Source organism: Dermochelys coriacea, chromosome 26, assembly GCF_009764565.3.
Source record: "Dermochelys coriacea isolate rDerCor1 chromosome 26, rDerCor1.pri.v4, whole genome shotgun sequence".
Lineage (NCBI taxonomy): Eukaryota > Metazoa > Chordata > Testudines > Dermochelyidae > Dermochelys > Dermochelys coriacea.
This window is the reverse complement of record NC_050093.1, coordinates 8,255,922-8,328,010: the sequence shown is the minus strand read 5'-3', so window position 1 is coordinate 8,328,010 and position 72,089 is coordinate 8,255,922. Positions and strand designations below refer to the sequence as shown.

The window sequence follows — 72,089 nt, the reverse complement described above, 5'->3', positions numbered from 1 at the left end:
TGTGCCCCTCTCCCTGTTGTTTCATATCATGTACCTGGGGAAGGGTGCGAAATCCCAGGCCGCGCCACCCATTTGGTACAGCGTTAGGACTGTGCTGTTCCGCAGTGGGTGCATCTGCCCAGTACAAGCTGGGTCCCGTTAGCGGGCAGGGATGGGCAGGCCCAAGCAGTGTCTTGGCCGCATTCCTCAAGGCTGGGGTGGTCACTGGGGAGAAGCACTGCCTTGTACGGGTGGAAGCTCTCCCAAGGTCGGGGAGTTTCTTCTGGCAGCTGGGGAAGGCAGGGCTAGAGCAGGGAGGCTGCCACCTTATCCTGCTTTAAATCCCTCCTGTAAAGCTCACCTCCTCTGACAGATCACTCCCAGTCGGGTCTTGGCTGGGCATGTGGCAAACTGAGACCTCAGCTTTGCAGCCAAACTCTGCTGGGCTGATTGCAACCGCAGCCTCCTGCCTCGGCCCCTTGCCAGATTCCCCCAGGGGTTGTGGCTTCTCTGACATGCAAATTAGAAGCTCTCTGGGGCAGGAACTGGCTTATTCATCACGTCTGTAGAGCCTCTAGCACAGTGGGGCTCTGGTCCTCGATTGGGGTTCCCAAGCGCTACTGTAATATAACTGACGGGAGGCAGGTGGAAGCATGTGGCTGGCATGTCTGATCGCAGCTCTGTCTCCTCAGAGAGCCCTTGCTGCCTCTTGGGACATGTCGGCAGGTCTAATGGCTATTACCCTACCAGCCTCAGGGGCTGCTCCCCAGGGCCAGTCAGCAAGCCCTTCCTCCCACAGCTAGGGGATAGGGCAGTGAAAAACTGATTTGTGGAGACTCTGGAGGGAGCCAACAAAGGGTCAAGCCAAAGCTGGTTCTGGGCTCTTGGCCTCTGGAAGACAGCAGCAGAGGACCAAGGACTAGTTCAGGCCCCTGTGGAAGGCCCAAAGAGGGAAAATGTGGGAAGGGTGTAAGAGCTTAGGAGAGGATCTGCTCAGACTACATGAGAGGGTGAAAGCAAGAGAGATGGGACCATGTGAAGGAAAGAGGAATTTGAACTGATTAACCAAACCCATTCCTCTGTCAGGAGGGGTTCCCTCTTCATCTGCTGTGGGAGCCCTGCCCCTGGAGTGGAATCAGTCCCTGAGAGACAGAGCACTGGGGCTAAGTGGGACCTGCCAGATCTCTGCTCTTTGAGTCCCCTGCCCTGGGGACCCTTGTTGGAATGGGTCTGGCTCAAACTTCAAAGCACTGCCCTGTCTTGGTTTTGTGTACGGGGCTCTTCCTCACCACCGGGGCAGGGAGTTTTCAGATTTAGAAGTGGAGGAGCCCAGCAGGCTGTTGCGTGGCTCTCTGAGTTTAGAGAAGTGGGTGGGTGAGATTCTGTGGCCTGCGTTGTGCAGGAGGTCAGACTAGATGATCATAATGGTCCCTTCTGACCTTAGTATCTATGAATGAATCTAAAAAATCAGTAAGTGATAGGAAAATCAGCCCTATCACGTCCTATTCTTCACCGCTGATATGAATGAGAGTTTTGTCATTTATTTGGACAGGAGCAGGCTCCTAGATCTTGCCCCGAGGAATTGACAAGCTATGACACTTGTTCAGAAAAGCATCCTTACTGAGGAAAGCATTTAAGTACGTGCTTATGTCAAAATGTCTTCAGCTGAAGTGAAGCGTACACGTAAGTGCTTTTTTGAATTGGGGTCTAGTTTATCAGTAATCTAGGTTTCAAAGCAGCAGAGAAAATTAGAGATGGAGAAATCCTGCAAAATCACCTTGCCCATCTCTCCAGTCAGATCAGCTTTTTTCCCCAAAAATGTATTCAAGTCCTTTTTAAGCCTAATTTTACAATAATAGGTAACAAAAACAATTCTCACCAGTTTCAGGTATTGCTCAGTTTCTCTCTCTGGATTTACGACATCATGTTCTAGCCTCATTTGCTTCACACGTCTAATTAAACACTTTTTTCCCCTCCTCCAAGTATATTCACTCACTTCTCCATCCGTGCTAGGAGTCAATAATCCAGCATGTCTTTCCTACCCACTCTCTTAGAAGAAAACGTCGCCAATACAGGCCGACACCGCATGGCTTGTTTATTCTGAAAGAGTTCGTTGTCGTGCAGTTGACTTGTTGTTGGACTTATAAATAGAAGTGGCCATGGTTCAAACCTGCAGTGTGAAACCTCAGATAGGAAGTAAAAAAAATTCTCCATGTAAAACTGAATAAAAACTATGTGTCTTGCAAGAGCCTCAGTCACGGATCAGGACTCCGTTTCGCTAGGTGCACAGAACAAAAAGACTGTCCTGGCCCCAAAGAGCTTACAAGCTAAGTAAAAAAAAAAGTCAGTTTGGTTACATTAAGAATTATAGATGATTAAATTAGCTAGGGACATACAGAGTAACAAGAAAACATTTTAAAAATCCATTAGAAGCAAGAGGAAGACCAGTGACAGGGTAGGCCCATTACACAATGAGGAGGAAAAGACAATAACAGAAAATGCAGCAATGGCCAGAGTGTTAAATGCCGTGTTTTGTTTTAGTTTTCACCAAAAAGGTTAGCAGCGATCAGATGAGTAACATAGCGAACGTCACTGTAAACAGGGTAGGATCTGAGGTTAAAACAGGGAACGAACAAGTGAAGAATAACTTAGGCAAGAACATATAAGGATGTTATAAAGAGGAGGGTAATTAATTGTTCTCCTTATCCATTGAGGACAGTGCAAGAAGTAATGGGCTTAAACTGCAGCAGGGGAGATTTAGATTAAAGATCTTAGAGACAGATTCTGTCCCCCAGTCCAGTCCCCGGGCACTGCCAGCTAAAGAGCTGCAACTGGCCAGGGAAGAATGTCTCCAGCACAGCCCATAGCATAAGGTCATTGTAAGTGTCCCCCACATGAGGGAAGGCCCAGAGGCAGACCTGTGGCACATGTGGCCACACTATCAGGAGTCTGGGCTGCACAGCGTCTCATGGTCAGCCTGAGACAGACTTAGCCATAATTTAGAGCAGACAAGGACTGCTCTACCTTTGCTTGTCTTGACCCTTAGAGCAGTCCAGAATCCAGAGGGTGCATAGGTAAGACATATGCCATCTTTGTCTCCTTTGTAAGGGGGCTTTGTCCTATATCTCCAGCAGGCAGTGGTTAGGGCACTAGCTTCAGTCTTAAGAGACCCAGGTTCAATTCCCTGCTCTGCCACAGCTCGTGAGACCTTAGGCAAATCACTTAGCTGCTCTGTGCCTCAGTTTGCCATCTGCACAATGGGGATAATTCCCTAACTGATTGGGCTGTTGTGCCCGAATGAAAAACTGATTCAATATAATAATGCCCAGTTCTTATATCGTGCTTTTCATCGATATATCTCAAAGCACATCAGTACCATTATCTCCATTTTATAGATGGGGAAACTGAGGCACAGAGAGGTGACGTGACTTGCCCAAAGTCACCAGCAGGCCAGTGCCAGAGCCAGTAATAGAACCGGGTCCCTTGATTCTCAGTCCTGTGTTCTATCCATTACACCACATTGTCTAAAGGGGAAGGTACTTATAACAGTGCAGGAATGGCGATTCCTCTCCTGGATTGCAACACTCATTAAAGTTTGCACTGCTCTGGCAGAGTAAATTCTTCCAATTAGAATAAATTGCACTTACCCCTGCTGTAATGCCTCTTTTCACTGCCAGAACGGTGTAAAGGGGGCCTTACTGTAAATCAGTGAAGCCCATAACATTCAAGTCTGACTTGAACATCAGAGGTTTAAAAGTTTTACTGGGTTTGTAAACAGGTGAATGAGATTGTCCCAACTTCACTTTGACTATTCTGCATTGCCCTGTCGTGTACCGCTCCATGACGCGCAGTTGTGACTCAATGCATCAAAGATCAGCAGAGACTCTGCAGCCAAACCCTCAGGCCTGTTGTACAGAAATCAGCAAACTCTTGCCCTCTAGAGACAGGAGACCTCCAACCCTGCCGAATAAAATATTTGCCACAATATCCTTTTGAAGCTGATGCTGCAAATGGGTACAGTTTGATTTCCCCCTAGGGCCCAGGTAACCAACTTAACAGCACATTAATGTCTTTTCCCCCAGACCTTGAAGTCTGATTCACAAGAGAAGCAGCTTTCGCAACCATTTCCTTCCGAACCGACAGATTATTTGGAGAATTGCTGAATAAAGCAGCTGCAGACAGTGTCATTGCTTCTTTAAGAACCTGGACCTCTCGTCCTATGAGGCAGCGTGATCTAATGGATAGTGCACTGGATTTGGGACTTGGGAGACTTGGGTTCGAGCTAGCAAACAAGACCAGCAAATGAGAGATTTGTAAGGGAGTTCTCCAGATTAAGGAGGAGTGACTGTGTGACTCTTGGAGTGAGATTGTTTGGTATTGTGTGCTTGCTTGCTTACTTGCCATGTACCTGCTTGATTGACATTATAGTGAGGTCTGTTTGGGGGGCTGTGTGCTGAGCCTAGCGATCTGCTAGGCAAGGCTGAGATTTTCCTAACTCTAGCCTGCTGTCCTTTGGTCCCTAGTTCCTCGGCAAGGGAGCAGGACCAACTCAAGGAAGGCAGGGTCTTAAAAAGACAGCTGCTAATCGATTAGAGGAGCTAGAGAACAGGGGAATTTTACAATGGAGTTTGGAGAGGGACCATGAGAACCAGATACATCTAACAAACAGGCTCAAAACTTAATCCAAAATCACCCTCGCCCCTGCAACCGAAAAAAAAAAAAAACAACGAACAAACAAATGAACAAAAACCCTGCAAGAGTAAAAATAAATGCAGGCAGAAGCCTAGCAGCAGACTGGGGACTATCAAGTTTATTGCACTGATTACAACATGTACGATTACCTGCCTTGTGGGCAGGTGACATATGTCTGCATTTGTTGAAAGCAACTCATGGCCCTCAGAGACCAAATATGGGCTCTTAAGACCTGAGTGGGTGAACTGGAGGAGCTAATGGAGACAGAAAGGTACACAATTGAGACCTCCACGGACACAACAAAGTGGTCCCACCCCCAGTCTGACAGCCTCGGTGCTGTTGAGAAGGATGAAAGTCTCGACGGAGAACATCAAGCTGGAGCAGAGGGAAATACCACCATGGTCGGGATCCTTCTTCCAGATGATGTCATGGTATCCTCTCACACGGAGGATACCTCTCCAGGGGAGGGGACCCCAGTTATTAGGAAGAGCCAGGTAATAATAATGAGTGACTCAATCATTAGAAATATAGATAGCTAGGTTTGTGATGACCGACAGAACCACATAGTGAATTGCCTGACAGGTACAAAGGCTGCAGACCTCTCGAGATATCTAGATAGTCTTATATGCACTGCTGGGGAGGAGCCAGTTGTTGTGGCCCCTGCAGGTACCATGGACACAGGGAAAGGGAAAGGGAAATCATGCCTCTCCAATCAATTAGAATTCTTTAAGGATGTCAACAAACATGGACAAAGTGATCTAGTGCTAGTGGATATAGTGTACTTGGATTTTCAGAAAGCCTTTGACAAGGTCCATCGCCAAAGGTTCTTCAGGAAAGTAAGCAGCCATGGGATAAGAGGGAATGTCCTCTCATGGATCGGTAACTTGTTAAAAGATAGGAAACATCGGGTAAGAATAAAAGATCAGTTTTCATAGCAGACAGAAGTAAATAACGGGGTCTGTATTGGGACCGCTGCTGTTCGATACATTCTTAAATGGTCTGGAAAAAGGGTTAAATAGCGAGGTGGAAAAATGTGAAGACCATAAAAAATTACTCAAGATAGATAAGTCCAAATCTGACCGTGAAGAGTTACAAAGGCATCTCCCTAAACTGGGTGACTCACAAGAAAATGGCAGAAGAAATTCAGCATTGATAAATGCAAAGTAATGCACATTGGAAAACATAATCCCAACTATACAAACAAAATGATGGGGTCTAAATTAGGAGTTACCACTCAAGAAAGAGAACTTGGAGCCATTGTGGATAGTTCTCTGAAATCATTTGCTCAATATGCAGTTGCAGTCAAAAGAGCTAACACTGTTAGAAACTATTAGGAAGGGGATAGATAATAAAACAGAAAATATCATGATGCCACTACCTAGATCCACGGTACACTCACATCTTGAATACCGTGGGTAGTTGTTCTGGTTGCCCCATCTCAAAAAGACAGACTTGGAAAAAGTACAGAGACGAGCAACAAAGATGATTAGGGGCGTGGCACAGCTTCCATAGGAGGAGAGATTCAAAAAGACTAGGACTGTTAATCTTGGAAAAGAGACAACTGAGAGGAGAGACAATCGAAGTCATAGGCGCTGACTTCTGCTGGTGCCGGTGGGCGCTCGACCCCTCTCTGCCCCTGGCTCCACCCCACCTCCACCCCTGCCCTGCCCCCATTCCAACCCCGCCCCGGCCCCGCCTCTTCTCCACAGCGCATCACGTTCCTGCTCCTTCCTCCACCCCCTCCCAGAGCTTGTTACACCACGAAACAGCTGTTTTGTGGCAGCAAGCGCTGGGAGGTAGATGGAGGAGCGGGGACGCGGCGCGCTTAGGGGAGGAGGCGGAGGTGAGGTGGGACAAAGGAGCAGGGTGGGGAGCTTGGCTGCTGGTGCTTGGCTGCTGGCACTAATTTTTTCCCTGTGGGTGCTCCAGCCCCGGAGGACCCACGTAGTTGGCGCCTATGATAGAAGTCTGTAAAATCATGAATGGTACGGAGCAAGTGACTAAGGAAGTGTTATTTACCCCTTCACATAACACAAGAAGCAGGGGGTCACCCCATGAAATTAATAGGCAGAAGGTTTAAAATAACCATAAGGAAGTGCTTCTTCCCACTACACGCAGTCAGCTGTGGAATTCATTACCAGGGGATGTTGTGAAGGCCAAAAGTATAACTTGGGTAAAAAAAGAACTAGATAATTCATGGAGGACAGGTCCATCAATGGCTATTAGCCAAGATGGTCAAGGATGCAACCCCATGCTCCGGGTGTCCCTAAGCCTCCGACTGCTAGAAGCTGGGACTGTACAACGGGGGATGGATCACTCTGTGAATTGCCCTGTTCTGTTCACTCACTCTGAATCACCTGATACTGGCCACTGTCAGAAGACAGGACATTGGACTAGATGGACCATTGGTCTGACCCATTGTGGCCTTTCTTATGTTCTATCTGTGGCTCTGCCACTCGCGTGCTGGATGGATGACCGTAGACAAGTCACTTCTCCTCTCTTTACCTCATTTCCCCCATCTGTAAAATGGATATAATGATACTGACTGACCTCCTTTGGAAAGCACTTTCAGATCCACTGAGGATTATTGTTGTCATTATGAGTGTTCTGACCCAGTTTTGCCCACTCAAGAGGTGCGGAAAAGCATCCGGATGCTTATCTGAGTGAAATCTTTGAACATTTGGAGGTTTGCCCAAGACTAGTCAGTTGAATCAGCAGCAGGAAATAATCCTAAATGCAGGAGAAGAAGCTGACAGCCACAGAATACTGCATTCCTCCAAAAGCAGGCAAGTTTTAGCTGACCTGGATGACGATCAGTAAAGCCTCAATCAATTCCCAAAGATACCAGTGGCTTGAGGGACTGGTTAAGCTGCGGTGAATTTGTGAAATTGAAAAATTGATTCATACTCTCACTTGGTAGATGCCTCGGGGACGTCATTTTAATCTGTTTCACAAAGTGAAACCTGCTTTGGGAATCCAAAGGAATTACAAGTGCAGAGTCAAGTCTCCCTGTTTCTTGCCATTAGCAGGGTTCTGAAGGTGGAAAGATTTTTCACCCCAAAGGACAACGTATCCTAATATCCTACCAGTGGCTAAAGAGATGACGAGCATGCCTAGAGATGAATGCCTGCCCTTTCTCTCACAGCATAATATCTACCTGGATAGCCAGCTCAGTAAAGGAGGCTCAAACTATCTGGGAGGGAGATTGTAGTGGTGTGTGTTGTCCCTTCAAGGCAGAATAAGTGCCCAGCATGGCCTTGGTCCTGACTGAATATTAGTGAGAAACTGCCTAAAAAGGAGATCTATGAGACTGTGGGATTGTCTTCCAATGCAAGTGGTGGAAGCCCCATCTCTTCAGACACTTTAAGACGAGACTGGCCAGAGTAGTAAAAATGACAGGATAGGGAACAATCTTATTTGCCAGAAGGATGCACTGGAACAGGCTAGGGAACCTAACAGATCTCTTCCATTTGCCTGTCTATTGTACAGAGACTTTGTGACTACGATTCCATGGCTCTGCATCTTTGGAGGCAGCTCCTCAGTCTGAAGGGCTGATTTCCCCCTGGGTAGCAGCTGCACAGTGAGAGGTTAGGTAGACAGTAGATTGTTTGTATGAAGAAAGCCAGCTCTGCTAGGCTGGTCCACAGTCAGAATCATCGAATTCATGGCCAGATGAGACCACTCGCGCATCTTGTCTGATCACCTGTGTATGACAGGCCACTGGACACCACCCAGCACCTAAACCCAACAACTGGAATTACGCCAAAGTATTACAGCCCTCTGGAGACTAAATCACTGCATGCCACAGGCAGAAAACAGAGGACCCAGGTTCATCTGTCTCCCTGCCTAACAGGGCCTTACCCTGGAATTATGAAATCCCTAGAGCCTACAGTAAATGCTTACAAGACAGGCATACTTTGTTTGTACGGAACATCGTAAGTACTTTATGAATGTCTGAACCTGAAATACTGGAACACAATGTACATTTGCATTTTTTCCTATTGATGTGTTAGAAATCTTTTAATATTTTTGGTTCATTTTGGTTTTTAAATGGGCCTACAGTGAAATGCTGGCTAATTAGTTTTTCTTAGCTGATAAACTCTGGGAATAGTTAAGAATCAATTAAGATCCAAGGGATTCACAAAGGTTATTTCTACGAGGGTGATTCATGAGATGTGAAACTGGCTTTCAGTATTGTACAGTTTGCTAACAATATAAAATGTCTAGAGGCCATAAGGACTGCATTTTTGCATCCTGCTCTCAGGCACCTTTAGTGATTTAAAAGCCTGAATCAGAACTACTAAATAATTGTTATTACCCAAATTACACTGTGTAGCTTTTGGCACAGTACCTCCACGTATGCGGTCAAACGCTAGTAAATTATCACAGGAGGTCTATAAAATCTGTTGCTGAAATACTGGAATGAAGAAGCAAATGGAGAGGAAGCTAGAGCTTAACAGAAAAGATGTACAGAAATTATTTAAATAACGTATTTGAATTATTATACAGAAAAATACTACTTAGCCCTTAGCACCATCAGGTATGTTTCGTTTTGTTAATAATCCTTTGCATCCGAGCACACTTCATAAACCTTTAATTTAGCCTAGGAGAACCCCTGTAAGAAAGGTTCCACTTTCCCCATTTTAGGAATAAGGAAATTAAAGGCTAAAGACCTACCCAAGCTCACAAACTCTGAGACAGAGTTGAGAAAGAACTCGTGTTTGCAGGGTTCCAGTCTAGTACCTTAACCATACAGCCATTTTCTCTCTTACAATGCTACTCTTGGTTTTAACCTTACCTCCCTGTAAATGTTGCATTGGCAAAAGATGCTGTAATAGTACAGGGTGAAGTCTTCTATTCATCCAGAGGATCGGTATAGCATCAGCGGTGGAAGCCGTCCCTAACACATTACCAGTGTGCCTCCAACACTGATTTACACAGACACCATATTTATTTACAACAGGGAAGTTCAGTCTACATGGATCAAGCATTCTTGGCATCACTGACAAGGCTCTGGTATTAATGTTTGTGAGGCACTCCAGTACTGCAGTGACAGGGTGACATACAAATAACGAGGGCTATTAATACTTTCACTTAAGCCACTGAATGGCTGGAAAGAGTGCAGTGACTTTAGGTCCTTATAACCCTGAGCCAGAATTGACCCGACCATGGAAGGATCTGCATCCCATTATCAAAGCCCTGACCTATTCAATTCTCAAGTGGGATTCCTCTTTATAACACAGTGGCCTCCAAGGTCCTGATTTATTCCTGATGCTCCTCATTCTTTTAAAGGAAAGGGACAATGAGGGGAGACATCGAGGGTCCTGGAAAACAACTTTATGAAGGGCAAGTGACCAATGAGGAGGATATTAAATGAATCCACTCAATGCGCTGTAGCTTTGGTATTCACAGCACAAGGTGAGGGCCATCATTCAAAGAATGGGACACATTTTCCTGGGTTAAGAAGTCAATTTTTATGATTGCACCAGTTGGTTAGAAAATTAGAAATAATCAAACACTGACACAACAAAATGTGCCCTCAGTGGATTGTCTTCCTCAATTCTAAGACAGCAAAAAGGGAGCCATGGATGGATATTCTCGGTAGCGTGTTGTGTGCGGGTAAAACTGGAAAGTGACTAAAGGAGATGTTTCACAGAGGACGTGATGGACAAATGGATATAGGACAGGACTACAGGACATTTAAAAAGGATCCGTTATTGGCGTGTGCAGTAGTTAACACAACAGGTTTTTAAAGGCAGATCGTGGATAGTAACAGCCGGTCTGAGAGTGTTTTCAGTAAAGGGTGTCACGAAGGGGAACAATTCAATGCTAAATAGGGCTGGTTTTCATACTCTGGCATTTGAAGACTGATTAAAAGTCCACTGAAGTCAATAAAGAGATTCTTGTTGATTGCAATGGACTTTGGATCAACCCCTTAAGCTCCAATTTTTTTGCCCCAACACACAGCCATCTCACTAGTACTTTTCCAGACTTGCACAGGCTTCCAGTGTGTTGGGACACGGACAAGTCTTTATTACTGAATAGCCTGCCATTCTGGCAAAACACCTTTGTGTTGCAATCCTGTCAGATGGTGAGAATTATGTTAGATCAAGCCACATCTGTGCTTCTTGATGGAGGACCTCTGTAGAGCCCCTAAATGTTGCATGGAGTAGCATCTGTGAATCAGTAGATGGCATTCTCTCTTCAAAGTCAAGTATTGAACTAGTGGCCCAGCATGATACTAAGAGGCACCATCCTGCCAGATGCACCCTCTCAAGGGAAAAGGAGTACTTGTGGCACCTTAGAGACTAACAAATTTATTTGAGCATAAGCTTTCGTGAGCTACAGCTCACTTCATCGGATGCATTCGGTGGAAAATACAGAGGGGAGATTGATATACACACACAGAAAACATGAAACAATGGGTTTTATCATACACACTGTAAGGAGAGTGATCACTTAAGATGAGCTATTACCAGCAGAAAGGGGGGTGGGGGGAAGGAAGAAAACCTTTTATGGTGATAATAAGATTTTCCTCCTCCCTCCCCCCCCGCCCGCCCTTCCTGCTGGTAATAGCTCATCTTAAGTGATCACTCTCCTTACAGTGTGTATGATAAAACCCATTGTTTCATGTTCTCTGTGTGTGTATATAAATCTCCCCACTGTATTTTCCACCGAATGCATCCGATGAAGTGAGCTGTAGCTCACGAAAGCTTATGCTCAAATAAATTTGTTAGTCTCTAAGGTGCCACAATCCCTCCTTTTCTTTTTGCGAACACAGACTAACACGGCTGCTACTCTGAAACCTCTCAAGGAGACATCATTGAAGATTCTAAGATACTTTCAGCAAGAAAAGGAATATGTTAGCCATGGTATCCTGTCAAATTCTGTGGTCCTGACTATCAGAAATTCCTCCTGAAATTTCAGTACCTATGTGGTAATCTTCACTTCCTGTCCTAAACTATTATATAGTTGCTGTGCACCATTGAGTACCTGCTTTGTTTCATGCCAGAAATGGTTACATTTCAGTAATTCCTGTATCATTTGTATATCTTTTCCAGTTGAGAAAGCACTTTAGGATTATAGGTGGTCAGAAAATGGATTTCCCATCCTGTGAAAAATATTGACATTTAAAAAAAACCAAAAAAACCACCCTTTTGTATTGAATCAGGAAGAAAAGCCAAAAAAAATTTCACAAAGCATAATTCAATATATAGATACATTTAGTTATATTTCAGGTCAGCCAAAATGTTTTGTTTCGATAAATGAAAATGTTTTGTTTTGATTTTGACCATTTTTGGTTTTTTATTTCTATAAAATAAATCACGCAAAGAAAAGTTTCTTCAAAATTAAATATTAAAATCTCAACATGTTTTTTTTCCAAATTTTTAAAAAAAATGAAGTGAAATCAATATGATTTTGCAAAAAAAAAAAAGTTTAGTAGAAACAGCATTTTCATAGAAAACCGTTTTGACAAATGTTTTGCAAGCAGCTCTAATTATCATCATCATCATCTTCATTTATGGTAAGTAGATGCTTTCCAGACATGCAATAAGGGTTGGTGCCTGATCCAAGGAACTCATGGTATCATATATGCATCAGAGATTTAATGCCAGTAAATAAGAAATAATTACACAACTCAAAGACTGCTCTCCTCAGTGAGATATGGAGTACAAGCTTGATATGGTTTGAAAATGTTATGTAGGAGAAAGCCGTGGATGTTGGCTAAAAGCATCCGGTTAGGTTACAGGGACCACAAGGTATAAGGAAAAGCTCCGTGGTTTGCCTTGTATAGAAGTAAAAGGAGGATGTTTCCCAATGTGGCTGAATTGCTTAATAGCATGGAAATGGGGGAGCTAGCAAAAGCAGAGGAATTAAAATCAGGTCCATCTGCTTGGAATTAGCTTCGCACTGGTAGATTGTGCTAAAGGAGAATGGGACTACAGATGGGTGAATTCGAGCCATTTGGAACATTGTCAACTTAATTAAATTTCATCTAAATATGCTATTTTATTGAAGCCAAAACATTTAGTGGAGATGTATCCGTTTTGACCGAGTTTTAATCAGGAAGAGGTGTTTGGTACAGGACTCTCTAATCACTTCTGATGAGAGAAAGACAGAAGACGACCCGAATCAAAAAGTTCAGGTTTTGATCCAACGGATGTTTTGACACAATTCCATGTTGTGAAAACTTTCAAAAAAAGCTTTGTTTTCATTCCAGTGTGGAAAACAAATTTTGAAACCTCAAAAGTTGCTGCAGAATGGAATTATCATTTGGACACTTGTAGTGTGAATGTTCCAGGGCTTAGATTGTGGAAAGGATCACAAACTGATCTAGGTTTACATGGATTTTGGAGATCAGCAACCCCCTCTCCTGCCCCGCTCTCTCAGCTAGTGCCCAGATCAGTAGGAAAAGTAGGGACCTTAGAGGTCTTCAGGGAGGCAGGTTTGGAGATTTGCGGAGGGAGGTAGAGGAGAAGCAAGATGAGCCATCTCAGGGATAAGTGAGTGTTTTCACAGCTCTGCCTATGGTCACCAAACTTTCCCAAGCAAGAGGATTCAAGAATATTTCACATAGCTTCATTAGAACCCCAAATTTACCACTGCCTACATAGGAAAATAAATCAGGACCCAGAATAACTAACTGGGGTAATTGGGACTTCTGTGCTGTAGAGGGAGAAGTGGTCTGAGTAAATGGCTGGAAGTCGGGAAGTCCTGAGTTCTAATTCAGTTTCTGAACTTGAGCAAATCATTCAATCTCTCTGTACCTTAGCTTCTCCTATGTAAAATATGGATCTTACTTTGTCTTGCAGATGTGTTGATTGTTTTGTAAAGGATTATCACATATGATCTACAGTGTTTGGTCTCGGCAGCATTATCCATAGAACTATAAACCTGAGGCTGTTTTTCTGGTATTCAGGCCTCGTTTAGAATGTAGTGTGCTGTGCCAAAGTCTTAGTTTCTGACTAAAGAAATATTGCAGGGACTACCAAAGTGTAGCTGACATTTCTTCCTCTTCAGATCAGATCCCTATTCTTTTCCACCCTCTCTCTGAGCATCACCTGTAATTCTGGACCTCTCTAGTTACTCAAGGCTTGTGCCACAGGGAGTAGAGGGGGAAGGGGGGGAATCTCAAGGAGCAACTTGATTTCATTTCTAGCCTCTGTACCACAAAATCCCTTATAGTTCAGCATTGCTAATTTAGTGTCCCACCTCTTCCACCCCTCAAAAAAAAAGAAAAAAAAATCAATATCTCATAGTTATCATCATCCAAAAGAAAATCATAATATATCTTTCATTACTAATACATAAAGAGATTGTGTTCTCATTGCAAGTGAATACGAAGAACCTGCAGGAACCAATTAACTTTAAATGATACGATTGAAAGGAAAAGCTTTCTGTACTTATTAACCAAACCACAAAATTGCCGCAAGATGGTTTTTAACATCAGTTTAACATCTTGTGCGGTTGTTTTTAAATCCAGGAAGAACTTGGCCTTTGCCTAGTACCCGCTGTCTTGTGTGTTGCTTTTGTAAAGAAGAACATTCTAAGAAAGTCACACTAGGTCATTATCATTGGCTTCTTGGGCAGATAAAGTAAATTAATATACCGCTTTTCTCATTAAATTCCTCTTCTTCTCCTTGCCACCCTCCTTGCTAAAAATGAGTCAGAGTTTAAGACACAGTAGGATGGTAGCAAAATTAGCACCAGGTTCAATAATATTGTGCTACAGGATTAAAGAACCGCAGTTATCGTTAGTTTTTCTTCTTAGCCTAAATTGCTCGAGCATCGACAACAAAGAATTGACTTGCTCTCCCACCTGCCACATATACACCGTTTTGGGTTGGTAAATCAAACAGGAAGAACAAGAAAACCTTTCTGCCTCTATTTTTCCAAACTAAAATCTTTTCCTGATTGATCTCCCTCTTATTAGCCTCCTGGGACACTATGGCTCCATGCTGCAATGACTGATCTTAACTCAGAGTTCTCACATGGACAGAGCACATTCTGTTTAGAGCCTGTCAAGGTTCTTTCCCCACTCTGAACTCTAGGGTACAGATGTAGGGACCTGCATGAAAGACCCCCTAAGCTTATTCTTACCAGCTTAGGTTAAAAACTTCCCCAAGGTACAAACTTTGCCTTGTCCTTGAACAGTATGCTGCCACCACCAACCGTTTTAAACAAAGAACAGGGAAAGAGACCACTTGGAGATGTCTTCCCCCAAAATACCCTCCCCCCCCCCAAGCCCTATACCCCCTTTCCTGGGGAAGGCTTGATAATAATCCTCACCAACTGATACAGGTGAACACAGACCAAACCCTTGGATCTTAAGAACAATGAAAAATCAATCAGGTTCTTAAAAGAAGATTTTTAATTTAAGAAAAGGTGAAAGAATCACCTCTGTAAAATCAGGATGGTAAATACCTTACAGGGTAATCAGATTCAAAACATAGAGAATCCCTCTCAGCAAAACCTTAAGTTACAAAAAGACACAAAAACAGGAATATACATTCCCTCCAGCACAGCTTATTTTACAAGCCATTAAACAAAAGAAAATCTAACGCATTTTCTAGCTAGATTACTTACTAACTTTACAGGAGTTGTAAGGCTTGCATTCCTGATCTGTTCCCGGAAAAAGCATCACGCAGACAGACCAAACCCTTTGTTCCCCGCCCCCTCCAGATTTGAAAGAATCTTGTCCCCTCACTGGCCATTTTGGGTCAGGTGCCAGCGAGGTTGTCTTAGCTTCTTAACCCTTTACACGTGAAAGGATTTTGCCTCTGGCCAGGAAGGATTTTATAGCACTGTATACAGAAAGGTGGTTACCCTTCCCTTTATATTTATGACAGAGCCATAGCAAACTTTTGTAACAAAATCCTAAAATGCGGGTTGATTTTCTTGAAGCTTATGAGCTGGATCCAGTTTATGGTTTTTGCATGGAAAACATAAAAGGCAAATAAAACTATGCAACTGGGGTTTGGTGGGTTTTTCAACTAGAACCTTATCCCAAGCCACAAAGTTCAGAGTAGATCTGGATCCAACTTACTTCCCCAAAGTTGGTGGATGTTCAGATAGAGGGTTTTGGTTCAGGCTCATTTTTCAGTATAAAGAGAACTTTAATATCCCACATCCCTGCCAAAAAAATAGCATGCACAGACATCTCGCAAATCAAAGGTCCCGCTCTTATAAATGGTTGAGCACACTCAACTCTGATTGAAATCTAATAGCAAGGTGATCACTACATTAGAAATTCACAGGTGCAGGCCCCTAAAATTGCTTGAGTTTTGCAAACTCTAGAGAGTAGGGATTTTCAAAGGCACGAATAACTCTAGTGCAATTAATTTGTGGAAATACCAGGAAGCTGAATGGGTTTACAAACACAATTCCCATTTTGATTGATCACTGTTGGAAGGTCAAAGCGGGAATAATAGTTTCTACTCACAGGAAAACGCTCATCTCAATATGTCAAAAGACTTGACCAATATTAATTAATCCGTAGAACACCTCTGTGAAGTAGATACTTATGTCCTTTCCCTAAGGCACAGAGTTAAATATCAGTCACTGACAGAGCTGGGAGTAGAACATAGGAGTCCCGACTACTAGGCTCAGTCCACAAAGAGATTTAGGAACCTAAACCCCAGAGTTACACACCACTACGATCCACAAACTAGCCAGGGGCCAGAGAGAGTAAGAATGACACTCTAGCATGGTGGCTTAGGGCACCCACCTGGGAGCAGAGGCACACCTGGATTCCTGTCTCCTGGTTCCAAATATAATTATTTAAACTAAATTATTTATTTAGCGTACACATAATCGTCTAGCCAAGCGCTGGCATCTTCAGTGGCATGATGCAGTTCTTCTAGGCTACCGCTGAGCCTAGTCAGCAGACATTCATCAACAACGTGCGTCATCGTCTGTGTCATGCCATAGCTGCGCAAAGGGCTGTCACGAAGGCCCCAGCGATGCTGGTTGGCTGCACAGAGACCTTGCCCGGTCCGGAACCTGTTCAGCAGGGACCACTGGCGATGGAGCAGGTCAAAACCAGGCAGGCAAATTGTGGGGTCGGCGATGAGGGACTGGTTGGGGATTATAACAGCTATCCATTCCTCTTGCCAGAGTATTTCCGCCCTAACATCCTGGCGTGGCGGATGAGACCATAATGGGCGATATGATGGCAAACGTGCAGCTGGTGGCTTAAAATGAAACAGCTTCAACAGAAGAGATTGAGGGGGACTCACAAGTGACTATCCCATAGTCCAGAGGTTAGGGCAGTGTCCTGAGCGATAGGAAACCCCTATTCAAATCTTTTCTCTTGCTCCTCTTGCATTTCTTGCAAGAAAGGAGCTAAGGCCATATGATCCTTACAGACAGGTCCCCAGTTGTGGATCGCAAGAGAGATAGGTGCCTGCCTGTAATCTGGATTTTGGCTCCTAAATTCCTGAGCGGGATGAGGTTTAGGACACACCCCTTTTGTTGGCATCTTCCATGGCCTAGCTCAGGCAGCTCCCTGCCTAGCATGCTGGCTTTTGTGGATCCTGTAGTAGGTGCCTATCTTTCCCCATGCATTGCATAGGGAATCTAAGTGCCTAACTCCGGGTTTGTGGATCCCATTGTTGTTCCAGCTGTGCCGATGCCGTGTTTGAAGTGTAGACCTACCCTCAGTGTCGCAAAACTGAAGTCCTCTGTGGACCCTAGGGCCTGATTGTCCATTGCCAGGCATCTTGTATAGCTACTTCCCCCTGCGCAGCATCAGTGTAAAACAATGATGTGGTAGCATTTTACTGCAGCCACTTTTCACTTGCATTGCACAGTTGTAAATGACTACACAAAGATAACCAGATCCCCATCCCACTGCTCTAACCACAAGGCACTCAGTACCTACTAGATAATTTCCATTTGTTATCACTGTGAGCAGAAGACTGATTCTTTTATATTTCTAAAGGGCATTTAACATGTGACCTGAACTTACAAGAGTTATTCCTTAGAAAGAATCACTGAGCAACTAACTGTAAATTAATCAGCCTCTCCTCCATTGACAGAATAAGAGAATTCGTATTTCCTTCCTCTAATTGTGCCCTTAGTCCCTTCGATAGCCAGCTATTTGTGATTACGGTTGGACCCGGAGAGTGATAAATAGCACAATACATCAGTCCTTCTTTATGAACTATATAATGCTTTTCCACTGTAACAAACAGCCCATTTCTTTTCACTCCACTATAGCACGGGTAATATGCAATTTCAAATTTAAACTGCTTTGTAATCCATGTGTCAACGGAAGTTGTTAGGAATAAATTGTGTTCTCCTGGACTTTCATTCGTTGGCAATAGAAGGAAAATGTAGCACATTTAACCATACACTTTGGTATACAAGGTGGCATTCCCAGTGGTATTTGTTCTTCATGCTGATTACTAGTACTACATTCAAAGTGTCAGCGGAATATGAGAGACACGAGGTAGGTGAGATAATATCTTTTATCTGACCAACTTCTTGCGGTGAAAGAGACAAGCTTTTGAGCTACACTGAACTCTTCTTTTTCTCTTTCACTGACAGACGTTGGCCCGATAAAAGATAATATCTCAGCCACCTTGTCTCTCTCATATCCTGGGACCGACAGGGCTGCAACAACACTGCAAAAAATAAAGTAATTTACGAAATCTATTAGAGCTTCCAGTCCTCTGTAAGGTCATCCCTGACAAGGACAGTGTATAGTGTTTTAGCATTTTCTAGTGTTCTGTTCTGCTGGGTTTTAAACCACTTTCTGTTCCATACGACTTTCCAAAACAGACACGGATAGGCCCCATTTTCAAACTCTGGCATCTTATAAATCAATTCCGACTTAAGCACATAAATGTCAGTTTTAGATGCTGATTTAAATGCCCAAATGTGGGATCTGGACATTCTCTTCTGGGGAAAGGCTTTGCAAAATAGACCCAGTGTATTTTACTGCTAGCTTCTTGAATTGCAAATGAACTTTAAACAGCAAAATACTTCAGGGCCCAAACTAGTTTCATTTGTGTCTTATCGAATGACAAGTACATTAACAAAGCAGGGATCAGATCCAATTACTAACACCCTCAAGGTTTAGGTGTGTTTGGATTCAGGGTTTTGCTTTAATCTATTATAGCGATAGTGAACAAATGTAACGTTTGGAAGTAAAGTTTGCATTTTTACAGCTGCGTACTAGTGAGTATAAGTATCTCCATGAGGCCAACCCACAATATTTAAAAAAGGTTTGAGCTGAGTCCAATTCTAGAAATGGGTGAAGGTTGAAGGAGAAATCTTTTTTCCCTTCTGAACTTTGTTTGCTCCTTCATTATGTAAACTACTTTGTTTATGGGAGTATTTTACTACAGATATATTTAAATATCCAATGTGCAGAGCTATAGATAAGATAGAATATTAAGTTTGGAAGAGACCTCAGGAGGTCATTTAGTCCAATCCCCGGCTCAAAGCAGGACCGCACCAACTAAATCATCCCCTCCAAGGCTTTGTCAAGTCAGACCTTAAAAACCTCTAAGGATGGTTTTTAAGATATGCACCCAGTCCAAAGAAAAGATTCTAGGCACTACTCTTCCAGTAATTTACGTCTGCTTCTGGCATCCACGAAACAGAAGCTAGAAATGAATAGCATCCTGTGATGTATGTGGGAATTTTGGTAATATTTTTATGATTCATGCATGCCTCAGTTTCCCCAGGTGCGTTGTATTGCTCCGAAGGAGTGTAAAGGGAAAGGCCGAGGTGTTTGACTCACGTAGCCACCTGATGGGAGACCAGCATTGAACTGAACAGAGGCGATGCATGTGCCAGGAGGAGCAGAAGAGACCATGGAAACCCAGATGGCTGAAGGTTATCACCTGCAGAGGCAGCTGAACATGTGACCACAGCATGGTGAAGAGGTGTCTGTGATAAAAGCTGGGCTCACAGAGGCACACCCTCCTGGGACTAAATGAGAATGAGCTAGAGCCCAGAGAGATTCTACAGCAGCTTGGATTGGTGGAACCCTGGCTTTGGCCACTCTGAAGTCTCTAAACCTCTGGCTTCTCTGTGCTAACCAAAGGACTTCTTGATGTTGTATTTCAGTTGACTAATAAACCCTACTCTGTTCTGAAAAGTCTGCACAGAGTCACTGCAGATACTTGTGAAAGTGCATTGATCCCTGAAAGGGCTAAAGTCTCTGAACAGGAGTTGGTGTCACTCAGACTCCCTGGGCAGAGCTCACAATGAAGAACAAGAGTGCTGGAGCCCAAAGGCTCAGCCTTGGAGGTGTTGAGGCCACATGGCCTACCCTTGTGGAAGAGAGTGACTCCTTGGAAGACCATCTATGGTCTGGGACATAGCACAGATCCTCCAGGAGAGCTGGCTATATTTTAAAGAATCCTTATTGAGGTTACAGGGACAAACAATCCCGATGTTTAGAAAGAATAGTAAATATGGCAGGCGACCAGCTTGGCTTAACAGTGAAATCCTTGTTGATCTTAAACACAAAAAAGAAGCTTACAAGAAGTGGAAGATTGGACAAATGACCAGGGAAGAGTATAAAGATATTGCTCGGGCGTGCAGGAGTGAAATCAGGAAGGCCAAATCACATCTGGAGTTGCAGCTAGCAAGAGATGTTAAGAGTAACAAGAAGGGTTTCTTCAGGTATGTTAGCAACTAGAAGAAAGTCAAGGAAAGTGTTGGCCCTTTACTGAATGAGGGAGGCAACCTAGTGACAGAGGATGTGGAAAAAGCTAATGCACTCAGTGCTTTTTTTGCCTCTGTCTTCACGAACAAGCTCAGCTCCCAGACAGCTGCACTGGACAGCACAGAATGGGGAGGAGGTGACCAGCCCTCTGTGGAGAAAGAAGTGGTTCGGGACTATTTAGAAAAGCTGGACGAGCACAAGTCCATGGGGCCAGATGCGTTGCATCCGAGAGTGCTAAAGGAGTTGGCGGATGTGACTGCAGAACCATTGGCCATTATCTTTGAAAACTCATGGCGATCGGGGGAAGCTAACGTAGTGCCCATCTTTAAAAAAGGGAAGGAGGAGGATCCTGGAAACTACAGGCCAGTCAGCCTCACCTCAGTCCCTGGAAAAATCATGGGATTTTTGATCCCATGATCAAATTCTGAAGCACTTAAAGGAGAGGAAAGTGATCAGGAACAGTCAGCATGGATTCACCAAGGGCAAGTCATGCCTGACTAATCTAATTGCCTTCTATGACGAGATAGCTGGCTCTGTGGATGAGGGGAAAGCAGCGGACGTGTTGTTCCTTGACTTTAGCAAAGCTTTTGACATGGTCTCCCACAATATTCTTGCCAGCAAGTTAAAGAACTATGGGCTGGATGAATGACTATAAGGTGGATAGCAAGTTGGCTAGATTGTCGGGCTCAACGGGTAGTAATCAATGGCTCCGTGTCTAGTTGGCAGCCGGTATCAAGTGGAGTGCCCCAAGGGTCGGTCCTCGGGCCGGTTTTGTTCAATATCTTCATAAATGATCTGGAGGATGCTGTGGATTGCACCCTCAGCAAGTTTGCGGATGACACTAAACTGGGAGGAGAGGTAGATACGCTGGAGGGTAGGGATAGGATACAGAGGGCCTTAAACAAATTAGAGGATTGGGCCAAAAGAAATCTGATGAGGTTCAACAAGGACAAGTGCGGAGTCCTGCACTTAGGACGGAAGAGTCCCACGCACCGCTACAGACTAGGGACCAAATGGCTCGGCAGCAATTCTGCAGAAAAGGACCTAGGAGCTACAGCGGCGAGACGATGGATATGAGTCAACAGTGTGCCCTTGTTGCCAAGAAGGCCAATGGCATTTTGGGATATATAAGTAGGGGCATGGCCAGCAGATGGAGGGACGTGATCGTTCCCCTCTATTGGACAATGGTGAGGCCTCATCTGGAGTACTGTGTCCAGTTTTGGGCCCCACACTACAAGAAAGATGTGGAAAAATTGGAAAGAGTCCAGCGAAGGGCAACAAAAATGATTAGGGCACTGGGACACATGACTTATGAGGAGAGGCTGAGGGAACTGGGCTTGTTTAGTCTGCGGAAGAGAAGAATGAGGGGGGATTGATATCTGCTTTCAACTACCTGAAAGGGGGTTCCAAAGAGGATGGATCTAGACTGTTCTCAGTGGTAGCGGATGACAGAACAAGGAGTAATGGTCTCAAGTTGCAGTGGGGGAGATTTAGGTTGGATATTAGGAAAAACTTTTTCACTAGGAGGGTGGTGAAGCACTGGAATGGGTTACCTAGGGAGGTGGTGGAATCTCCTTCCTTAGAAGTTTTTAAGGTCAGGCTTGACAAAGCCCTGGCTGGGATGATTTAGTTGGGGATTGGTCCTGCTTTGAGCAGGGGGTTGGACTAGATGACCTCCTGAGGTCCCTTCCAATGCTGATATTCTATGATTCTAAATCCATGATGCCCCCTTGGTGTTGCAACATGCAGAATTAAGCTATGGGCTCCAGCTGCAAACTGAGGCTCCATATATGGACTTGGAAGCTGTCTGCTTGCGCTATACCTCCATGTTGAGAGGGCTGTAATGCTGGAGTTGGGTTTCAACCCACTATATATTATATATATACAGGTGCCAGGTTTAGGTGCTGAATAACCCCGACTCTGAACTCCCATAGAGCTTAAGGCCAGAAGGAAGCATTCATTTGACCTCCTGGGTACCACAAGCCATCTATTTTCACCCAGACACTCATGCATTAAGTCCAGACGCTTTGGTTATACTAAAACATTTCAGTGCTTAGGCAACTAAACTGTGTGTCACAGGGAGAAAACAGGAGATACCGAGGCACCACCGGTCTCCCAGACTCCTGCAAAGGCAGGGGACTGATGAGATGAGATATACCCACCTGATCCAAGCAGAGAGCCAGGTCCCATGTACAGAGGAAGATGGAGAAAAACCCAAAGGTCCCAGCCAATCTGACGTAAGGAAAATGTATGGGGGTGTTCAGATCTGCAGGCTTTGATTCAATTCCATTTGTATTCAGACAAAAAAGGACGAGGATAAAAAGCTGCTGTAGTCATCTGCTCATTAGAGCTGGCTAAGGCTGCACTTCAGGTCACTACCATGTTTTAATTTTCTGTGTCACACTTACAATGGTACCAATTATCTACTGAAATAAGGAGACCGTTTCTGCTTTGCAAGTCTCCTTGGGAAGAAATACTCTAAGCTCAGGAAAAATACACAGCACTGTTGCATTAAAGTCCCGGCTGGTGTCAAAACATTTTTCCTTTACAAATCTAATTAGTTGTTTTTGCCTGCTGAGGTTTTTAAGCAGAGTAGTTAAATATCATTCAGTCAGGAGGGTTGGTTATTTGCTTTGTTTTTCTTGCTTTGTTTTTCATGAAATGTTAATTTGAAGTAAATGGTATTATACAATCATAAGAATCTGGCTCTGAGGAAGGGAATTACTGATGTGTGTATTTGAGTAATAATGGCCAGAGAGTGGGAAAACCTAAGAAGAGGAATACATTACTAAAATACTCACATCTTTAGGGAGAAATCACAACCTGTTTGCTTTAAGGGTGTGAAAATGCTCATCAAGTCTGCCTCGAATCCCTGCAGCCACAAGTGTGCCACTGAGATGTAAATCACATACATGTTTTTGAGAAGCAAATTAGTGGAAGAAAACCAAGAAACCAGCTTAAATACAGAACTGACCTGATGAGTTTGTAACAGCAAAGGAGTCTTGGAAGTTGTTGATTCATTCTGCTTAGTGCCATTTGGGATTTGAGATCCTTACATGAAAGAGCTTACAGAAGTGAAAAGAGTAAAGAACAATTATTTAGCATTCGTATTCTAGTGATACCACATATCCTAATCAGCACCTGACTTACTGTACAGAAATGAAGCTGAGAGCCAGGATTGCTGGGCTGTTGGCACTACAGAAGTGCAGAAGATTATAACAATAGAGAAAAACATGCTTAGGGCTCTCTTTAAAAAAGGAAAGCAGTTATGGGACTTCCTCTTGATCAATGCCCCAGAGTGGGATGGGGCGGGGGAGGGAAGAGAAGAGAGTCAGACTCTATATTTCCCCCTTGCTCTATTTGTTTATCACTGTGAGGAGGTGAAGGCTACTGCCTCCTTGTTATAATGAACTCGTCTGTTTTTCCCCCCCTACAGCCATGTCAGAGGGTGTCATTTAATCAATGGGAATTATCATAGTGGTTGAAGGCGGGGATTGTGGATACATCTAACCCAAAATCCACATAAATAAAATATCACATGTAGTCTAAACAGTATGAGCAAAACTTCCCTGCTATTTTGGGATGATATTCCCCCTCCCTGTCCCCTCATTGACTCTCCGTCTCATCTGAAATCATCTACCTATGAAGAAAAGGAGTACTTGTGGCACCTTAGAGACTAACAAATTTATTTGAGCATAAGCTTTCGTGAGCTACAGCTCACTTCATCGGATGCATTCGGTGGAAAATCTCCCAGTGGGGAGATTTATATACACACACAGAGAACATGAAACAATGGGTTTCTACTGCATGCATCCGATGAAGTGAGCTGTAGCTCACGAAAGCTTATGCTCAAATAAATTTGTTAGTCTCTAAGGTGCCACAAGTACGCCTTTTCTTTTTGCGAATACAGACTAACACGGCTGCTACTCTGAAACCTGTCATCTACCTATGCTTTTTGTTCTCTCTTTGCTGTTGTTTACTATTTCACTGTATAAAATCATCAACGGGATAGAGCTCAAATGCCAGACTCTGTTCAAAACAAAGCTGTATTTGCCCCTTTAAGAATGATTGCACTGTTGCCAACTCTAGCGATGTTTCGCCTGAGCCTTGGGATATTTGTTGTTGTTTTCTTTTCAAGCCCCAACTTCTGGAGCCCTGTGATTATGTGAGACTCTCTGGAAGAAAGCTTGAAAAAGGTGAACGCTAACAACTGAAAAAACAGAAGGCAGTTAAAAAGAACTCAATGTTTGTTTACAATCTCGGGATGGGGGAGGGGGCAGTCCTGAATCATGATTTTTGAATGCTTGGGTCTGGCAATATGGTATTGTGGCACATCACATAAAGTCATGCTTTGATGTTGGTATAGAGCATGGCCTAGTGGATAGTGCACTGGACAGGGACTTGCACTCCGGGTTCTCCTCCCAGCTTTGTCACTGACCTGCTGCGTGACCTTGGACAAGTCATTTCCCCACCCCATGCCTCTGTTTCTCCGTCTGTAAAATGTGGATAATGATACTGACTTCCCCTGAAAAGCACTTTGAGATCCATGGATAATTTCCTAGCTTTCTATTTGTATTAGAGCTCTATTAATATTTAGAGTATAATGGGCTGCAAGTGGGTGTGTTTTGAGAACGGCTTGGAGAATGGAAGTCGAAAAAGAAGTTATTCTTGGGTGTGCTGCTCCCTCTGTGTGGAGCAGCTGCTATTGTTATGCAAGAGCGCTGGGTGTGGCTAGAGAGTTCAAAGACAAAGTACTCTCAGCAGAATTTCCAGGGTTCCAGATATTGATTTCAATGGGTTTTGGGTCATATACTCAGTCCAAGGGATCACGCTGCCATCAAAAAGTTGTACGCCACCAAAATGACTTACTGTTGTCATATTTCTTTTAAAACTGCTGACTTTCATAGTCATCTGCTGGGTTCTTTTCCTGTTTATGAGAGTCTGGCACAAGATATATGGTCAGTAAATAATGGAAAACATACTTCTGCAGAAAGAGTGGTAAATCAGTAACACCATACATCCTTTAAACATCCCCTCTTAAACACCATTGTGCAATGTTGCTGGCAGAGAATTGCTGCCTGGAGGTGGCAGTGGGTAAAAAAAGCTCTGCTTTTACCGTCTACAAAGTGCCCGGGGGGGGGCTTCTAAATGAAAGGTCCTATCTATCAAATGTAAGTTGTGGTTATGGTCTAAATTGCTTAGGAGGGAAATTCAGGCAAAAGTTGTTGTTCAAACACAACAGGGAGATAGGGACTTATAAGAGATGACAGAACAATATACTAAATTGCAGGACAACCGAAATAGGGGATGGCAGCCCACGAAGCCCTGGCTCTAGAATGATGATCCCAGCAATCACTGTGACATGAGAGGATAGATAAAACTCAGACTGAATTCCAGCTCCAGGCAGGAAAAGGCATCTGTATAACCAGAAGAGAATTTCTTCCCAAAAAAGTATTCAAAGTAGCGATTATTTAATGCCATCAGGTGATTGTTGTTTTGGAAAGGAACATAAAGTTGCAGACTTATAATGAACTGCCATAACAGACCTAAAGCTAGTTCTGTATGGGGAGCTGATGAGTAATACGTTATTTCTACTGCAGTATTGCCTAGAAGCCTGAGCTGCAATCAGGACCCCATGTGCAAGGGGCTGTACATGTATATAATAATACAATAGTCTTTGCCCCAAAGAGATTTCAGTCCAAATGGACAAAAACCAACAAGGGTGGGGGTGGGTGGTAGAAAACAGAGGTAAAGTGACTTGTCTACAGTATCAAAGCAAAATCAGAAGCAGGAACAGAACCCAGGTCATGACTTTGTGTCTGGTATACTATGCACTGGGCCACACTACCCCTCGATAGATGTAGGTGACTATGCAATATACAAATACCTCATTAAAGCGACCATTTTAAGATACATTTCTACAACGTATGGTGCTCTTTCCAGGTATGTATATATTCCCCCACACTAGAACAATTCTTTTATATAATACCTTTGAGCCCAAAAGGATCCCAAAGTGCTTAACATACAGAAAGCTAAATTCAAGCTAGGGCAGAGAAAGTGGCACAAAACCCCACCTTCACTGTCAAAGGACTTTGCAGAAAAGCCATGTTACTATTGCAGAGACATTGAAGCTGGAAACCTGGTCTAGACGCAGAAGATAAACAAGAAGGGGGGAGGGGAGGAAGAGTGAAACTGAAGTAGATTCTCAGCTCCTGATCGATGTGCTTCAGCAGTAGGTAAAAATCAATCTTCCTGAGGTTAGCAATAGGTCTCTCCGTGGTTGGATGTTACCAGATCATATGAGTCATAAGTTATGCCAAGAAATTCATTAAAGCTATTCTTCCTGAGTTCCACGCAAATAAACATATACAAATATTTATTCATCAGCCTTCAGACCCACAGTGCTCACACAATATCCTCTGGCCAGCTCCTCAGCTGGTGGATATTGGCATAACTCCATTAATTTCAATAGTCCTCTGTCTCTAAATATATCTCCCCCAACCTCTTGTCTCTGTTAAATTACGTGAGTGAAACCATTACAGGTCAGTGCTAGTGGCTCACTTCATTACTAACATTTCTAGGGTGTTCCACGGATGACTGGAAAATAAAAGTATTTTGCTAGTGTGATTAGCAGTTTTAGAGATGAGGCCACAAATAAAGGGTTGTGTGTTAGACTTGAAAATGGACCAAGTTTGGAGGATGGACCCAGCTTTCCCAAAGGTGGAGCATGTTCCAATTCAAAGCCAGTCTTAAATTCTTTAACAGTGGGATTTTCCTAGGCGTAAGTCCCACTGATTTACAGTCACGTAGGCACTTTTGCCTATGCCATCTTGAACTCCAGGGCTGAGATTTTCAAACTCCCATTTCCCATTGGGGTGAAGAGGAGTGGGGCCTCCAAATCTAGGCTGCTTGGAAAATTTCAGCTCTTGTCTTTTATCAAAGACATTGGTAAAAATCCCATCATTGTTCATGTGAGTAATTTCCAGCACTCTAAGGGTATGTCTACACTACGAAATTAGGTCGAATTTATAGAAGTCGATTTTGTAGAAAGTGTTTTTATACAGTCAAGTGTGTGTGTCCCCACACAAATGCTCTAAGTGCATGTAGTCGGCGGAGTGTGTCCACAGTACCGAGGCAACCGTCGACTTCTGGAGCTTTGCACTGTGGGTAGCTATCCCACAGTTCCCACAGTCTCCGCCGCCCATTTGAATTCTGGGTAGAAATCCCAGTGCCTGATGGGGCTAAAACATTGTCGTGGGTGGTTCTGTGTACATATTGTCAGGCCTCCCTCCGTAAAAGCAAAGGCAGACAATCCTTTTGCGCCTTTTTTCGTGAGTTACCTGTGCAGACGCCATACCACGGCAAGCATGGAGCCCACTCAGCTAACCGTCACCATATGTCTTCTGGGTGCTGACAGACATGGTACTGCATTGCTACACAGCAGCAGTTCATTGTCTTTTGGCAGCAGACAGTGCAGCATGACTGGTAGCCATCGTTGACATAGTCCTGGGTGCTCTTTTAACCGGGCGCCTGGGCAAACATAGGAGTGACTCAGCCAGGTCATTTCCCTTGTTTCGTCTCATGGCGATTGAGTCCTACCGGCAGTGCACTATTAGTCTTTTAATCTGCAGCCAGCAGAAGATGGTGGCCAGCAGTCATCCTGCACCGTCTTCTGCCGAGCACCCAGGAGGTGACAATGGCTAGCGGTCGTACTGCACAGTCTGCTGTCAGCAAGATGTATAAAGATAAATGAAGTGGCTCAAAACAAGAAATAGACCAGATTTGGTTTGTATTCATTTTCTCCTCCTTCCCTCCCTCTGTGAAATCAATGGCCTGCTAAACCCAGTTTTGAGTTCTATCCTTGAGGCGGCCATTCAGTTTCTCACAAAGACACCCCCTTTGTTGATTTTAATTCCCCGTAAGCCAACCCTGTAAGCCATGTCGTCAGTCGCCCCTCCCTCCGTCAGGGCAACAGCAGACAATCGTTCCACACCTTTTTTCTGTGCAGATGCCATACCACAGCAAGCATGTAGCCTGCTCAGATCACTTTTGCAATTAGGAGCACATTAAACACCATATGCATTATCCAGAAGAATATGCAGCACCAGAACCTGGGAAAGCGAAACCGGGTGAGTAGGCGACGTCAGTGCGATTACGAGAGTGATGAGGACATGAACACAGACTTCTCTCAAAGCACGTGCCCTGGCAACGTGGGCATCATGGTGCTAATGGGGCAGGCTCACGTGGTGGAACGCCGCTTCTGGGCCCAGGACACAAGCACAGGCTGGTGGGACCGCATAGTGTTGCAGGTCTGGGACGATTCCCAGTGGCTGCGAAACTTTCACATGCGTAAGGGCACTTTCATGGAACTTTGTGACTTGCTTTCCCCTGCCCTGAGGCGCAAGAATACCAAGATGAGAGCAGCCCTCACAGTTGAGAAGCGAGTAGCAATAGCCCTGTGGAAGCTTGCAACGCCAGACAGATACCGGTCAATTGGGAATCAATTTGGAGTGGGCAAATCTACAGTGGGAGCTGTTGTGATTCAAGTAGCCAATGCAATCAAAGATCTGCTGATATCACAGGTAGTGACCCTGGGAAATGTGGAGGTCATAGGGAATCCCACTGCGGCAAAGCCATCCACTAACTGTGGTGGGGCCATAGACAGAACCCATATCCCTATCTTGGCACCGGAGCACCAAGCCAGCGAGTACATAAACCACAAGGGGTACTTTTCAATAGTGCTGCAAGCACTAGTGGATCACAAGGGACGTTTCACCAACATCAACGTGGGATGGCCTGGAAAGGTACATGACGCTCGCATCTTCAGGAACTCTGCTCTGTTTCAAAAGCTGCAGGAAGGGACTTTCTTCCCAGACTGGAAAATAACCACTGGGGATGTTGAAATGCCTATAGTTATCCTTGGGGACCCAGCCTACCCCTTAATCCCATGGCTCATGAAGCCATACATAAGCTGCCTGGAGAGTAGTCAGGAGCTGTTCAACTACAGGCTGAGCAAGCGCAGAATGGTGGTAGAATGTGCATTTGGACATTTAAAAGCGCGCTGGTGTAGTTTACTGACTCGGTTAGACCTCAGCCAATATTCCCACTGTTATTACTGCTTGCTGTGCGCTCCACAATATCTGTGAGAGTAAGGGGGAAGACGTTTATGGAGGGGTGGGAGGTTGAGGCAAATTGCCTGGTTGCTGGTTACGCACAGCCAGACACCAGGGCGGTTAGAAGAGCACAGGAGGGTGCGGTGCTCATCAGAGAAGCTTTGAAAACCAGTTTCATGACTGGCCAGGCTACAGTGTGCAAGTTCTGTTTGTTTCTCCTTGATGAAACCCCCCGCCCCTTGGTTCACTCTACTTCCCTGTAAGCTAACCACCCTCCCCACCTCCCTTCGATCACCACTTGCAGAGGCAATAAAGTCATTGTTGCTTCACATTCATGCATTCTTTATTAATTCATCACACAAACAGGGGGATAATTACCAAGGTAGCCCAGGAGGGGTGGTGGAGGAGGGAAGGACAAGGCCACACAGCACTTTAAAAGTTTAAAACTTATTGAATGCCAGCCTTCTGTTACTTGGGCAATCCTCTGGGGTGGAGTGGCTGGTGGCCAGAGGCCCCCCACACCGCATTCTTGGGCATCTGGGTGAGGAGGCTATGGAACTTGGGGAGGAGGGCGGTTGGTTACACAGGGACTGTAGCGGCGGTCTGTGTTCCTGCTGCCTTTCCTGCAGCTCAACCATACGCTGAAGCATATTAGTTTGATCCTCCAGCAGCCTCAGCATTGAATCCTGCCTTCTCTCATCACGCTGCCACCACCTTTCAGCTTCAGCCCTCTCTTCAGCCCACCACTTACTCTCTTCAGCCCGCCACCTCTCCTCCCGGTCATTTTGTGCTTTCCTGCATCTGACATTGTCTGCCTCTGGGCATTCGTCTGCGCTCTGTCAGTAGGGGAGGACAGCAAGAGCTCAGAGAACATTTCATCACAAGTGCATTTTTTTTCACCTTCTAATCTTCACTAGCCTCTGGGAAGGAGAAGATCCTGTGATCCTTGAAACACATGCAGCTGGTAGAGGGGAAAAAAAAAAAAAGGACAGTGGTATTTAAAAAGACATTTTATACAACAATGGGTACACTCTTTCATGGTAAGCCTTGCTGTTAACATTACATACATAGCACATGTGCTTTCGTTACAAGGTCGCAGTTTGCCTCCCCCCACTGCGTGGCTAACGGCGGGAAACATTTCTGTTCAGCCACAGGCAAACAGCCCAGTAGGAACTGGGAACCTCTGAATGTCCCCTTAAGAAAAGCACCCTCTTTCAACCAGGTGACCGTGAATGATATCACACTCCTGAGGATAACACGGAGAGATAAAGAACGGATGTTGTTTGAACGCCAGCAAACATACACTGCAATGCTTTGTTCTACAATGATTCCCGAGTACGTGCTACTGGCCTAGAGTGGTAAAGTATCCTACCATGGTGGATGGAATAAGGCTGCCCTCCCCAGAAACCTTTTGCAAAGGCTTTGGGAGTATATCCAGGAGAGCCACGAATGCCAGGGCAAATTAATCATTAAACATGCTTGCTTTTAAACCTTGTATAGTATTTTAAAAGGTACACTCACCAGAGGTCCCTTCTCTGCCTGGAGGCAGCCTTGGGTGGGTTTGGGGGGTACTGGCTCCAGGTCCAGGGTGAGAAACAGTTCCTGGCTGTCGGGAAAACCGGTTTCTCCGCTTGTTTGCTGTGAGCTATCTACAATCTCATCATCGTCGTCTTCCTCGTCCCCAAAACCTGCTTCCGTGTTGCCCCCATCTCCATTGAAGGAGTCAAACAACACGGCTGGGGTAGTGGTGGCTGAACCCCCTAAAATGACATGCAGCTCATCATAGAAGCGGCATGTTTGGGGCTCTGACCCGGAGCGGCCATTCGCCTCTCTGGTAGGCTTGCCTCAACTCCTTATGTTTCACGCGGCACTGCTTTGGGTCCCTGTTATGGCCTCTGTCCTTCATGCCCTGGGAGATTTTCACAAATGATTTGTCATTTCGAAGACTGGAACGTAGTTCTGATAGCACAGATTCCTCTCCCCATACAGCGATCAGATCCCATACCTCCCGTTCGGTCCATGCTGGAGCTCTTTTGCGATTCTGGGACTCCATCATGGTCACCTCTGCTGATGAGCTCTGCATGGTCACCTGCAGCTTGCCATACTGGCCAAACAGGAAATTGAAATTCAAAAGTTCGCGAGCCTTTTCCTGTCTACCTGGTCAGTGCATCTGAGTTGAGAGTGCTATCCAGAGCCGTCACAATGGAGCACTCTGGGATAGCTCCCGGAGGCCAATACCATCTAATTGCGTCCACAGTACCCCAAATTCGACCCAGCAAAACCAATTTCAGCGCTAATCCCCTTGTCGGGGGTGGAGTAAGGAAATCGATTTTAAGAGCCCTTTAAGTTGAAAAAAAGGGCTTCATCATGTGGACGGGTGCAGGGTTACATCGATTTAACGCTGCTAAATTCGACCTCAACGCCTAGTGTAGACCAGGGCTGAGTGCTGCTGTCCCGCAGAGAGAATAACTCTAATCTGACTGCATTCAAACAGTCCACGTAGATCTGTTCACCAGGGTCTCTCCAGTATGTTATAACACTTATAGTTAAACCAACAAGGGGAAAAATAAGTCACCTGTAGTGAACACACATTACACAGTTCCAAGCCTCAGACCTCAGATTGCAGTACCCTCTGAGGCCCATGTATTCAATGATCGTCTTCAGAGAATGAGCATCTGTAACCCACCAGCAGTGGCTCCTTTTAAAATACTCTGGAGTTGCAATTTACCTTCTATGAACCTCCAGTTTTCCTCATCTCTGGGGAAATCCTTTTCCTGCAGAATGGGAGAAGGATTTAAATGTGCTTCTGTAAACCTTTTTGCTCATCAGTGGGTTTTTCCTACTTACCCAGTGGTAAACTGAAAAACTTTCCTAAACCAGGGGGCTGATTTCTCAAAGCAGTACTTGCTATCACTTTGTTTTAACAAAGCCAATAACTTGATAGATAGGCTTGTCATGATTTGATTTGTGTTGTTTATAATATTGATGAATATCAATGTTGATTTTTAAGCATTTGTGTCTATTTTTATTGATTTAAATTTTCACAATTGTGGGAAATTATGGGGTTTAAGCACTTGTTTTTCTTTTTTTATCAGTTTAAATGTTCACAGTTGTGAGAAATTATAGAGGCATCAGATGACAATTATTTAATGACAGTAGCCACTGAGATTTGAAAACTTAAATCACACTGTTGATGTTGAAGTTAAATTAAAACCATTAAAACACATGGTCAACATGACATCAAAATAAATATCCTGAAATCAATAAGTTCTCAAGCAACATTTTTCTTACTTTCCCGATATGTAAATTTCAATTATTGCTGATGGAAATATTTTTTCCATGGTGCTGTGTGCATGGTGAAATTGACACTTACCAATGTTTATTAGTAAAAATCTAATACTATTGAAAGGCATATCAAAGGGCTGGTGTCTAAACCAAAGATTAAAATATATAGAACCCTAGCAGCATGCCATAGCTTATTTTTCAATTAACTCATGGCTTTTTCCCCCAAATATTTTGAGATGCAGCTAAAAGACACGATTATCCTCTCACTTACAGTGGAGGGACTGTAGTGACACAAAGGCCCGAATTCACATTTGTATTAGGGGTATATGTCACGGGGCGGGACTCACCCCTGTGGCGCCTCCTGCTGGTCTCTCAGGGAATTAGCTCTTCCAGCCTTCAGAGTGCCCCCTGCAGGCCAGTGTCCTGCTTGCTGCTGGCTCCTGTGCCCCTCCTGGACCCCCGTGCCCCTTTTCCTGGGGTGCTGCCTCTTGGCAGTACCCCCACAGATCTGGGTCTCCCCCTCCCAGAGGAACCCCTACCCACTATGCCCACCTCACCTTAGTCTTTGGCTACTGCCAGTCACCATTGAGCTCCCGCACACTGGGGCGGACTGCAGTGTATAAGCCAATCATCACAGGCAAGGGGGGTTTGGACCTTCTGCCTCTACCTACCCACTGCAATCCCAATACCCTTTTTGGCCTTCTGTCAGGCCAGCAGCCTGAGGCTTTTCCAGTCTGGTGCCCCCCAGCTCCTCTGGCCTTCACCCAACCCTGCTCCACTCTCGGTATCTTCTCAAGTTCCCCAGCAGCCAGGCCCATCTCCATCCACAGCTAAAGGAGACTCTGTCTGCTCCTGGCCCACTGCCCTCTTATAAGGGCCAGCGGAGCCATGATTGGGGTGTGGTCACAGTTGAGCCTGCTTCCCCCAATCAGCCCTCTCCTGGGCTGTTTTAGGCCCTTCAGGGCAGGAGCAGGTGACCGCTCCGCTACAGTATGTCAGAGATGTGACTGCAGCACTGTAGCCAGAAAGAGGGTTGCTTTGATCTAACATCAGACAAGAACAGTGGCAGCACAGTCAGCAAACACAACAAAAGGAGACAAAAGTATTATTCTCATTTTGCAGATGGGGAAAATGTGAGCCACAGAGACTAAGGGCCAGATCCACAAGGGGACTTAGGTACCTAAAGCCTTGATTTAGGCAACTAAATCCCAGTTTTAGGCACCATTGTAGCGCACAAAGCCCTCCCCCGGCTTGGCTTGTAGGTGCCTCCACACATTCAGTGCCTATACTTCTGCTATAAAAGTCAGCCTGTGTGGAGACCAGTGATTTTCAAGGCACCTAAAAGTCCTTTTGCGGCTCCAGGCCTCAGTGACTTGCCAAAGATTGAACCCGATGTCTGGGGTAGAACCAAAAACTGAACTCACATCTCCTGAGTCTCGCGCCAGTGCCTTAATGCTGAGACCATCTTTCCCTCTATGAACTTACACTGCTACTTCCAAGACCATCTCCGCCTGATGATGTGACTAGGGGTATGTCTGCCCTGCATTGCCAACTCAGATCTGTGGGACCCAGGTTTGTGCAGTCGGTGTTTCCTTGAGCATCCACACTGCGTTGTAAAACCTGGGTTAACAATTGCTAGGCCCAGGTCTCTCTGCCGTGCTAACGCATCTGTACGGCATTACACAGACCTGAGTCGGGTCTGCGGCTTGAGCTGCATCCATGCCTCAAGATGACAGGGGGACCCAAGACTGACCCATCCCTCTAGCAGGGTCCTAGGACCTTGGCCCTGAGCACTTGCTGACCCAAGTCAGACTGATTCATGTGTGAATGGAAAAGGGGCTGGGCTCAAATCTGAATCAGAGCCCTGGCTTAGTGTGTAAAGTAGACTAATGGATAGACCATTGCTGGACTCCAGTAGCATCTTTTAAATAAGCATATAACTGTCGTTGTCAACCACTCCTCTGACCTTGGTCTGCTCAATGGTCTCGCTGTATCTGTGAGCTCCTCACTGAAAATGAATTTATGTTTCTTTGTGGATTAGAACTACAGTCTGGAACTGTCTCTCCAAAAAGGAGGGAAACAGAAGAGTGTCCTAGGACAAGGACATTAATCTTAAATAAGGCGATTCCTCCTGAGTGTGGCATTGATAAGTGCAGTCATGAATCTAAATTTATTTTGAATAGTGCAATTAAGGGTGTGGAATAAGCTTGCAGTGCAAGAAGGGTTGTACACATCTACAGCCCTACAGTGAGGAAACATCAGCTCCATTTAAAATCAGTCTCCCTTCAAAACCTCTTGCTCTTCTCATTTTGATACCATTGCCAGTACCTCCAATTCCCCGAACTCATCAAAAGCTAGGTCTGAACCACTTTCCTTCATTACTCATGGAAATGAGGACATTGGTTCAAGTTGATACCCAATGCAGATAGCCAGCGCAAGGCTATGAACCACTCAAATCCAACTTAAAACCTCGAAATAGACCCTAAATAGGCTTTGTTTAGCTCTCTGAATTTCACCCTGAGAGCACATCAACAAGCCATGTAAAAGCGATCATAGAATCATAGAATATCAGGGTTGGAAGAGACCTCAGGAGGTCATCTAGTCCAACCTCCTGCTCATAGCAGGACCAATCTTTATTTATTAAACTTTATTTACACCAATGAGAAAATCATATTCTGATCTATAAGAGCGTACAGGACAGAAGTATATTTCTCAGCATGAGTTTATTGCAAAATACCAAAGACGTGTCTTTAATAGAGTTTGTTGGAAAATACCAATTGTTTTTTATAAGAAATTTTGTAGAATTTTTTTTTCCTAAGCTTCCCTCAAGAATATTTTGGATTTTCCATGAAAACCTGAAACTGCAATTTTTTTCTAATTGTGGTATTTTGATTTGCCTCCTTTCTCCCCCTATTTCCCCCCCCCCCCCCCCAGTTTTCCAGTGGCAAAGCTTTCTGCATATTTTTTTTCAATTTTTCATCAAGAAACTGAAAAACTTCAACAGAAATAAAAAATTCCTCAAAATCGGTTTCCATTGAAAAGTGAATGTGATGGAATTTTTTCAACCAATTCTAGTCTTGATCTGTGAACAAAACAGCAACTTTTGATAGTGCCTATCATAGAATCATAGAAGAGTAGGGTTGGAAGAGACCTCAGGAGGGCATCTAGTCCAACCTCCTGCTCAAAGGAGGAACACCACCAACTAAATCATCCCAGCCAGAGTTTTGTCAAGCCGGGCCCTAAAAACCTCTAAAGAAGGAGATTCCACCACCTCCTTAGGTAACCCATTCCAGTGCTTCACCACCCTCCTAGTGAAAAAGTTTTTCCTAATATCCAACCTAGACCTCCCCCACTGCAACTTGAGACCACTGCTCCTTGTTCTGTCATCTGCCACCACTGAGAGAAGCCGAGCTCCATCCTCTTTGGAGCCTCCCTGCATCCGATGAAGTGAGCTGTAGCTCACGAAAGCTTATGCTCTAATAAATTTGTTAGTCTCTAAGGTGCCACAAGTACTCCTTTTCTTTTTCCCTTCAGGTAGTTGAAGGCTGCTATCAAATCCCTCCTCATTCTTCTCTTCTGCAGACTAAACAAGCCCAGTTCCCTCAGCCTCTCCTCATAAGTCACGTGCCCCAGTCCCCTAATCATTTTCATTGGCCTCTGGACTCTCTCCAATTTGTCCACATACTTTTTGTAGTGGGGGAGCCCAAAACTGGATGCATTACTCCAGATGTGGTGTCACCAGTGCCAAATAGAGGGGAATCATCACTTCCCTCCGTCTGCTGGCAATGCTCCTACTAATGCAGCCCGATATGCCTTTAGCCTTCTTGGCAACAAGGGCACACTGCTGACTCATATCCAGTTTCTCATCCACTGTAATCACCAGGTTCTTAGCCATCGGTCCCCCAGCCCGTAGCGGTGCCTGGGATTCTTCTGTCCTCAGTTCAGGACTCTGCACTTCTCCTTGTTGAACCTCATCCGATTTCTTTTGGCCCAATCCTCCAATTTGTCTAGGTCACGCTGGACCTTATCCCTACCCTCCAGTCTATCTATCTCTCCCCCCAGCTTAGTGTCATCTTCATTTGACTTCTCTCTTCATTCAAATACCACTCATCACACTGAACGCTCATTCCGGTGAATGACTAGGTCTTGGCAAACGCTGCAAATTCTATTCACTGAAACAGTATCTCTTGAACAAGCATTTTCTGGTTGTGAAATGAAAGCCCATGATATTTCAGGACTCTGAGACACTGAGATCTCCTATGAAAAACTGAGTAGTATGATCATTTTAGTAATAATGCTTCCTTTCTCCCATTTTTGTCTGTCTTCTCTAGTTGGTGGCCTCTCACTATTTGTTTGTACTGCACCTAGGGCGCCAAGCAGAGTTGGAGCCTCTGGGCACTCGAGAGTATTACAAATAAGAAATACTACCTTTAAAATACCTAGTAGGGATGAATGGGCAAACCTCAGAAGTTCGAGCGTTTGTGAACGTCTTGAGCTATTTTTGAGGTTTGCAAGGTTTGAAAAAACTCTTACCGTCTCAGATCTTTTTCTTCTGTAATTTACTCCCATAGGATTTTTTGTTTTCAAACTAAGACGGTGAATAACGAGTAACTGTTACTGTCATAAGATGAGGATGGATTCTACTTTTCAAACTCATTCCCAAATAAAAACATTCAACTTCACTTCTCAACTTGTTTTTTTTGCTGTTCTGTTACACTTTTCTTACCTGCAGTAAAGGGCAGCAGGTGATTGAGAGCTGTATAAAGCTGTGAGAGCATGGGGTCTAGGAGTCAGAGCTTCTAATAGTCTCAGCTCTGCAATTGATTTTCTCCTTGCTAACTAGATGAGCACTCAAACCTTGCTTTACCACAGTTCACCAGTCTTTAAAGTGAATACTACTCCCCGAAATCCAGATATTTAGTGACTTCACATGGGTGTTGTGAGACTAAAGGAATTAATGTTTGTAAAATACTTTGGGATCATTTCCATATTAATGTCTAGTATCTATATCGCAAAAAGAAAAGGAGTACTTGTGGCACCTTAGAGACTAACAAATTTATTAGAGCATAAGCTTTCGTGAGCTACAGCTCACTTCATCGGATGCATCCGATGAAGTGAGCTGTAGCTCACGAAAGCTTATGCTCTAATAAATTTGTTAGTCTCTAAGGTGCCACAAGTACTCCTTTTCTTTTTGCGAATACAGACTAACACGGCTGCTACTCTGAAACCTAGTATCTATATCATCATTGCTGCTTCCCATAGGTTTTATGAGAAATTCTATTGGTATCATATATCTCACGATAATGTACACAGTTTGGATTCTTTAGGAAAGAGCAATGAGATTTTAAGTGGCATTGAGATACATATGGGGCAGATTGTCAGCTGATGTAAATTGGCTGATGACATTAATGGAGCTATGCTGATTTACACCAGTCTGGCCCATAATGGTCCCTGTGCATTTTCAGTGCTGAAGCCTGCAAGGTCTGCTTTGCTTCTTGACCACTGCGCCACACAAACATTGAATCCACTCTAGATTAAGTGCATGGAATGAAAAATCCAGACCAGTTTTGATTTTCATATCATAACCTTTGATAATGCTTCAGACCCTTAGAAAAACACTGTTTTCCCCTCTACCTCATGGGAAATTATTCACAAATAGAGCTGGCCAACCCCTCCTCAGCTGTATAGATTTCAGCTTCATTGCATATTCAGTATTCAGGGCAGGTTTGTCAAAGCACTGGGACTAATCCTTTTGTGAAACCACACATGTGACTGAGGCAATGCTCAGAGCTGGGCCTCATTTAAGCAATGATTTGGAGCTCAGTTTTGAGACCACATCAAGGAAAGGGGATGATCCTGAAAACATTTTCATCACATGTCTACCACATTGGGTCAGAATAAGACTGATTTTTTTGGTTTGCTGGCAATTCTCAAAAGCTGTTACGGGGCATCATTTTGGGTGGAACAAAACATTTTTTGGACCCAAAATGAAATGTTTCTTTTCAGTTTTGAGCTTTTTATTCATGTTTATTTTTTTAATTAAGTTGAAGGGAATTTCTAAACAAAAAGCTGTTTTGAATTGCAAAATCAAAATGTTTCGTTTTGAAAACATTGAGTGAAATGGTTTGATGGGGACAGGATTTTTGTTTATTTTCTCAAACTGAAACAACTCAGTGAATTCTACATGACTCTGTGAAATGTTTAGTGTGACCTGTCATGGGGTGGTCCCCTTGACGGGCCTTAATCACAGACCACACCACTTCCGGTCTCCTTCATCACCACCATGTTTGACTGTGTTCTTTCAGCAAGCCTCTGTCTGTAGTAAACTTTATATGTATTTACAGTCCTCCAGCCAGCAATCCCACTTGCTTCTCGAGAAGGGAACAGAACAAGTAGCAGTCAGTCCTGCCTACCTTTGCCTTCCATCAGGCTCTCATCTCTCCCTCCATACTTCCTTCCTGGCAATTTACATGCTCCCAGCTACGGGGTTGCTTCCCCCTCAAATTATCCCCTCAGCTCTAGCTGTATTCAGTTAACTGATCTTTCAGTTAAGTCCCATTTGACCTATACTGGGGAGGATTTGAGTGACGGGTGCTGAGTCAGCTCTTGACTCAGCACACCCTGCTACAGACCCAGATCTTCATTTTTCTGCAGAAAAAAAAGTTTCGTTAAAAATTTCCACCCAGTTCTAGTCAAAATTTCATGAGTTTGCCTACTAGAGAGAAGAAGGATGGTCCAGTGGTTATGGCGTTAGTCAAGAACTGAGAAAAACTGACGATAGATTCCCTTGGACAAGTCACTTAGTCTCTATGTTAATACAATGGGGATAATGTTAATGTCTCTATGTTAATACAATGTGGTGTTGTGAGGAGAAATACATGAAAAGTCATGAGGTGGTTGAATACTACAGGAGTGGTGGCCAGGTAAGTACCTTAGACGGATTGTCATATTAATTGTATTGTAAGACTGCCTAGGGGTCATCATTTAAGGATCAAGGACATGTTGTGTTAGGCACTGTACTGTCATGCAGCAAAAGAATCATCTCTACCCCAAAGAGCTGACAATCCCATTGTGACAAAATTCAACAGGTAGATCAGGCAAACAAATGCTGAGGAAGAGATATGGGAACAGAGAAGCAAAGTATCATACAAGGAGGAGTCACAGCTCCCGACCTGCCTAACCATTGTCCATAACTTAAAATGCGATTATAACGATTGGAGGATTGCACCATTGTCTCATCAACAGCATCTTATATAAATAGTATTTAGGTCTAATCTGTCTCTTTTCCATCAAGTACTACTTAATTCCCCAGAGACAATTGCACTTCATCTCACATCTCTCTCTCCCCCTTTCTCTACTTCTACATAATTTTAAGGCAGGTTGTTATGTTTCTTGCCTTGATGTTCAAGTCTTGGGAAGATAATTCAAATAGCCAACAATGTTTTGGTCACATTTTGTACTCTGTCATTCAAACTCAAAAAGGGAAACACAATTAGCCCATTGTTGGAGCTTTCTTTTAATGGTCTGATTGACAGATGAAATTTTTCCACATACTGTCGTGAGCGGTTGTCAGTGGTTTCTTGCAGTGCCTTCAGTGAAAGCAATCCAATAATCAGGGATTTGTTATGTTATGTGGTGTCTGTCAATGCTGGTCCATAAAGCTGTTCCTCCTTTCTCTCTCTTTCCCTGTGCGGCTGTCTAATAGGTGCTCCTTATATGCTGCTATACAGGGAGGGATTTTAATTCCAGGATAATATTGTGCAAGGATCATGCTAATAATAATTCCTTGCACTTCTCTGGCACCTTCCAAAGCATTTTGCAAATGTAAGTGAATTCAGTCTCACAGCATCCCATTATTCCCACTGTACATGGGGGCAAAAAGAGTCACGAGTCATGTTCAACCAGCATCCAAACCTGTGCCTCTTATGTTTCCTCCTTCCACTGAGATCCAGGGAACTATGTGGCACCTGATTGCATAGACTCGTAGACTCATGGATATTAATGTCAGAAGGGACAATTATGACCATCTAGTCTGACCTCCTGCACAACGCAGGCCACAGAATCTCACCCACCCACTCCTGCAATAAACCTCTCACCTATGTCTGAGATATTGACGTCCTCAAATCACGGTTTAAAGACTTCAAGATGCAGAGAATCCTCCATGTTAATATGAGACCAAGGTGACTCTGCCACATTGGAATAATGACGCATGTAGCCCAGTATCCTGTCTCAGACTACGGCTACTGGAGTCAATATAAAAGTCCAACTCTTTTCATTCTTCTCCCTGTAGGCATCCAATCTGAAGGCAGCTTTTCACACATGTGCACACGCTCTTTTGTGACTCAGTATTTTTCTATTCTCTTGTTAGTTGATACTGATATGGCACAAAACCAAAAGGCAGATATTCAATAGGTCAAAAGAGCCAGAAGCAAAATGTCAGCCCCCACAATTTATTATCTAAATACAAGATTCTCATGCTTAACTTTCCTGAACTTCTTCCTAAATCAGACACTATTTCCTGATGCAATTTCCCAACAATGTAGTTAAGCTCCACTCCATCTTCCCCCTCTCCAGGGAAAACCTGGGGAAAGAGGAGGATCATTGCAATGTGGACCAAATGGGGAAAGCAGGCAATAACTGTCTATCTTTCTTTAGCTATGGTATGTGCGTATATAGGAATATTTGTCAGTCCTTGTTATTTTCTTCATTCTCATTTTATCTGGCAAGCACTGCACCTTTTATATTCCAACAGAGTTGTGTGAGACTCATGGGATATTTTTTCCCCCATGTAATTTCAGGTGATATTTTGCCAGTTCATTTTAAGGCAATTATCAACCCCATAAATTCTGTGACTGTGACATTTCTGCCAACTAGCTATCTTTCCCGTTTGAAGAATACACTTTCTGAATGCTCACTCCTTTCCCATGCAAAACCCAGTAAATCAGCACAAAAGACAATTGGGCATCCCATGAGTGCTCTTTGTTTCTGAGCAATACGGCCGTGGCTGGAGATTACGGTAATGGCAGGGGATACTGCCTGCTACAGCTACAGAGCATTGAAGTGGCTGCTGCTTCTTGACAGTGTAGAGCTGAACATTGCAAGTGGGAGAGGGCGGAGAAGCCGGCCCCGAGCCCCTCTGCCATTGGGACACAGGGAACTAGTGTGATTCTGAGTCATCAATACACAAGGGGAGTTAAAAAGGGAGGAAAGGCTGGTGGAATCTCCGGCAGAGTGCCCCATCCCTGCATGCAGAGAGGAGACTGCAGTGCTGTGCTATGGGCTGGCTGTGAATGTCCTTCCCAGATGCTCAGCAACAGGAGCTGTGCAGCCTTCCAGGAGGTGAGTGTGGGTGAAGGGCAGAGGTAGGGCAGAGTCTCCCGTCTGGAGATCTCTAGCATGCAGGGTAAGGGTCGGATCAGATGTTTGGAACATATATGTAGCATACCTCCTTCCTTTCCTGCCTCGCTTACCGTTTTTCTGCCTTCTCTTTTCCTTTACTTGCTGGGAAGTTTCATTTCATGCACTTGGGAATGAAGTTGGATCATTTAATTCCCTGTTCCATCATCAGCCTTATAATAAATAATAATAATATCAGAAGATGCTTAAAACTATGGGGGTTTCATTTTTCATTTATGCGCTTATTCAAAACCTTCCTTTTCCCTGGAATAACTCGGGGTCTCATTCCCTCCTGCGGAAAGACAAATGTAAATGTGGCATTGGAAGGAAGGCAAATGCCCACCGTGGAAAAAAAGAGACCTTTTCTTCCCCGCCACCCCCGTGAATCTGAATTGTGCATCTACAGGTGCTAAAATAAGAATCTGATTTTTATTTCCATCCCTGTAAAAAAATACACACGCCTGGGATTCGCAGATGAGTTGATTTTTGCTGCTGGATTGTTGGGAGTGTGTTTAATCGGACGGGAGAGTTAATTTGCAAGACATAATACAGTGAGCTTGCCCATAAGAATTTACAGAGGTTCTTCTTATCTGGGAACTGAGGTCTGTGTCGCTATTGATGGCCTTTCAAATATCTCATGAGTGCTTGAACAGGAAATCTAGACCACCCCTAGCATTATAAGAGATGATTAGCTGTCACTTATAACTAACCTTCCTGCCCTTTTTGCCTCAAATTCCTATCTTCAGTCTCGCATTTCTATGTTTTTTCCATCTTTATTTGGCTGAGGAGGAATTTGGCCCCCAGATGTTTTGAAATGCTATTCCAGCCAGTAAAAACTCCTTCTTTCTGCAACACCCCATACATTTCACAAATCACTTTCCCCTGTAGCTTTCTCAAATGTTTCAGAGTAGCAGCCGTGTTAGTCTGTATTCGCAAAAAAGAAAAGGAGTACTTGTGGCACCTTAGAAACTAACAAATTTATTTGAGCATAAGCTTTCGTGCTCACGAAAGCTTATGCTCAAATAAATTTGTTAGTCTCTAAGGTGCCACAAGTACTCCTTTTCTTTTTTTCTAAAATGTGTGGCTTATCCTAACTAATGAGCAGTTTGATCTGCAAGAGAGTCACTTTGGGGGTTTCTAGACTAAATTCTGGACTTGCCAGATCGGAATGCATTCGATGAAGTGAGCTGTAACTCACAAAAGCTTATGCTCAAATAATTTATTAGTCTCTAAGGTGCCACAAGTACTCCTTTTCTTTTTGGAAATACAGACTCACACGGCTCCTACCCTGAAACAGTTCACAATCAGTTTCTAGTTCTGATTTCTGTCCCTTTGTATCTTTAATAAATGGTCCCTGTAGGGAAGGTAATAATCAGGGTTGATTGCTTTACCCTCAGGTCAATCGACGGCAGGCTTGTGCTGAATGTATAATATTGTTTTTTAGCTGGGGGTGTGGAGAGGTGGTCAGAAAAATTGATCAGGCAACAAAAATTCATATTGGTCTGTGTTGTCTGGAGCAACATCGGCCAAATAGCAGGGCTTCACTGGGTGGAAGGGACTGGGATATTAATCTAATATCGTAGCTGATGGGGAAGGTTCACTAAAATAGATTCCCAGGCTCTAGAAAACATTTCTGCTTGGGAAACCACAGCAGTAGGTAGCCATGAGCTCTCTGAATCATGTTGTCCATGTCTCTTTACCTCTCTTAGGCACCATGTCACGGAAGAGCACAGCATCAAGGTATCTTTGACAAGGCAAATCTCCCTTTTCCTTCTGAGCCTACAACAAGCTAGTGTTAATAAGCCCAGATCCTGAGCCCAGGGGACCAAGTGACCGGACAACAATTTTTCCAGAGGTTCAGAAACTTTTGACCAACCCGTCAAGACCATGAAGCCTGCTACGGATGAGCATCCTTCAGCTGGAAAATCACAGAGATGATGGAGCATCATTACCACTGCCGAGGTTTCTACGACGCCAGGTGCAAAATAGAATTTCAACGCAGAGAGGGCCAGCGAAAGTCTCACCAACTTCCTTTGAGGAGGAATCCAAATTAAGACACTGGGGATTTTTACGTTATTCCCTTCACCTCTGCAGACTGAGTCTGTCTCTAAAAAGCAAGAATGATTTTAGCACTGCAGCTCCATTTCCCCTGAGACAGTTATCCTGGAAAGTAGGAGAAATGTCCTCAATGATGCCCCTACTTTACACCATACAGCTGAGGCCCCCTCATCCCAGGTAGAATCCAAAGGAGGCCAGACTTGGAAAGTCTTCAAAACTGGGGCTATGTTGCTAATTCGCTGCCAAAAGCAACCAGAAGAGCAGAAGCTTAGAGAGGATTTTCCAGTATGTTTTTGGATCAGTTACTTATCCTGGTTCTGTGTTTCTAAGGCATTAGTATTGTTGATATTATAATACCTTTTACCAACAGAGTTGGGCAAATGTTGCCTGCAAAACCTTCAAAGAGTTGATCTCAGCATTGTAAGCAGTAGAAAGTTGAGTGGAGCACAAGAGTTGGATGAACTTTATTTGCCAGCGACAATGGTTTTCCTCCCTGGAAATTCCTCTGACTGTTCAAATTGCACCCAGACTGTAGGGATAGTGAACAATTCTAAGGCCATATTATTAGGGGTTATTTTAGGGGGGCTGATTATATTTGGGGTGCTGGGTAATATTCTGGTTATCCTATCAGTAGCCTGCCACAGACACCTTCAGAGTGTGACCCATTACTACATAATCAACCTGGCTGTTGCCGACTTCCTCTTAACTTCCACGGTCCTGCCTTTCTCAGCAATCTTTGAGATTTTGGGCTACTGGGTCTTTGGAAGGATCTTCTGCAACATCTGGGCAGCTGTCGATGTCCTATGCTGCACGGCTTCCATCATGAGTCTATGTATCATCTCTATAGACAGATACATTGGAGTGAGCTACCCACTGAGATATCCAGCTATAGTGACGGAAAAGAGGGGACTCCTGGCTCTGCTAAGCATCTGGGCTTTGTCTCTGGTGATCTCCATTGGACCTCTCTTTGGCTGGAAGGAGCCAGCTCCAGAAGATGATACCATCTGTCAAATCACTGAAGAGCCTGGCTACGTATTGTTCTCTGCTTTTGGCTCCTTCTACCTCCCCTTGGCCATCATCTTGGTGATGTACTGTAGAGTGTATGTGGTGGCCAAAAGGGAAAGCAAAGGCCTGACTTCTGGCTTGAAAACGGAGAAATCTCATTCTGAAGAGGTGACCCTCCGGATCCATTGCAAAAACACCTCGGTAGGGAACAGATCAACATCCTGCACAAAGAACAAAACCCACTTCTCAGTGCATCTCCTGAAGTTCTCCAGGGAAAAGAAAGCAGCCAAGACCCTGGGAATAGTGGTGGGGTGTTTCATATTGTGCTGGCTTCCTTTCTTTATAGTCATGCCTATTGGTAAGTAAAGCAAAACACCTTAACCTTTTCTAAGAACTTCCCGGGGGTGGAGGGATCTCTTTTTGCCTTGCTATGGGTTAGAGCTGGTCTGTAAAACTTCGACAGAACCATTTTCCATTGGAAAACGCAGTTCCCAAATCGAAACACGTCTCAAAATCATGTCAGTTTCACCAATAATTTGTTCAGTAAAAACTCATGGGGAAATTTTTTTTCCACAGTGTTGAAAAATCTCGTTTTGCCATTATTGGAATGAAACAGTTTGATTTTTCATTTTGAAAGGACGGTTTGTTTCGATTTTTTATTATACATTTGTAAAAAAAGTGGCAACTGAAACAAAACATTTTTATTGAGCTGAAATAAAAACTTCAAACACAATCAGAATATTCCTTTGCAGAGCATGTTAGGTTTTGTGACAATTTGGAAGGAAGCCCGTTTTCAATTCCTCCACCAAATGGAATTGTTGTCCTCTGGCCACCTTTACAGATGTTATGGGCCAAATCCTTAACAGGCGTAAAGGACACAAGCACCATTAACTTCAACACCAACGTTTCTCTTCGCAAAATTACGGCTGGATTTTCAAAGAAGCCCAGGGGCCAGACTTTCATTGGCTCAGTAACCACAATCAGGTCCGAATTTTCCATAGTGCTCCCATTGTGACATTATGGACAGATTTTCCAGAGCTAAGCACTCAACAAGCATCTAAAGTGCTGAGATCTGTTGAAAACCTGGCAATTTACTTTGGTGCCTAAATGAGAACTGAGCTTTTGATCATCTGCCCTGTAGGACTTGATCCAAAGCCTACTGAAACCAATTAAAAGGCTGCCACTGACTTCAGTGGGTTTTGTATTAGGTCTTTATTGCAAAAGAATTATTTTAGATTCCCTGTATTTTGTTGCAACGGTGACCATTTAAAAAAAAAAAAAAACAGAGCGAGTGCAAATATATTTCCCTTTGTAAAGAGTGATTAACTCAGCCGTTTGCTATTTGCAAATGATGGAATGACATACAGTTTCAAAATTTGAATGCATCCCTTTAAAAAAAAAACGTACTCTGCATTTTAACAATGTTTGTGATGTAGCACAAGAGTCTGGTGTAGGTAATAGCTGGATTAGCAGACCAAATGGAAAAAAAGAATAAACCACTCAAATTCTAGTGGGTTATGCTCATGGTTATAGAGTAGCAGGCTTGTTAGTCTGTATTCGCAAAAAGAAAAGGAGTACTTGTGGCACCTTAGAGACTAACGAATTTGTTCGTTTCTAAGGTGCCACAAGTACTCCTTTTCTTTTTGCTCATGGTTATGTTTATTGTGGTTTTTAAATCCAAGGGCCAAGGAGGTGTTAGGAATCAGTATCAGTGTTCCTATTGTTACAGATTTAGCAGCTAAGTTCAAACTTCAGCATTGGAAGGTTTGTTTAGAGAAAATTATTTTAATACAAAATTACTTATCCACTGCAATAAAATCCAGGATTCCACATGAATTACTGGTTTAGATGCCTGCAGAGCTTTTTTCCCCCTCTGTTTTGCGGACACAAGCAAAACACATATGAAAGAAAAACAGGCTATAGTTTATAAACTGCGGTTATTAAATTAGTTCTTGTCCAAACTTGTTAAATCATCCTAACCATCAGCAAACTGATCTCTTTGCAGCGGCCAGTTTATGCCAGAAAAATCTTAAACAAGAGCTTTGAAATTGTGCCCTTATGGGAAAGCCTTACACAACTTCAGAAGCATGAAACCAATCAAGGCTCTACGACATCTTATGGAAATTTCCCTAAAAACCTGCAGAGTGAAATGGAAAATGATCTCCTTTCTTCGATAGCTGCTTTGTACCATTCTATAGGACTCTAGAATAGGGATAGGTTTCAGAGTAGCAACCGTGGTAGTCTGTATCCGCAAAAAGAAAAGGGGGTACTTGTGGCACCTTAGAGATTAACAAATTTATTTGAGCATAAGCTTTTGTGAGCTACAGCTTATGCTCAAATAAATTAGTTAGTTTCTAAGGTGCCGCAAGTACTCCTTTAGAATAGGGATATAATTCTCAATGAAATGCTACGGGAAAGTTTTTAAAAAATAACTTAGAAAGGTGACCATTTTCAATTAGCTTCTATAGGATTCCAGCAGAGTATTTCACTAAATCCTTTAGCTGTTGTTACCTCATAAAAGTCAATGGCTGCAGAATCTATCTAATTCTGTCATCTGAAATGCTGGTCAATACTGGAAAAGTGTCTGAGTAAAGACTTAGACATTGCATAAGGAAAAACCCTGGGAGGGACTGGCTCTTTCTGCTCTGAGTGTCATTCTGTTGGAATGTTTGTTGCCAAGATGTCCCAAACATACCCAAAAAGGGTTTGAGAGCACATTACATGCACTTTGGTAAAAAAAAAAAAATCCTCAAATGTGGCTGCCCACCCAGAGCTGCTGCTGTTGATCCATTTGGTTTAGGTTGAAGAAAACTTCCTTATTCAACACTGAACTTTGAATCTTTGATCCCTTATAAGGAAAGTTTGCTAAGGTTAATCTCCCTATCTTCACATGGTTTCCCTCTCTGTTATTTTAGAATCATTTTTCCAAAAATCTGTTTGCCCTTTTTGTTAAAAGAAAAAAGAGTGCTAAACAGAAATGCAGCACAAAGACACATATATTATGCAAAACCACTGTTACGTCTCGATCCAGGCTGTTTTCCTATCTATTTTATATCACAGACCCATAATGCTTAGCTTTTTTACACAGGGCTTTTCATCCATAGATTACAAAGCACTTTGCAAGCATCATTATCCCCATTTTGCAGATGGGAAAACTCTGGCCCAGTGCGAGAAAGTGACTTGCTCAAGGTCACAAAGGTAGTTAGGGACAGAGCAAGCTAGGACCCAGGGGCCAGATTTCAGACGTGCTGAGCATTAACGATGCTAGTTGAAGTTAATGGGAGCTGAGGGGTCTCAACAGTGCTTACTAGAAAACAAGAATTCCATTACATGAAAAGTTTTGAAGTTCCACAGTTTGTTTGTACAGCACCTAACACCATGGAGTTGTGGTCCATGACTGGGCTCCTGGGCATTACTGCAATACAAATAATTATAATAAAAACATTTCCCAACCAATTCTATATGAAACCTTTGACGCATTATGCAAAACATATAAAAATCAGAATACCCCTTGGAGGGATGTGGAAGTAACCATCGGCGTAAGCCCATATTAGTGATGTTGTGAAGTTTGTGAGAAAATAAATGCAATGCTGATTCCTTTAGCAGGATATGCAGATTTAAAATATTGAACATCCAAAAAAAAGAGAGCCAACAACAAACCCTTGAAACTTATTGCAATCTTGCCCTTTTATGGAATAAAACAACTCCATGAAGAACTGCTAAACAATGACAGGTTTCAGAGTAGCAGCCATGTTAGTCTGTATTCGCAAAAAAGAAAACGAGTACTTGTGGCACCTTAGAGACTAACAAATTTATTTGAGCCTAAGCTTTCGTGAGCTACAGCTCACTTCATCGGATACATCCGCTGTAGCTCACGAAAGCTTAGGCTCAAATAAATTTGTTAGTCTCTAAGGTGCCACAAGTACTCCTTTTCTTTTTGCTAAACAATGTTAATGAAGGGGTCTGTTCCCATGTAGATAGCTCAGTGCAAATTGGGGTCCACAGATCTATCATCATAGGCAAAGGCAAGGTATAGTCAGGAGAGCACAGCAAATCTCTGGACATAAGGAGAGCATGTCTGGGAAAGCCTAGTGGTGTGGTGCTAGATTCTCTGGCTGCTGTGTACAGTGCATGTCAGCCCGGTTCAGACAGGCCAGGCAGGGTGCAAAGCCATCAGAACGGCGTGTAAAGCAAAACTGAGAGTCAGCAATCAGAACAGGATAATGAGGAAGGCATCCAGCAGCCTGCACAACGTGCTGTTCAGTGACTGATCAACGATGGGTGAAGAGATTCAAGGGAGAAGCTTTCTTCTCTATGTGTTAGTAACCAATGTGTCCATAACAACAGTGTCTGTATCAATTACCTGTGCCTGGACTAGAAGAGAGACACTTGCAGGACCGGTATAGACATTCCAATTGCATACCTGCTCGCAGGGTGTACGCAGGAATTCAAACATACCCAGGCTTTACGTTGGGGGAGCGTGTTCTTGCGCGCTACAGGTAGATCATTTCATCAGCCATATGTTGCCATATGTGCCCTCTCAAATACCTTCAGCGGAGACAGCCCTCCAAAGTCATTCAAGACCAGCTTCTGAATGGAGAGTGCTGGACAATCTAGGTGAAATTAACATGTATAGGTGACAATCAGGAGGGGTTGGTTTAAAATCTGGGTAGGTAATGCCCTCCCAACCTTTCCTGAGGATCTTCCTCCACATGGGCACTCTTTTATTTTTGGCAGAGCTTTTAGGAGCCTTATCCCCGGGATAGACAGCTGCGGAATAGGTGTAAAGCCCCTTTCACCCCCTTTTGGCTTGGTTGAGATGCTGTTTAGTAAAGCTAGGGTGACCAGATGTCCCGATTTTATAGGTACAGTCCCAATTTTGGGGTCTTTTTCTTATGTAGGCTCCTATTACCCTCCCCCCCCACACACACACACACACCCTGTCCCAATTGTTCACACTTGCTGTCTGGTCACCCTAAATAGAGCTGGCTGGAGAACAACAATTCTGTTTTGTGACAGCTTCAGAGGTTTTGGAAGAAACATTAGATGCATTACACATTGGAACTAAAAAAAAAAAAATCTCCTTTTGAACGTTTTGGTCCAAGGGGATAGTGTCAAAAGCTGTTCATTTTCTATGCAAAAAAGTCTGGTTTTTTAATCCCCTTGCGCTCCCTGTCTCTGTCTCTCAAATTGACCAGAGTCTCCATCCTGGACCTTGCCAGCAAAAAGCTCATCAAAATCAATATGTCTCTACAAAACATTTTGACTTTGATGAAAACAGCAGGTCTAGAAAACAAAATTATCAAAAATATTCCAGCCAGCTCTACTGTTAAGGTTTGCACACCCCCTTCCCGGACAACTCTCAGCTTTTCCCTAAATGTATGTGCCCAGTGCATGGCAGCAGAATCGTTTCCCTTTCCATGGTTGCTTAGTCCAGGGCAGGACTAAGGGAGACCCCAGTGGAGATTGTCTCTCGGCAGCACAAACTAAATTTAATCGAACCAGGAAGAACCACAAGGTACTTTGTCTGTGTCCAGCAGGAACCTCTACAAATAGTTTCTATTATTAATACACCTAAGTCCTGTCTCTTCTCTGCCACAAGGGAAACTAGAGTTTGATGGTGCAAATGGGCGGAGAAATCCGCCCGTGGCTTGATATTTCTCTTTAAACAGGAATATCGGAAGATTTGACCTGGGTCTGTCTCATGGGAGAATCCTGTCCCTTGGGAGCAATTTTTGGCGAGCCTTAAGATTTGAAAATCAGTTAATTCAGCCACTCATCCCTTACCTTTCACCTCACCGACTTACTCTACTCCATTAGCACTCACGCTCTGTAATGGTAGCCATTGAAGGATTGTGCTGTGTCTCTCTGGCCCAGATTAGGTTCACAGCATACATAGATAAAACCATAAATGCTCTTGCTGGAAGGTTGCAACATAACCCGACTTTATTCCTTAGAATTCAGAACAATACCACACAGCAGCAGAGATGCACAAGGCCGGCTGCTCCCTAAGGCAGGGTTCACCACACCCTGTTTTAAATTGATTCTTTCCAGGCTGACTAGTGTCTGCTGGTATGTTTTGTTACAGAGCCCCGTCCCCGGCAAGCAGGACAGGAAACCTCCACCCTCTCCCTTAGTTGGCTATTCCAACATAGTCCTCAGTAGACCCACATGGATCACATGACTGGGGGTAGGAAGCTAGTCTGGTTTCTTGCCAGTGCCCCTGCTGCCTTGCAGTTTACATCACACCTCTGCCATTAGTCCTGCGTCCTACCCACCGACTACATCTGGGCATTGGTGACCTGATGGGTGGAGCCTGGAAGGACAATTTTTCAATAATGCAAACAGCCAAAGGCATTGGGAGCAATTGAAACAGGATGTTTAGGCACCTAAAGCAAGTGTTATGACTTTGCACAAAGGGAAACACCAAGAGGCACGAAGCTGGCAATTCATCCACCTTGCATGGCATAACCAGCAAGTCAATGGTAGCTGCCATGCCATAAGAGATTAATGGGCCCAGCTAATCTGTGATCTCTCCCTAACACTGGTGAATGCTAGCTGCTCCATAAGAAGGCGTAAATCCAAAATCTAATTTTTCAAGAGTCCTTTATTTTATGATCATGATACTTTGCACTGGTCCCAGAATCCCAAAGCCCTCTGAATGGAAGAACCCGCCGAGTCCTTTTGTGAGGTAAGGGTGGTTGTTCCCACTTTGCAGATGGGGAAACTGAGGCACAGAGCAGTGACATGACTAGAACAACTTTTCACAGCGAGTCAGCAGTAGAACCAGGGACAGAATGCAACAGTCCAGACTCCCAGTCCCCCGAGAACACTGCCTTCCCGTGTACTCATGGACAGAAATAACAAGGGGGAAAACTTGAACGCTGAGATTTTTCCACATTTTTTCACTTCAGGTGCTGTGAAGTCCTGGGGTGATTTAGGAATGGATCTAAATAGCAAACCTCTCATTCTCCTCACGAAATCACAGCAAGAAAATCAGTGACAATGAAGAAGGGAATAAAGAACAGAAACAACCATATATTTTCATTGGGGCAGTGTAGCACTGGACTGGGAGTCAAAAGACTTGTATTCTATTTCTGGATCTTCCACTAACCTTAGTCATGCCACGGCCCACTCTGTGCCTCAGTTTTTCCATCTGTAAAATGGGGATAATGATACTGACCTCCTTAGTAAAGTGCTTTGAGGTCTATGAATGAAAAGCACTACATAAGAGCTGGATATTATTGTTAATAATAACAACTTAATATAGGTGCTAAACTAAATATTAGGTATGGAGCATCTATAATCCTTGCATGAGGGTTCTATCCCATCTACCTGGGTGGCGGAGTGGGCTGGAAACTTTTCCTGAATTATTCTTTTGTCTCATGTAATTTCAATGTCCTCACATTTTGCTTTGTCACAAAGTGCTATCTAAAGGGTTGGGGGGGGGGGTTCCACATCAAATATGTACAAAATTTCCAACGTGAGACTTTTTGATTGTTGCCGTTTGGAATTGGGCCTGATGGTTGACATTTTTTGGCAACACCAATATTTCTGAGCTCATCACAAAATGCAAGAATTTCTGTACTCCAAATAATTTCACTTGTGTTGCACATCTGTCTATTGCACTCGTCACCCCCCACCACCATGGTATCTGAGCACCTCACAAGAGCCTGTGTGGTAGGGAAGTGCTCTTATCCCTATTTCACAGAGGGGGAATTAAGGCACTGAACAAGGAAGGGCCAGACATTCAAAGGAATTTAGGCACCTAACTCCCATTGATTTTAATTGGAATTAGTTGCTTAAATACCTCTAACGTGCTGGCCCTAAGTGACTTGACTAAGGTCACACAAGAAATCTTTGGCAAGGTAGGGATTTGAACCCACGTTTCCTGTGTCCCAGACTAGTATCTTAGCTACATGGCATGGATCAGCATTAAAAGCCATCATAGTTACTGCTAGTTTAACTGACAGCATGGGACAAATATAAATGCAGCAGTAAAGAAAACATGGTGGCTTGAGATTAGAAGTTAATGTGAACCTTTATTCTCATTTCACGTCCCTTGGCGCCACATCCTTGGAGTTTCCCGAGGAGTGAAACTCGACTGAAACTGCTGTGTTTTGTTTGTGTGAGCGTCACCTAAGTTCACTTGAACAGGGCTCAAGCTCAATCAATATATTGCCTCTAATTCTGAGTAAGATAAGCCACAGTACATTTTACCTGCTTTGAGGTTTCATTACGAGAACATTTCATCCAGTTCTGGCGATCACTCTATTCCCATAGGAAAAGACTGTTTCCCTTGTTTGAAATTTACGATGGTTGTCAGGAGAACTTGCATGTTGTATAATAAGAATCCAAACCCAACATAGAAAACCATGACTGCCAAAGCTTGCAGGAAGTCATAAAATGACTAGCAGCGGTGACATCGGTGTGCTTGGTTTATATTTTATTCCTATTCTACAAAATACCATAGGAGCCTCTTCTTTTTCTGAAATAGACTATATCATATCAGGAGAGCCTTCTGCCTTATAAGCACTATCAATTTAATGCCAGATTCTATTACCCTTTTTCATGGTGAGTAGTATCTTAAGTATCTGTTATGGCTGTTTAGATTGAAATCTCTTCAGGGCAGGGATTGTCGCTCAGTATGGTGATGTTTGTACAATGATCCTATCTAAGTTGTGACCTCTCAGTGTTATGGTCATATCATTAATAATGGTTCCTAACTGAGTTATATACTGAGATTCATGATTAAATTCAATTCTGGTGGAATTATGCAAAGAGCTCAGGTAGAAGGATTGGTGGCTGATATAATTATTAATAATTGCCATTATTATTTAATGAGGCAGTGCCCAGGACTGTGCTCAGAATTTGACCGAGAAAATAAAGACATGATGTGAGCCTGGCTGTGCAGAGTTGACAATCGAGTGTCAGATGTGACTCAATGGAGTGGAATAAAGGAAACACAAGGATTGAGTAATAGGACTGGATGGCTAGTCATTTATGTGCATGCACCTCTTAGTTGCATCATTTTTCTTTGCAGTAGGATAACCCTAGTATCAAGTGGTCATCTAGGAGCTAACTGGGTTAATCCGACTGTTATGTGCTGGAGCCAAAGTAAAACTATTTCCCCATGTTATTTCTCCCCCCCCCCATCCCCCCCCACTGTTCCTCAGATATTCTTGTTAACTGCTGGAAATAGCCTACCTTGCTTGTCACCATGAAAGGTTTTCCTCCTTTCCCCCCACTGCTGCTGGTGATGGCTTACCTTAAGTGATCACTCTCCTTACAGTGTGTATGATAAACCCATTGTTTCATGTTCTCTGTGTGTGTATATAAATCTCCCCTCTGTTTTTTCCACCAAATGCATCCGATGAAGTGAGCTGTAGCTCACGAAAGCTTATGCTCTAATAAATTTGTTAGTCTCTAAGGTGCCACGGGTACTCCTTTTCTTTTTGCGAATACAGACTAACACGGCTGCTACTCTGAAACCCATCCCTTACAGAATGTTTAGTTAGTAGCTGACTCTGGGGTAGAGTGTGAAAGCAACCAGAGAATGACATGGGACTTTCTCCTCTGCTCCTTGTTTGCAACCAGGCTGTTGCATGAAATGTTGCCCCTTTTCATGCAACAGCCCCCTCTCTCCTGTATATCCTGCCCTCTGCTCTGACCAACAACTTACCTGGTGGAGCCAGGGGTCCCCCCACTCCATGCCCCTCTCCGCCCCTTCTGGCTTGCCAGTTACTCCCTGCTCTGCAAGTAGCCTGTGCTCTCCCCCAGCCTAGCAGAAGTCACAATCTAAGCAGGGCTGTGCAGAGAAGAAAGGAGGGGACCTTCCTCCACCCTTGATCCCCTGCACAGCGGAATAAAATCTAAGACTATCCAGCCCTAAATGGTGTCCATGTCGGAAAATATTAAACGTGGGCCCCAGAGACAGCATTCGGATCGAGACTCCCTCTATTAACATCTCAGCATGTTCCTTAATGACAGAGAAGCACTGCAACAAAGCAGGGTGGCAGCAGGTCAGTGAGATGGAGCACATTTGTATGCAACAAGATCTGGAAAGTACATGTGCATGGGTATGGAGCAATTGAATATAAAGAAAATAAAACCAAGAAGAAATGGAATATCTCTTTGGAGTGTTTCTTCAACACAAGGGGAATCTACCATAAACATGGATTGTAAAGTCCTTGTTAGTTTTGGGATGAAATCCTGGCCACATTGAACACAACGGCAAAAATCCCCCAAGTCATATTCCAGCCAGTTTGACCTAAAAATGAAAGAAGAGATTTTTTAAAAATGTTTGCCTTTTACATGGTAGTGACTTAAGCTTTGCACGTACGGCTTTCCTGGCTGATTTACCTGTCAAATGAGAAGATTTCCCTCCCAGTAAAAATGTTCTTGTCTTCTACAGAGATGATTTCAAGTCACCACTTTTATGCCCCTAGAGTACATGAGCCAGGAGGAATGTCATTTTCCACTCAAAAAGACGTCAGAGTGCTTTTTATGCATTATGCATCAAGAGGTGGGAATGGGTGATCCACAAAAGTTTGGATTCAGTTCAAAAGTTTAAGGGACATATATTATTCATTTGCACTGGGGTGTGAATCCCAGTATTGCCAACCCCAAATGTTCAAAAATCATGTTAGCTGCCCCTACTCCCCGAGTGGCTTGGAAATAATGAGAGATTTTTTAAAAAAAATAAATGTTGGGCTCTTTTTATTTGCCTTCTGGGTTTGAGCCTTTAGGGTTCATGTTTTCAAGCTTTTTCTCCTGAAACCATGAGGACTACTTTTTTAATAAAAGCTGGGATTCTCCTTTAGTCACATGACTCCAAGAGCTGGAGCCTTTAGAGAAAACAAATATCATGATAGAATCACAAGCGTTGCAATACTGGTATCCCAAGTAATTTCACTGCAACCAGTTTTTTTGTTTGTTTCTTTTCTTGGAATTTCATCAATAATGGAGTTGATGTATCAGTTGCTCCAGATTTACAATGGTGTAACTTAGAGCAGAATTTGGCTCCAAGTGTTTAGCTGAACATTCTGAGTCTGCAGATCCAGGCTGCAAATCTTGCAGTTACTGGCTTGCATATGTGATATTTGGTGTTTGTTTCTTATGCCAGAAATATTTATGTTATGTATATAACTGGCACTTATCATAACTAGACACATAGAACATAACATGAAATACCCCTTTAAAAAATCCAAACAGAGCACCCAGATCCAGGGACACCTGTAGATTGTAACAAATATTTACCAATTCCAACACCCAGCCCAGCCTCCTCCACTCACTCAATCAATCAATCCAATCCATCAAATGCCTTCCCCTGCACTGTGTAGCAAAAGTGATGGGGAAATAGGTGAGTTCTACTGCATGCTCTAGCGATCCTTGAATTCAAAGTCTGGTGCATGAGAGCTTCTTTTCTCTTGCTATTTTGGCATTTCCGACACGCAAAGAATTGGAAGGGGAATAAGAATGAACAACTTATCCAAAACATTCCAGAATCCTGGAAGAGGGTTCATAGACACTGAGGTTTATCCATTCTGCATGCCCACCGGTATTAAGAAATAAACCGCCCTTCTGTATTAGGTACATTAATTTAATGCTACAAAAATCTGCCGCATTTCCTACTTTTCAAAGCTTATTTAATCCTATATTTGTTCCCTAGAAAGATTCTTTCCATAGAAGAGGGCTGGGTGAGACTTGCTTCAGGGCAGTAAAAGTACAGAGCACAGCCATGATCACTCTGAAGAAGTAAGATATGTATATTTCTATTTGATCTGAGAATAAGGAACAGTGTAGGTAGAGTGGTCACATGGAATAAAAATCCAGTGCAAACTCTAAGCTTGGGAGCAAGGGCAAAAATGGTTTAACCATGTTTTGTGACCTCCATCTCACAAACTGCCTGACTTTAGGTATAGAAAGCCATAGATAATACAGGGCCAATCTGCCTGAGGGAATGTCTGCTGCTCAGCCTTCTGTCTTCATGCTTTTTAATTTGTTTTAATTTGTGTTTCCACTGGAGCCCTCAGACACCTTCAGATGCAACCCCCAATCAAACAACACTTAATAATAAACCTCATTTGTTTCTATCTTCTCCGAATGTGTTTATGAACTACTGCACTTTACTGGATGGAATGTGGCCATTTGTGTGTTTGTGATTGTCTCCCACTCGTCACTGCATCTTGCAAAGAATATAAGCCCTAATATTTCTACACAAGCATGAATATTTCACAGGGTTACTGCTTGCTTCTTCGATCATCCCTGTGGCTCTTATTCCACCACTGGACTTTGAACACATATACGGAAGAAACAAAGTGGGGAACATAACCTTGAAAATGATGTTGTCTAACATCCATGATTCATAGTCCTCTACGTGTTTTCAGAATATTCATCAATATACCATTCCTACAAAAGTCCTAAGGACACACAGACTTAAGGGTTACTAACCTCATGCTGCTTCCTATAATATGGAAAACCAGAAACCTGTGCAGTTTGGGGAGTCCATATGCCATGTGCTTTCCATTAACACATGCATACTTGACATCGGTACTGATTTTTGAATACACTGTAATCAAGCAACTCCATAACTTCTAAGTAATTGATTTACAGAGAAATCAGAGAGTGCCTTTGCGCCTGTCTTGGCATTTAATCAGCAGCAGGATGTGGAAAACATATAGCTGTTGGCTCCAGAAAACAAAGTTGGCAAACATAAAAATAAAAGCTTATATTGGGAAAAACAAAATCCTCACACATTGAGGACAGGGGGGAAGAAGGAGGGGTAAATGATGGGAAATGTTTAATCTGGAAAGCAAATTAAAGAACTGACAACACTAATAACAAATTTTATTTCTGAATAAGAGGAGACTGAATCATGCTAATGACTCTCTTAATAAAACGCATCTGTTAGAATGCACAACATAAATCAAGGATAATTTAACCAATCTACAATGCATAGGAATAAAAAGTTGAGTTAATTTTTCTTTCCTGGTTGTCAGCACTAATCTGGTGGGAATTTAGGTATACCGGCATGATATGCACATGGAAAAGCTTAGAGCCTGATTCTCTAGTGCCTTGTACTTTGTGCAGTCATTTACACACTTGAAAAGTGAGCGTAAAACACAGCTGGTGTGAATGGAGAATTCTGTTTTGGTAACATTTTTTCACTCCCTTTGCACAGAAGTAACTAACTCCTCAAGAAGGAAGGAAATGAACAGTGGTGTTTACCAGGATTTAACCTTTTACTTCTGCAAAAGAAATACGAGCTAAGACATAAGAGTCCATGAGGGTTAGATTGAATTGAATTCGTTATGAGATGTAAAGCCTTTCCTGGCTTGATCGCTGGTTGTGATCCAATCTATGTCAGCAGTCACTTGAAAAATGGTAGATACTGACAGCTTCTTTTGCCGGCCTACGTCAAACAAATTAGCGTTCTCAGCCCAGGCTGCTAGTGGGTGAAATGTTCAAACCAAAATTGTGAGTAATTGGCAGATCCAACAGGGTGGCCAAGGACCGAATGAATCTGGACTCTGAACTCCTCCAGGGAAGATGATCCATCCAGAACAGGGTTGCGACACAGTGCCAAGAAGCTTGCTCTGCTGTTGCTCAAATTGTATCTTGTTCTATGCACAGAGTTCAACAGAACCCAGAGTATTTTAAAAAAAGAACAGGAGGACTTGTGGCACCGTAGAGACTAACAAATTTATTAGAGCATAAGCTTTCGTGGGCTACAGCCCACTTCATCGGATGCATAGAATGGAACATATAGTAAGAAGTATATATATACACATTAAGAGAAGGTGGAATTTGCCATACAAACTGTAGGAGGCTAATTAATTAAGATGAGCTATTATCAGCAGGAGAAAAAAAACTTTTGTAGTGATAATCAAGATGGCCCATTTAGACAGTTGACAGTTTATTAAGGTATGAGGATACTTAATATGTGGAAATAGATTCAATATGTGTAATGACCCAGCCACTCCCAGTGTCTATTCAAACCCAAGTCAATGGTATCTAGTTTGCATATTAATTCAAGCTCAGCAGTTTCTCTTGGAGTCTGTTTTTGAAGCTTTTCTGTTGCAAAATTGCCCACCCTTAAGTCTTTTACTGAGTGGCCAGAGAGGATGAAGCGTTCTCCTCGAGGTTTTTGAATGTTATGATTCGTGATATCAGATTTGTGTCCATTTATTCTTTTGCATAGAGACTGTCCGGTTTGGCCAATGTACATGGCAGAGGGGCATTGCTGGCACGTGATGGCATATATCCCATTGTAGTAGCAGTTATCCTTTCTTAACTCTCCGCTCGCTTCTTCTCCCATCCTTTAGCTGTGCTAGGAAACATTGCAAGTGCACTGTTGAGCACTCACATATGCTAAGCAATACCAGACGCAGTATGGGGAACTAAGTAATTAACCAGATGGTGAGGAAGAAAGTGGTTGAACAATTCAAAGCGAATCATTTATTTAACACACTTTTTTTCCCCTGTCTGTGAATTATCCTTAAGCAGACTTTGATTTTTCTGACTTTTTTTTGACTAATTCATTTATTATCCAAAATTGTTTCATGGATTCAGTTTTTACAGGCCGAAAGGGCCATTAGATCATTTAGTCTGACCTCCTGTAAAATGCAGGCCAGAGAATTTCACACAGCTACCACTGACCACCAACTAGATTGTAGGCAGGATCAGGCCAGGTTGGGTTTACAGGATGAACAATCCATTGACAGGAATGAATGGTGACACTGTATTGCTCCCTGTATCTGCAAAGATGCCCTGGGATGAAGAGAAGAAGATAACCCAGTATTCAGCCCATTCATTTGTGTTTGGCTAAAGCATATCTTCCAGAAAGGTAGTCTGTTTTGATCTGAAGACATCAAGTGATGGTTTGTTCAATGATTAATCATCTTCATTGTTTAAAAAGGGTATTACAGTAAAAGCTGTGTTATCCGGCACTTTACCTACCGGAAAGCTCTATTAACTGGCATTTCTGATATCTCCCAGCACAAATCTTTGGTCTCATAACCGGGACGAGTATATAGCCCAGGAGGTTATGCAATTACACATTCTGCCCTCTATGTTTATGCAAAAGAGGCAGAAGACAAGTAAGCAAGCAAGCTGGTATCAGGGATTTATTCAAAAAAGCAGCTTCCAGGGTGTGTCGTAGGGTCATTACAGATTCAGCCCATTCTTCTACACCTTTTACATCTACAATGATAATTGATGTTGATAATGATGATCCTGAGGCACTGCAAGATCCTGAAGTGCCTCCTGAATCATCAAAGAAAGATTCAATTACGTTCAATATAGTTTTAGTGTTACGTGTATTTTTAGTGATCTGGGTGATATGAAGTGTCATAAGATAACCTACTGTATAGAAAACTTTACCTGTATACACCTAAGTGCTTCAAGAAACCAACCACTCTTCAGTGAAGTACTACTACTGGATTGGTGAGTACCTGTAAACTATTTTATACTTTATCCATTTTATTGAATTCTAATTCTTTGAAAAGTGGTATTCCATTGTTAAATGTAACTCTTAGTTAACCAGAATTTTTGATTAACCGGCACCTCCCATACCTCCAGCGTGCTGGATAACAAAGCTTTTACTGCATTTCTAACTTGAATTTGTCTTACTTTAACTTCCAGCCATTGTTTCTTGTTATGCTTTCAAATCTGAATTAAATACCTTCAGACACGTCTTAACACCACCAGTTAACGATAACTTCCATTCAGCACTGAATGCATCCACTTCTGGTCTTAAACACATCACATGTTTAAATGCATACAGTGACTCTACACAATATTAAAGGTCTGGAAGAAAAATACCATATCCAGTGGGTTCTCAAAGTGGAGGTCATGAACTCCACTGCTATCACCCTGCCCAACCCATTCAGCTAGATGGGAAGGGAGTGTAGGGATGTGGAGAAGTCTCATAGTACGGAAGATGTTGATAACTACTGCCATAACCAGTTGAAACTGCTAGGAGAGTATAATAGGCAGAATGTAATTGCCCTGTACTGGTGTTTGTGCAGTATGTCAGGGCTAACACATTTATTGTTGCAAAATGTACCATGGCTCTACAATGACCAGAAATAATGAAGCCCTTGAAATGAAGCCCTATATGAAGGTTTCATAACTCAGTTGAACAACTCCAAACTTTTAGAGCTGAGCAGGAACTGCAATTTCTTGTTTTGTGGGACATTCCTCCATTTCCAAATATATTTTTGTTCCAAATCAGGGGAAAGTGGTGAATTTTGGAAACTTAACATTTTTGGTCAGTTAAAACATCTTGTTTTGATTAAAATCAAAACATTTCATTTCAATATAGACTTTTTATTTAATTTTTAATGTTTTACCATATGCAATTAAATTTCAAAATGAAAAGTCATTTCTAAATTAACATTCTTACTAAAAATGTCTAAATGGAGCTCTTCTATGTTATTAAAATGATTAGCTTTTTAATGAACATTTTATCAAAATGACACTTGCCACAGAAAGTTTTGATTTGAACAAAACAATATTTTCTGGCAGACTAGAATGTTTCTCTGGGTTTTTTTTTAAAGGATGCGTACGTACACTGTATATCATATTCTTTTGTAAATTATTATGCTTTTCAACCAAATTCCTATATATTAGCCCTCATGTTTTTTACAGAGTAGCATTATGGAAGAGCCAGTGCTATTATAGTCTTTGAGCACTCTGTGTGTTCATTTCTCATATTTATGGTGCTATTTTTGGACAGAGGATTGGGCCTTTATATTTATTGGTAATGAATTTATATAAGTCATCAAATAAGTGCCATAGTCAGTGGGGTTCCTGTCTAGATTTTTCCAAGCAATGTGATTTTGATTCACTCTTTCAAGGGCAGACAGTACAGCACAATCGTGGCAGGAGTTTACATTAGTCATGTCAAGCCTTCACTTGGTGCAGAATAAAAATTATACTGTTTTTGCACTTCATTACCCTTCGCTGCTTTGAGCACACTAAAGTGGCAAAGGATGTCATACATCAGAGTTGGCATATTTCTCCTTGTTTCACAGAGCAGGCGGGTGTAATACAGTGACAGACTCGTGAAATAGTAAAATCACACTGTAGAATGTAAGATTTGTAAATGTTGTATGGGGGATGGTTTTGTGATGAAGGCATAGGATGGGGAACCTGTAGCTCTTGGTTCAATTCCAGATTTTGTGAGTAACCGGGGAAATTCTCCTAAACTCTGTGTACTTTAGTTTCCCTAGCAATACAGTGGAAATAATATTTGTGTCATAGGGGTCTTATGAGGGCTCATTCATTAATGTCTGCAAAGTGCTTTGAAACTCATGGATGAAAGATAAATAAAAAGTCTTTCTGTCCGTAGAAGATACATCAAAACATTGCATTCTCCTATCACTCACGTCAATTGACATCCCTAGGGACCTTAGGGCTTCTGTCTGTATTAGCTGGGGTGTAATAATAGTAACTTGATATGGACATGAGCATCAGCCCAGATCTCGGTAACAGGACAATCTAAAATGCTGGCTCAAAATATATCCCTAGCTTTGGCGTGAGTAAAGTTCTGGCTTCAAGTTCTGCAGCATGAGACTAACATTTTATAGCCGCAAAGCACTAAACAAACACTAATTACACCAATAGTCTTGTATTATGTCCATTATACAGATGAGACACAGAGTTTAAAAGGTCTTGCCAAGTGGTTTAGAATGCAAGTATCCTCAGTGCAGTTTACCATTGCTCTGCCCTTGTGCAAGCCATTTACACTGGTGTAAAGAGCGTGAAAAATGCTACTAGTTTGATTGGGACAAATTTTACATTCCCTTTGCCCTGATGTAAATGATGTCTGTGCAACACCACTGAAGTAGACATACCAGATCTTCAGTTGGTGTCAATCTGCAAAGCTTCATTGATGCCTGGCCCAGTCGATGTATGTGAAAGCACAATTTTGTCTAAAATGTGCAAGTTGCATCTACCATAGGAATGAAAGAGTTAAGAAAGGAAGATGGTGGATTCTACAGATGGCAACCCATGTTTACTATTAAAACTACTCTGTGTCCTTTTCATGTACAATGTGCTGTTCCAAGATAGGAAATTGCTACATTGATCAAACAAAAAGGTTATATTAATAAATTAGCATACAAATCGCCCCACCCACCCAGAAAAACAGGAACCTGGCTTTGACGCTGGCTATTTTCTATTTTTAACAGTCTTTGGCAGAGTGTTAGCATCCCATTTAAAATGAGCCAAAAGTCACAGCAAATGAATTTTTTTCACCCACTACTACATTTGGCTTAATAGAGAACTTCCTGGACTTGGATTTCATTTACCTTTTGCATTGAAACAAAAGGGGAAAGGAATGGACAAACTGATGTCAGATTAATTCAATGGAATTGGGGCATCGTGGTCTCCTTAGGTACCTTTGAAATTCCCAACTAAAAAGAATCTTTCAGCGAGATAATGAACAGCTGTAGGGCTTTTTGTTATTACATGGAAATAGCATTTGTATATTAAGAAATGTCTGGCATAGTCACAAAGAAAAATCATGAAATACTGATCTGATTTCTTTTGTACAATAGTTTGGATGAGTCACTTGGTAAAGAATTAAAATATTATCAGTATTACATTGACTAGGAAAGGTATTTTCAATCAAAAAAAGTCACATTCACACAGGCAAATGACTGTAATGTGCAATGCACTAGTAGCAGTTGTGACCCACAGCCAGATGTCTACCTGTTTGAAAATAAAGGTCGAGGGGTGAGGGGGTGATCTGAACTTCCCCAAAGTTCAGTTAGAATTTGAGATCTTTTGTCTTCATTCAGGCCCCTGTCTCTAACAGTATCGTTGTATGTATGATTTTGGAGAAAAATGATGAATGTTTGTTTTCTGGCGAACTTCATGTGTTGTGCAAATAACTATTACAATATCCCTATCAATCTAGGCATGTTTATGATTTCACAGGGTGGTGGGGGGAGATATGTCAATGGTAAAAGAGCTATTGATCAAAATCTTGGCTATAAAGACCCAAACAAGCAAATTGTGTTTTCTGGGAAATTGGGATGATGTTTATATCCAAGATATGTCGTCCAAAGTAATCACAGATTTTGGAACGATCAGGTCACATTATTGGAGGCAAGTACTTTGAAAGTATAATAATGAATGATCTTTCCCTCAAAAACCTGTTAAGGATTTCATGCAATGGTGGATCTGCAGCAGAAAGTGGTCCTAGAGGCTTTATTATTTACTGTGGGCCCAGAACAGGCAATATTTTGACAGCATGGAATCCAGTTTTCTGTTTCATTCACAACCAGACAGCACTGTTTTCATTTCCAAGAAACTTGAGCGTCTGAGCGAGGGAACTGTGGGATCTTATTACAGGCAAATTGCTAGTGTTATTCTGGAACCACTAACAGCAGCATTGCAAACAATTCTCCACAAGCATCAATGTTCCATCTTCGGTATCCTAACGGTGTTTCTATATTTTGGTCATTATGGCCCTGATTCAGCAAGTCACATAGGCACATGCCTCTCTTCATTGTACAAGCATCATTTGAATAACGTCGGTAAGCTTTCTTACGATAGCTAAAGTTTATGGGTGAACTGTACCGTCATGTAGCAGGCCAGTCTGAGGCTGATGCACCGCTTACATCCTCGGAATGAAAGAATGCCACACGTACTAGCAACACTTTTAGTCACTTTGCTTAAGTGGGATATGCCAGATGCTAATGCATTGTGCTGAGCCTCTGCCCAAGACTGAATTTTACTCTACAAGCGCCAAGCAGAATTATTAGTAAGGGTGGCTACAAACAATACTAGAACGTGTGACATCCCTGGCAAGAATACACAAATATTTATAAAAAAACAACAACGAGCAGTCTGGTGGCACCTTAAAGACTAACAAATTTATTTGGGCGTAAGCTTTTGTGGGTAAAAAACCCACTTGGCATTTTACCCATGAAAGCTTATAGCAAAATAAATGTGCTAGTCTTTAAGGTGCCACCAGACTGCTCGTTGTTTTTGTGGATACAGACTAACATGGCCACCCCACTGATACCTGACAAATATTTATGCATTAATTAATTAGTTAATTCATTAGTGACTTGGGTAATGGAATGGACAGTCTTTGCAGAATACACCAAGCTGGGAAAGGTTGCGAGCATTTTGGAGGACAGGATTAGTATTCAAAACAACCTGGACAAATTAAAGAATTGGTCTGAAATCAACAAAATGCAATTCAGTAATGACAAGTGCAAAGAACTTCACTTAGGAAGGAAAAACCAAGGCACAGCTAAAAAATGGGGAATTGGCTAGGTGGTGGTGGACTCACAAATTGAATGTGAGTCAACAATGTGTTGCAATTATAAAATCGGCTAATATTCTGAGGTGCATTAATGGGAATGTTATCCTGAGCTACTTGGCACTGGTGAGGCGTCAGCTGGAGAATCGTGTCCAATCCTGGGCACCACACTTTAGGAAAGATTTGGACAGATTTGAGAGAGTCCAGAGGAGAGCTAAAAAATGATAAAAGGTTTAAAAAACCTGATCTATGGGGAAGAGTTTAAAAAAACTGAGCAACTTTAGTATTTAAATAAGGCTGAGGAGAGCTCTGATAGTCTTCAAATACATTAAGGGCTCTTATAAAGAGGATGGTGATCAATTGTTCTCCATATCCACTAGAAGGTAGGACAAGAAGCAGTGGGCTTATGCTGCTGCAAAGGAGATTTAGGGTAGATATTAGGAAAATCTTTCTAATTATCAGGGTAGTTAAGCACCGGAGCAGGCTTCCAAAGGACATTGTAGAATCCCCATTATTGGAAGTTTTTAAGAAGAAGCTAGACAAACACCTGTCAGGGATGGTCTAGGTTTACATTATTCTGCCTCAGCGCAGGGGACTGGACTTGATTTCTCGAGCTGGCATTTCTATGATTCTATGTCAAGCTGGTTGAAAAAACAGTTTAAAAAAAATCACTGATTTGATAAATCCTTTTTACTGTTTTTTTTAAATTTCAACAAAAAAAATTGAAAATCAAAAAATTTATCCAGCGCTACCCCTGACCAAAAAGCTTTTTTTTTTTTTTTTTTAAAGTGGTGACTTTTTTGAAGGCGTAGAAGTGGCATCAGTCAAAATCTGAATTTTGAGCCATTTTAAAAATTTTGAACAGCTCCAGTAGGAACATACTCAGGCTAATCTTTCTGCTCATGGGATAAAATCTTTAAAATTGGAAAAGTTAAAGTAAGAATTTTATGTTAAGCATGTTTGGAATAAAGAAAAGGAGTACTTGTGGCACCTTAGAGACTAACAAATTTATTTGAGCATAAGTTTTCGTGAGCTACAGCTCACTTCATCGGATGCATTTGTTGGAAAAAACAGTGGGGAGATTTATATACAGAGATACACAGAAAACATGAAACAATGGGTGTTACCATACACACTGTAAGGAGAGTGATCACTTAAGATGAACTATTACTAGCAGGAGAGCGGGGCGGGGGGGGAAGAAAACCTTTTTTAGTGATAATCAAGGTGGGCCATTTCCAGCAGTTGACAAGAATGTCTGAGGAACAGTGGGGGCGGGGGGCAGGGGGGGGAAATAAACACGGGGAAAGAGAAAAGGAGTACTTGTGGCACCTTAGAGACTAACAAATTTATTTGAGAGTAAGCTTTCGTGAGCTACAGCTCACTTCATCGGATGCATCCAGTATTTAGTATGTGTCTTGCACACATATCCATACATTTCCCCACATTGCAGGCAAGCTGGAGCCCACTGTTATTAAGCAGAGGGAGACTGGTCATATGATCCCTTTAAAAAATGATACCTGTACTGCCTTTTCACTTACAATCAGTGTTCCCTGTAGTCGACTACAGTTGAACAAAGTATCAGCCCGTTTTGGCTTTGAGCCACCTTTCCCTTCCCTTTTTAATTAGCTCCATGAGAAACATCCTTACAATTCTAGCAACTGCAGTTAACCACTGCTAAGCACTCCCACTGCAGGATAGTAAAGATGTTTTGAAACTCCTACGGTTTATACAGCTATTGCTCAAGGGCCTGATCCATGCTCATTGCAATCCATGAGAGCCTTTCCATTGACTTTTATGAATTTTGGCTTCGGCGCATGATGCAGGAAGATCTGTAGGCTGGGATTTTTGAAGGATCCTAAGTGAGAGAGGCATCCAGGTCCTTTAGGATCCTTTAAAAATTCCTGTCTGAATGTGGTCATTGGGCTGTCCATTAGCTGGGATCCCAGATCCCTGGCCATTTCAAATCCCGTTAAGTTGTCTCCTTGCTTATCTGAGCAGTCTGGTGCATTAGCTCCTGGGAGGAAGTTAATTCCCTTTGTCACCTCCTTTCACCAAACTATGGACTCTGTAGAACTTAAAATATGAAATTACTGCTGCATTTGTAGCTGAACAGATAGAGTCCCCTGGAACAGTTATTACATACTGCCTATGTAATTGTAGAGCACCATACATTCTGAAATGTTCTCTTCCCCAGGAGGAATGAGTCTGTTTTCGGAGCATCCAAAACTCATGAACTTGACTTGTTTTCATTGTTATCTCTCTTACACTTTGACTATCTGCAATTTCTCACCAGTTTTGTCTTAACACTCCCTGTATTTTCCATTCCAGGCGTTTTCTTTCCTGCACTCAAGCCCTCAGACACGGTTTTTAAAATAACGTTTTGGCTTGGGTATTTGAACAGCTGCATCAACCCGATCATCTATCCGTGCTCGAGTCAAGAGTTTAAAAAAGCCTTCCAAAATGTCCTGCGAGCCCAATGTCTCACAAGGAAGCAAGCAGCCAACAAGCATTCCCTGAGCTTCAATCTGAACCAGGCAGCTAGGCCCAGTATGGACGGTGCCAAGGATGTTGTCCGTATCCCTGTAGGGTCGGGGGAAACCTTCTATAGGATTTCCAAGTCCCATGGGGTCTGCGAGTGGAAGATTTTCTCCACCATGCAAAGCATGTCTACAAAAAGTGCAATCTCTAAAGACAAGTCCAGCTGCACCAGAGCCAAAGTGAAGAGCAAAGGTTTCCTGAGGACATGCTGCTGTGCTGGCCCATCAAGGAGCGTCGCTCGGGAGAACCGTAATGTGCCGACCATTAAAATACACACTATCTCCCTCGGTGAAAACGGGGAGAATGTCTAAGGGTTTGAGATCTCTCATGGGATTGGAGAGGAGGGGGGAATCTTTACATGCAACTTTTCAGCTCTGGCAACCCTGCTCTGCTGGAATAGTTCCACTAGCAGGAAGTTGTTCTTTTTAATGGGAAGTAGGGACGGATACTGAAGTAGGGAGAGTGACCTGAATCAAAGGGGCAGCACGCCTTAACACAGTGTGGGTCAAAGCTTTTTAAAACTGAAGTCATTGAGAGTTGTGGACTTGATTCCAAGCCCATTGAAGTCAATGGGAATCTTTCCATTTTTTTTTAATGGGCATTGAAGCCCCAAAGCACCTTTAAGCACCGGGCCCCTTGAAATGACTGTAACATCATTTCCCTCACCGTTTAAAGGCCTTGATTTTCACTGTCTCTTCTTTTTAAAGCTCCAGCGAGTCTTATTTTGAAATGCAATGGGGTGGAGGGAAAGGGACAAGAACATCTAATGCATCTTGCAAGAGAGAATTATAAATATACCGTGATGGTTTCAGCATGGGTACATTCGAAGAGCTCAAACTTTATAGCCATTTCATGATAACCTTTTTTTTATGGCTGGACCGGTTGATCCAACAGCAAGAGAAGTTAAGGGAAATGGGGAAAGAAAGCATTCATTGGAATGTTATGTATCTCTGAATGGTCTCAGTTAAGGGAGTTCTGACGTGAAGACTTTTCAACGTCAGATCACCTCTGCTGCTCAGTTAAGGTCCAGTCCTGAGAGGCTGTGAGCACCCTGGATTCCTGCTGATGCAAATAGAGAGTTGACAACACACTGGGTCAGGTCCACAGTTGGTGCAGATCAGTGTAGTTCCATTGACTTCAGTGCCCATGGAACTACATTAATCTACACCAGCTGTGGATCTGGCCCTCTGTAACTTGCAGAAGTCCCCTGACCCCAAAGCTGTCTGAAGTTCAGTGGGTTCAGCTTTCGGGGCTTGGTGAGGATATTCCCTTCCGCTTTGTGTTTTGGAATCTAGTAAATTCCATCTCAAGGACACACTTGATGAAAGGGTGTGAATTTCACCTCATTTCAGAAACTTGCCACAATATTCTTTTCTTTTCTTTTTTAAACACACTGGTCATCCCAGACTCATTCAAAATGTTTCCGAGCCTTACTGCTTTTATAACAAAACTCGAAACCAGGCAAGATGTGTATATTCTGGGGTTTCCAGGAGACCTTTGTACTCGGTCATATTTTCCAGTCTCTAGAAGGTCCGGGGGGGCCATTTAAAAGTTCAACACTTCCTGCTCCAGCTACTTGCCAGAGCCACAAAATCTTCCTATGAAGTAGTGCACAAGAGTTGCAGATGTGAGGCTGCCCTGCTGTGTATTTGTACTGCATTCTCTTCTTGATGCCTTCTCTGCAATGTAGTGAGCCTCTCACATGGTTTTGGGCACGAGGCCCTTCATTCCTATTCAGATCAATGGGAGTTACATGCACAAATGAGTTAAGGATGCACCCCAAGGAGAATGGGCCCTCCCTTGTAGATGTGGGTGAAAAAAGCATTTGGGAGCCTGTTATATTGCCCCTTAGCTATTCAAACAAATAAGCAATTCAGGATCTGAAAGAAAAGGTGGGAGGAATTATTTGCACAATATCAGATATAAGCAGCACATAACATAATTACCCACTGAGCCTGCCAAGTAATAACGCAGCTTCCTTGGCATGAAGCATAGACGTCTTTCCCAGAATGGAAGGGCCCCGTACTGTGAGGTACTGAATGCCTATTGATCTGAAGGGAATTATAGGTGTCGAGCACATCGAGAGGACATTTGAAATTTTGCAGGGCAAGGCTTTGAAAAGGCCTCTGAATAATATTCATGAGGAATCATTATTCATTCATCTCTCATTCAATAATAACTCCAACATTTGTCAGTATTTGATCCCCACTGCATGTCTTTCATTTGTGCATCCCTGAGATATTTGTTAGCTTCTGAGAACCCATGCTTCACCGTCAGGTCCTTACGAATTGTCTTGGAGACTTTGCAAAACTAGAATTTACAAGGTCGCTTCACATAGTCCTGGCAGCGTAAAGCGGCCTTGAGGTGAATGTAAATGTTATTTGCACCCACGCTGAGGCTCCTTTACATAGCCAGAGTGGTATAAACAGTCCTAGCGTAAATGAGAATCGAGCCCAAAGTAAACAAGTAATAAAAAGAGCTAAATAGGAATAGCATTTTCTGTTCAATAAACTCCCAATCAAATCACCACCACACCTTGGAGACAGGTTCACAAAGCTATTTAGGCACCGAAAGATGCAGATTAGCACCTAGTGGGAATTACAAAAATGCCTAATTTCAGAGTAGCAGCTGTGTTAGTCTGTATTCGCAAAAAGAAAGCGAGTACTTGTGGCACCTTAGAGACTAACAAATTTATTAGAGCATAAGCTTTCGTGAGCTACAGCTCACTTCATCGGATGCATTTGGTGGAAAATACAGAGGGGAGTTTGATATACACACACAGAGAACATGAAACAATGGGTTTATCATACACACTGTAAGGAGAGGTTTCAGAGTAGCAGCCGTGTTAGTCTGTATTCGCAAAAAGAAAAGGAGTACTTGTGGCACCTTAGAGACTAACACATTTATTAGAGCATAAGCTTTCGTGAGCTACAGCTCACTTTATCGGATGCATCCGATGAAGTGAGCTGTAGCTCACGAAAGCTTATGCTCTAATAAATGTGTTAGTCTCTAAGGTGCCACAAGTACTGTAAGGAGAGTGATCACTTAAGATAAGCCATCACCAGCAGCAGGGGGAGGAAAGGAGGAAAACCTTTCATGGTGACAAGCAAGGTAGGCTATTTCCAGCAGTTAACAAGAATATCTGAGGAACAGTGTGGGGTGGGGTGGGGGGAGAAATAACATGGGGAAATAGTTTTATTTTGTGCAATGACTCATCCATTCCCAGTCTCTATTAAAGCCTAAGTTAATTGTATCCAGTTTGCAAATTAATTCCAATTCAGCAGTCTCTCGTTGGAGTCTGTTTTTGAAGCTTTTTTGTTGAAGGATAGCAACTCTCAGGTCTGTAATCGAGTGACCAGAGAGAGTGAAGTGTTCTCCAACTGGTTTTTGAATGTTATAATTCTAGACGTCTGATTTGTGTCCATTCATTCTTTTACGTAGAGACTGTCCAGTTTGACCAATGTACATGGCAGAGGGGCATTGCTGGTACATGATGGCATATATCACATTGGTAGATGCGCAGGTGAACGAGCCTCTGATAGTGTGGCTGATGTGATTAGGCCCTATGATGGTGTCCCCTGAATAGATATGTGGACAGAGTTGGCAACGGGCTTTGTTGCTACGATAGGTTCCTGGGTTAGTGGTTCTGTTGTGTGGTGTGTGGTTGCTGGTGAGTATTTGCTTCAGATTGGGGGGCTTTTTTTTTTCTTAAAAAAAGAAAAGGAGTACTTGTGGCACCTTAGAGACTAACAAATTTATTAGAGCATAAGCTTTCGTGAGCTACAGCTCATCATCCGATGAAGTGAGCTGTAGCTCACGAAAGCTTATGCTCTAATAAATTTGTTAGTCTCTAAGGTGCCACAAATACTCCTTTTCTTTTTGCAAAAATGCCTAAGTGAGTTAGATGCTTAACTTCCATTGACTTTAGGTACCTAATCAGCTAAGAGCACTTTTGTAAAATCTAGTAGGGGTCCATCTGCATATTTAGGCATCTAAATCTGGCCTTTGGTGTCTGACCATCAGAGGTCAGATTCCAAGTGTACTCACAACAAGA

The 72,089-nt window shown here is 43.0% G+C and overlaps 1 protein-coding gene and 1 long non-coding RNA gene across 2 annotated transcripts; both read left to right on the top strand.

The window, feature by feature from the left end:
• Nucleotides 1–16,932: 16,932 nt before the first annotated feature.
• On the top strand, nucleotides 16,933–23,752 carry LOC122457531. Its single transcript, XR_006277090.1, has 3 exons — nucleotides 16,933–16,943; nucleotides 21,210–21,214; nucleotides 23,522–23,752. It is a non-coding gene; the product is annotated as an uncharacterized LOC122457531 (long non-coding RNA).
• Nucleotides 23,753–41,829: 18,077 nt separating this feature from the next.
• On the top strand, nucleotides 41,830–70,632 carry ADRA1A (adrenoceptor alpha 1A). The gene is made up of 3 exons (XM_038384813.2): nucleotides 41,830–42,097; nucleotides 43,860–45,571; nucleotides 67,826–70,632. Exons 2-3 carry the CDS (start codon nucleotides 44,689–44,691, stop codon nucleotides 68,344–68,346), a joined length of 1,404 nt encoding a protein of 467 aa, XP_038240741.1. The 5' UTR covers nucleotides 41,830–42,097; nucleotides 43,860–44,688; the 3' UTR covers nucleotides 68,347–70,632.
• The last annotated feature ends 1,457 nt before the right edge of the window (nucleotides 70,633–72,089 follow it).

Coding starts and splice junctions, on each gene's coding strand:
- ADRA1A (XM_038384813.2), top strand. CDS start 44,689: ATGGTTTTCCTCCCTGGAAATTCCTCTGACTGTTCAAATTGCACCCAG. Junction 45,572..67,825: donor CTTTATAGTCATGCCTATTG/GTAAGTAAAGCA, acceptor TTTCCATTCCAG/GCGTTTTCTTTCCTGCACTC.